Raw genomic sequence first — 71882 nt, forward strand, 5'->3', positions numbered from 1 at the left:
CGCAGTCGCCGCCTCCGAGCACCAACTCGGCGAGGCAGAGGCGGCCGCGACACCACCTGCAGGGGACAAGGGGGCGGGACACACAAGGGTTGTGGTTTCAGGAAGGCTCCCGGGGACCAGGAGGTGACAGCTGCTGGCAGTTCCCACACAGTCTTCCTGAGGCTCAAAGACCAAAGGCAAAGAAACGCAGGCGATGCACCGGGCTGCCTATTTTTAATTTATTTTTTTTAAGACCACCTCCTTGCAATTTCCAGAGAGAAAATACGAAACAAGAAACAGGCTTCATTTCAAACACGGGAACAGCATGCTGGAGTCTGAAGCACTACTGGTAACATCGTTACAGAAGATGCCAGCTTACTCCAGGCACTTCAGTATTCCTGAGGGATGAACACGGTTTCTCTTTTCCTCCCACTGGGATGTTCTCAGGCGTAAGTCACTGCTCCTGCTCCTAGAAAGCGAGGACACTGATGAGAGTGCGCCGACCGCCTGTGCACGACCATCTCCCACCCACCGAACCAAGGGGCCCCGAACCTTGACGCCCGACCTGCTTTACAGAACGGTCTCACGAGAGAACTGTGAACACCCCTCCCAGGGCCTCCAGAGTGGCTCCCTGCGGAAGGCCGGGGGGGAAGGCCCAGAGTCAGGACCCGGACAACAGTTCCTAAAAGGCGTCCAAGGGCTGAATGACCGGTGAGCGGACACCGCGCGGCTCTGGAACCGGTCAGCCGACTACCGACGGGAAGACTGCATTTCCTCCTCTGCTGAAGGAGAGTAAGGAAAACCTCTCCCACGAGTCCACTGGGAGGGAAGACTCGAGAAAGAACACACAGCCGAGGCGCCTAGGAGGGCCCACAAAGGGGCAGTGTGCCCTCGGCAGCCAAGAACCGTGAGAGGACTGCCTGCGCTGTCCTCTCTGCAGAGAACGGAGGCCGACCAGAGGCACAGACTCAAGTCCAGATATGGCTACAGGGCCATTCTGGAGCAGTACACACAAGGCTGTTAAAAAGGAACAATATTTTCCACAGCAGCTCCCAGCCATGAAATGTACAATGTGCATATAATCGCCCCTGAGCCACACTATCCATGACAGCTCAAGTTAGCAACAACGAAAACCTTCCAAACAATTAAGACCTGAAGCTCCTCTCCGGTTCCTTTCTGCTCTCCCAAATCCAGCTGTGGGGCCGAGAGAGCAAAGGGTCAGGGGGTGGTGGAAACTGCCTGTCGTTGGCTTTGCTGTCACACAGCCGCGCCTCTTCTCGAGGACCTCGCCTGGGCTCTGGCACAGGGAAGACCCACGACCATGAAAGGCGACGGAGGGCGCCCAGGCTCCCCGGGGCCGACTGCTCTCGCCACCAGTTCTCGCCAACAGTTCTCTGGCAGAGCGCACGCAGGCTGGAGGCCAGGCAGGCAGTGGGCGGTCTGAGCAGGTTCTAAAACAGAGGCCAATGAGCTATGGTGGGGACTGTCCTTTGAGCTTTGAGGACCCTTGTGGCTCCAGCTTTCAATCAGAAGCGGGACACTCGACAGAATGGCATCTTCTGCTCTACCTGTCATTTCGGTGGAACGATGGGGAAGTCAATTACCGTTTCTCGGCAGGCCTCAATTCTCACTGCCAGCATTCCTACAGATGCGGCACCTCACAGCGCCCGATCGTTCTCACACCCCCGCTCACAGCAGCCACGCAGGCAGAAATCATGACCCTCATTCTACAGACAGAAGCCAGAACCTCAGGACTGAACACATACAAGAGGCGAGCGGTGGGCGGCTCGGGACCCACACCCCAGTCTCCTGGCTTCTGAGCCCTTTCCCCTCGCCTCCCTGCTGTGCCCAGATCATAGCGACTCCAGCTCAAGGGTGACCCAGAAAGGAGAGGGTGCCATACGTCCAGGCAACGGGACGCTCCGCACCGAAGCTGGTGTTGCTATGAAGACTATGCCTTAGGAAGCCCGAGGCCACACACATCTGCTAGGATACACGGTTTACTTCACTCGGTCATTTCCTATTTGAGTGTCTACTTTGTTCCGGGCCCTGGGGACACAAAAATAAATACCACCCTTGTACTTGGGCACCCGGCCTCCCATGATCCTTTCCCCAAACCCGGCGGTAATCAGTCATCAAAAGTAAGGCAACGGGAGGAGCCTTAGGAGACGGGCTACCTTCTCCCTCCTGAGGTGTGGGCCACAGGTTCTCATCCTGCCGCCATTACTAAAAGTCCACCTGCAGACAAGGACTGCCGCAGAATCAGATGAGAACCTCCCTTCTGCAACAAAAAGTGGAAGAATGCTGAGTCCCAGCTGTCCTTTGGTTTGGCTGGAGCCCGTGTGAGCTGCTGACAGGGCACTCTGAGATCTTGAACCTCGGTGCTCCTTACAGACACTCAAGACGAAGCTACTGTCCGCGATGACCGGTCGTTCCGCTCCACCCGCTGGCGGGAGAGCACCCGCGTGAATGCACAGGTGCATCTCAGGCCGCAGTGGGAGGGAGGGACTTCAAGCACCAAAGTGGTGTCACCATCACTGAAGGCCAGAGAGCAATTAGGAGCTAAGTGGCACCACAATGACATGCACCGTTTATGAATTATACATGCTCCGAAGACTTCTTCAGGTCCTCTGGGGAAATTCCTTGCCTTTTAAAAGAAAGAGAACTATTAACTCTGTACGTACTTTGACGTATTTTCCGTGTAGAAGATACGGAGCCTGGAAATCATGCTGACAGTTGGAGTAGGCCATTCCCAATCCCATGCCAGAACCAAAGGCTAACGGCCACATTCTCCCTGGTGAACAGAAAAAGCAAAATCCCAACAGGGAGCCATTAAGAGAAGATAAAGCTTTTTCTCTGGCTTAAATACACTTGCTTAGGGCTAATAAACATTCAGCATGCCTCCTACTGTAACGCGCCATACGTTTCTATCGGTGTTTAATCAACAGTGAAATGCCACTGAATTTATTAATACTTGAATCGAATTAATACTTGAATTATTTAATAGTATTATTATTTATTTAATATTAATTATTAATCAATACTGGATTTATTAATTCAGCCAATATTTATTAAGTACCTACCCTACGCTGCTGGGTTTGAGGTCTTAACAAGTGGTGCAACATGAGAGCAGATAAGGCTGAACCTTGTAATTTTTATATATATCCGTTCTCATCATTTGCTCATTTTAACTCATTTCTCAACCTTATCAGAAAGACCACCTTTTGGGAAGGTGTTTGAATTTTAAATGGAATCAAATGAATTTTGATTGCAGCAAGTCATAAAGCCTGTCTATGCCAATACTGCATGTGATTAGTTTGCGTCAGCCCTGCGTGTTAGGATTCTCTGGTCATGTGTTCCCCATCCATTCGTCACGGAAAGGGGTCAAAGGGACCCCTCTGGCTTCTATTCAACAACCAAACTTCAAAATGAAAGGGATATTGCCTGACCTTTGCTTAAGAGAATTTCTGGACAAAAAGCATGTGTGTTTCTGGTCCACTTGTTTTTATGACCAGCAAGACTCATTTTCAAGTTCCTTTAGAAAAACTTGTAATTAATTAGAAATAGTTGAGCATGTAGATTTGGCCAAGTGACTCACTGGCATAAAGTACAGGCTTTTCAGATGATATCATATTGAAGATATCAGGCACCCTGACTCAACGCCCAGGGGGCCCTCTGGAGGTGCCCAACCCACTCTGACCTTTTCCGAGTCCACATTCTCTGTCTAGCACCTTTGACAGTGGCCTACCTACACCCATAAATGGACGGGGTGGCAACCAAGTAGCCGTGCCCTCCAGAAGTGGGCCTGCTCTGTGTGTGTGTGTGTGTGTGTGTGTGTGTGCGCGCGTGCGTGCATGCCCGAGGACATTATGTTGAAAAGACAGGAAAAAGTCACACTTACTTTTAAAGAAGGTAAGTGAGAAAACAAGTCCTAATCCAAAACCAGTACCTACAAAGAGAGAGGAGAAACACGTTAAATCTTATAACAGTAACTTAACAAAAATAAAACGAGCATTTCATCAATGTGAACATCTATAAAACAAATTCTTTTCTTAAATAGTTTGGTACCAAGTTGATTTTCTCATTTCTAACCTTATCGTCAGAGGCTTTACAGATGCCTTTGGTCCTTCTGCCTACAACAGGGGAGAGAAACTTTACTCCCAATTCTGTCTAGACAAGTCTGGCAGGGCAGGGGGAACGAGCCAAGAGACAATGCTTGAGCCGAGCTCTGGGCCCTGCTTGCAAACAGTGTCTGGCATTCTGGGCGCTCTAGGCCCTCTTCTGAAGGGGTGCCAGAGCTAGAACATCAGACTGCAAACAATGTCAACCGGAAGCTCCCCTTGTCACTGCAGCATTTTGAGTGATGGCTACTTCTTGAGGAATAGGGAAAGGAGTGATCCAGAACATTCCCAAAGGCTGTCATATGTCAGACACAAGTCAGAGTCCTCAGAGGGAAAGCTTTCCTCAAAAGCCCCGAATGTGGAGATTAGTCCCCTTCCCTTGTTTTCACTCACAGAGCATTTTCAACCATGATCTTTCAAAATAAAAGAACAGATGCAAGCCTATTTTAATGGTCTGGTAGAAAAAAAAATTAAATACGTCATTTTTAATCAAACTTCACTCATAGGAACCTAAGCCTGTGGGGGAAAACAACCAGATCCTCATTTTTACCAGTATTTCTCAAACCTAGTCATTTGCGCACTGCCATCACAATTTTCGCTAAATCTACATTATCTTCACAATTACTTGTTTACTTTAAAAAAAGAAAAATCAATGCATGTATTTCATTAAATGAATTTGGTGTAATCATAGCTTTGAGTGCTAGTTATATCTTTTTCAAAAGATGTGTTAAAATGAGGGGTGCCTGGGTGGCTGAGTCGAGGGCTCAGGTCATGATCTCAGGCTCTTGGGACTGAGTCCTGCATTGGGCTCCCTGCTCTGCGGGGAGCCTGCTTTTCCCTCTGCCTCTCTCTCTGTCTCTCATGGATAAATTAATAAAATCTTTAACAAAATGTGTTAACATGAATGCAGAACCATTAAAATAATTTTGGTTTTTTTTTGGTCTGTGGTACCATTTTAAGGGGGGGGGGGATCGCACCCCCTCCGCCTGTACAATAGTGACACATGGCCTAAACTTTGAAGTAACTCATTTTTCTATTATCGAAACAGTTACATACACCAAGGAAGACCGCCAAGGTCTGCTTTTCTATTTGTTTTTCAGACGTGACAACTGTTTTCAGACCTTGCAGGATATTCTGAGGCTCTTTACAAAGAGTCTACTCCAGAGTCCAACAGCCCACAACAAACCTCTTTAAATTAAGCACCACAAGAAAGTCCTGATAGTCTCACTCTGCCTTAATAGTTTTGCGATTTTGGCTGTTGGAATTCCTAGAGCATCTTCTCTGTCTAACCATGACCTTGGGCTACTGCAATGCAAACACTCAGCGTTACTTCCCGGCCACCGGCCTGACCTCTCTACTCCAAATGCAGAACGTCGGCCCAAGCGAGCTCGTTCACATCAGTTTTCATCCACCCATGCAACTGCCCAGCTGATGGAGGCCTGAAGAAAGTATTTATGCCACGTACTGAGAACGATTTCTGATTATTCTCATCTGCCGCACAGACGTGGCCACAGCACAGGCTTCTTCCCCATGACTACATCCTATACAAACAGGAGTTTTCATCACAAATCGTGACTTTGCCCTGTCCGACAGACCCTGCATGAGGTCTGGTGCTCAACTTTAAAACACAGTATCTGAAAATCACTGTCACCCTACTGTCCATGTAATTTATAATACGGTGGAAAGCCCATCAGTTTACAGACCACAACAGTTAAACCTGTTCAAAGCTGACATCACCTGAAGGAAAAGGAATTAACGTTTTGGTATTTCCCATGAGTACCCACCATTCTCTCCCCACCCTGCCCCCAAATTCTCTTTCAAACCAAACGGCAACCTGATACAGTAATATCCCCCATTTTTCAGGTGCAGAAAATAATTTGCTCGAGGGTACTCTGTTCAGTGAGTGGAAGAGCAGTGAACGGGGCCCAGGTCTGCCAGACTCCAAAGCCTGTCTAGACTCTGGAGTCTCCTACAACTTCAACCCCCACACAATCCCTACCTCCCAAGAGAAAGTTGGGGTGTCAAGATTTCTACTGCCAGTGAAGTGAGATACAGCCAAAAACCAAATGGTGCTTATCATGCAACAGCCCAGAGCGCTGGGCGACCAGGGCAGTAACAAGTCTGCACAAGGCCCAGAGGGCTTGTTCAGATTTATTCCCAGACTAATCCTACCCCACAGGTCACAGACACAAGTCCACCTGGTAGGTGAGATCCAAGAGCTTCACAGAAATGCGAGCTATCGTGACTGATACTCCTTGGCGAGAATCTGCTGTTGCAGATTTATAAAATGGCACCGGGTTCAATTTCAAAGCAACTTGCCTCACCCCCTTGCAGCTGGAAGATGAGTAAGACAGTAAATTGGTACTAGAAAATGAGGTAAAGGATTTGGACTGGCTTACAGATTTCAAAGCAGGCAATGGGATGGGGAGGTAGGCCAGTAAAAACATAATGGCTTACAATCAGAGCTTTTGGTCTTCTCCATCTGGAAGGCAATGTTTTGGCAAACAAATCAAAAGCCCAAAAGGAAAATATTTCAGCATTTTTCTTGTCCCTCTGACTCCATGCCTGTCTCTCCTACTTTTCCCCAAGGAAAGAAAGCTCTCAGAAGCTCAGTTTTTCCAAATAGTAGACCAAGAATGGTCTACGAGAATCGCTCATCACAGAGATGAGAAATGTGTCGACACTGATCAACAGAGCCCAGGAAATCTTTACCCTGGACACTTAAGCTCAGGTATATGCCCAACACCCAGCTCTGCTCCCAGCAAAGGCACCTCTCCGCAAGTCTGAGATCCAAATCCCAGTTCAGACTAACCGAAAGACAGAGTGAACTCCACAGCCTCCAAATGGGCTGCTACCTCTACAAGTCTTAACAGTGGTTTCTTTCCCCCTCTGTTTCTGTATTTTTAAGACACAAAATAACAAGGCTGTTCTCTTCAGAAAAGTATAATACAGAAACTGACTTTTTCAATGCCAATGTTTTATTTAAACTTAGCTATCTGAGTTATTTGCGAGATTAGCGATGGTAGAGCCGCCGATGAGTTTAGGGGCTCAAGTTCTCACATGCTGGATTTCTTTTAAAAGGCAACACGCTGCTTCAAAAGAAAGTCCCACCTGATCCGGGGACACCCACTCCGCAGCTGTTTCCACTAAAGATTGGCACCTCTAGGCCATATTTAAACTTCATAACAATAAAACATGAAAGGTTTGTCTTACAATAAAAACAAACCAACATGGAAAAGAGAAGAGTTTTCTCCGCCTTTGGCCACGTTTTTGTGTTGTTGCATGACAAGCTCTCTTAGAGGAAAAAAGCCAAAGGAAAAAGTACAAAGCATTTTTCACCTTCCCTGGAAGCAAATATTTAACTATGAATAAAGTTTATATAACTTCACCTTCCCCCCACCTCAAGCCTGGTCTTTTGCTCCGTGCTGTCTGGAATGACAAATCACCCTAAAGGAAAGAAATGCCTGATTATAGGTACACATCTTCCTTGTGGCAAAGTCCAGTTATGAGGGGAAGGAGGGGGGCAAGGCAAACACACACACACACACACACACACACACACACACACACACACACACACAGAGGAGCCTTATGGAACTGACATTAGGCAAGGAGCCCAAGCTCCAAAACCATTTCTTTTGGAGAGGAAAAAGAATTGGCACCAACTCTTTCAAAAAGAAATTACTCCAAATCAATCTAACCCGGCACTTCAGTGCATGCCTGGTGCCCAAAAGGACATCACAGAGCTGGCTAGCAGAGAAGCACAAATGTTTAGGGAGGACCAATTCCTCAGTAGTTCATCTGATACTATTTTAATAACAAAACAAGAAAGAACTCACTCCCACTAACGACACATAAAATACATATAAAATACGGCCGTATCTCATGCCCAAGCGGATTTCGTAACGGCTTTAGAAGAATAACAACCCAAGGCAGTACATCCGTGGATGTCTGAAGCCACGTTCTGTGCAAGGAAGGGAAGGACATAAATGTATGCTGACGGCCATTACGGTGACATGCGGACAACTTCTGGTTCCCACTTTATTCAGAGAAGTCTTTGCTCGCGCCATGCCACCCAGCATAAAGCTTTACTTCACTGTGAATCGTTAAGAAGCATAATCAGCAAGAAGTAACAAGCAGACTACACAATCGGATTGCAGTCCTGGGGTAGAAGTGTACTTTGGATGCGAGCCCCTACACAGAACAAGTTGCAGCAATTCACTCTCCTGCAGACTTGGTAAAAGCTGCACTTGCCAATGGACTTGCAGGCCAGGGGGAGGGACTCTTTGTTTGGAGGGGCACAGAAAAAAAAATCCTCTTTAAGTCACTTAGAAAACATTTCTAGGAAAGATGTCGGTGGGGGGCGGGGGGGACCATGGGCCACTTTAGCAATAACTTATTACACGATAATTTAGCTCTCCTTCCAGCTTACGTTTAGCATTTTATTTTGATTTTTCATTTTTATTAGTTTTTAATTTTAATTCCAGTATAATTAACAGTGTTGTATTACTTTCAGGTGCATAATACAGTGATTTCAACAATTCTCTACATTACTCAGTGCTCATCAGGAGAACTGGACTCAGATTTCACACGTTAAACAAAGTGCCTAGATTCACAAGCCTACTGTATAGTTATCAATGGTAAGATCGGATCTGTATCGAAAAATTAAGTAAAGCTGCAAAGCAACTCCATTTTAATTTCTTTAACATACATCGAAGTGTAGGAGTAAAAACTTAAGTACCATTGCGACTGGCAGTTTTGTGACCATGAGAAGCTTCAGGAATTCCAAGCAAGTTTTTCAGATTCCCTAGAAGCCACGTGCCAACCAACTTTATTTGTAAATGTAAAAGATAAAGGTTCCAAAGCAGGGAGGGCGTTGGCCTCCGGTTGAGTGGCGCGGCCAGAGGACTGGTGCCATCACGAGATGCGCCTGCGTCAACCACTGTCCCAACACTGTTCTGCGGCTAGCTCTGACCTCACGGCCATTACTAACGACACCTGGCCTCAACCCGCTAGGCTACAGAGTAAAAACAATCTCATAGGGTTGCTGTTTCAGGAAAATGTAAGGTGTCTGGGACAGAACTCAACAAGTGGTAGTTACTTCTGTTACTCGTCTAATAAAACTCAAAATAGGTCAAAAGTGTCATGTCATAGTTAATCCTCTATTAAAATACAACCCACTAGGGCACCTGGGTTAAGCATCTGCCTTCGACTCAGGGTCCTGGGATCGAGCCCCCCCTCAGGCTCTCTGCTCAGCAGGGAGCCTCTGCTCCCCGCCCCCCCTGCCTGCCTCTCTGCCTATTTATGATCTCTCTCTGTCAAATAAATTAAAAAAACTTAAAAATAAAATAAAATACAACCCACTGGTTTGCCTAAGATCACACCATGGGGGAGCCATGGCGGAAAGTCACAATCCCTGCCCCCCCCAACTCTGCATGGGTATCAGCAATTTTTTTACAGGAACATCTTAGGCTTTGACAGGCTTTTTTTTTTTTTTCTTTTAAAAAGAGGGGATTCCTTCAGACTCATGGCTAACTAGAACATTTTGCTTAAAATACGACAAAAATTTTCCTAGAGCTACCTGGTATTTCAAAGTTCTATCTATGCTTTGAACACAGATTAATATCAAACCGATCTATTTATAATGGGCACGCTTTCCTGTTCAATCATGCTTTGATCAACGCTATCACAACCATCAAGTGCATTTGTTATGACAGAACAAACCAGAATGTGCTTTTATAGAGGAAAAAAGTACCCTTGGGACTGAGTTTAGTGAGAATTACATTTCCAAGAAACATTCCTGATTTATGAAAGACGCTCATGGCCCAATTTATGAGGAAAAAAAAAAGTTTTAAGTCAGCTCCAAACTGTGTTACTTAATGCTCTGAGGCAAAGACGGACGGACCCAGGTGTTCACGTGTAAATGCCAAGCCGTGTGAATTAACCAAGAAAATGGGCCGGACCAAAGGCCCAGCGACGGTAAATTCAGTCCGTGTTAACCAGCCTCTCAAAAGTCCGCAGCGCTGCAGGGCATACAGGAACCAGACCGAGAAGGTCATACTGTACAAGACCTCCACCTTCCTGGGTCTCTCCGGACTAGATGGAGGCCGGAACACCTGAGGGAATTTCTCAGGGGGACGTCAATCCCCAGGATCCTGATCCGAACAAGCAAGCCAGTCAGCAGAACGCAGTAAAGATAGGGAAGGCAAATGCGGAACCCGTTACTGGGGAGCTCTGCTTCAAGGCCACCGAACTCACGAAATGAGTGCGTGCGGCACAAGACCCCACTCTGGGAATTCTGACAGCCACACGGCTTTCCAAGAATGCACAAAGAAAGGAGCAGGTTTGGTACACATTTTACTGACATAGAATTAGCTAATAAACTCACATGTGGGCATAGCATGCAGGAAAATGAGAAAACGTTCTGAAGACTAATTTAAGGGAGACTGAAAAAATGCAGAATCACAGTAAAAGACGCAATGCATTACACTTATCTGGGAGAGGAGGCTTTGGAGATACTAACATTGACAGTGTCAGGCACCATAGGCTGTTTCTGTGTATTATTTCACTGAATCCGCAGAACCGCGTTAGGAGATGTACTACGATCCTGTCCCCCAGAAGAGGAAACAGTTTAGTGGAACTGACTTACCCGAGTACACGCAACTAAGAATGTAGAATTCCAACCCAGGCTGTCTGACTCCAAAGTCATGGCTCTTTCCTACGCACAGGGATCAACTTCATGGAGGGTTGAAACAGCAGGGCAAGTGGTCTCATGTTATACATGATAAAGTGTCTTCTGCGCTGTGACAGGTAGTTTATGACTATGGCACTCTTCAGTCCGTCAAAAAAACACAACAGAAACCACAGATGTTTGACTTTTCAGGAGGGGTAACAAAAGCCTGAAATTACGCAGAATCGATTAGAAAGAGTCCACAACTCAAAACTCAAACTGGGAAGTACTCCCTCTGCGCACTGGCCGAGATCCGGATGAAACCAAGTGGGCTGAGAGCTGATCAAATGAATCCAAATTCATCCAAACTGTTCAAAAGGGTCCTTCGAGTGAGTCTCCTCCCTCCCAACACCCCCATCCCTCCAGCCCATCCCCATCAATAAAGAAAATCCTAAAACAAGGGGGACATTACGGTGTTTTCGGGAACACTACAGAACATTAAGCATTCACTAAGCACTTATGCTCCAGGAGTCCGTTCTCTCATTTAATCCTCACGATAAACTTCCTTCATTAGCCCCGTCTTACAGGTCAATCCAATAACTGGATCCTCACCTTTGGGAAAGGAAATGTCAGAATCGGGGATTCGGGATCACCAACACGTACGTCGTGGTAACGATTACATGGTCGCCTACTCCTGGTCCAAGTGAAAAATTCAACGGAGAAGCAAGAACCAGTAACTCCTCTTCCTTGTGCATCTACTTAAACTACATTTATGAGCATTTATGAAGCAGAAGGCACAGGTGTTTCCTCTCTGAAGGTGGGAACTGCTACAGGGCGGTCTATTTCAGTGATAAGGCTGTGTGGACTTGAGGTAAGACAGGCTAGACACGAAGGAGGATACCGGTTAGGTTACTTATTAGTTGTGTGTCTCAGTCCTTGGGCAAATGACAGAACTTGGCGGCATCTGTTTCTTCATATGGAAATCAGGAATCCTAACCGGACCTGTCCCTGACCGGGGAACAGCGAGGATGACACACCATAGTACGTGTAAAAAGCCTGGAAGAACAACACACGGCACCCCGTAACTGTCATCCCCTTCCTCTCCCAACCAGCCAGACCATCTCGGCGGGTTAGAGAAGGGAGTGGGGAGAAGGAGGTAAGCTTGTTCAAGAACAAATCAAAAGTTCAAATATTTACTGAGTGCTGAAGGACAAGAGTTCGGGTCAGAAATAAGGAAGACAGAGTCTCTTCCCTGGGGAGCTTCTGATCAGGGAAGGAGAGTAAGGCAGGTATCCAGAAAACTGGGAGGGGACCGTGTTCTGCTGGTCCAGAGGAAGATGGGAGGGACACACTTAGCTGGGAAGATTTTTTTAAATGCCTGCGAAAGAGGTGTCATTTGAGTTGTCTTAAAGAGCAGACGGTTAACAGCCTGAGTCTGTACAGAGGGGTCTGTGCTCCACCCACCCAAGGCTCATGCAGGGAAACGGGGTGGTGGGGGGAGCCTGCGTAAAGCATGAGGCGTATCCTGGAGCAGGACATAAGGCTAGAAAGGGATCAGGGCCATTTTGAAGGCCCCAAAATATCACAGCACTTACTCTGGTGGGCAGGAGGCTGCCCTAAAGTTTTTGTTTTTGTTTTTGTTTTTTAAAAATATGTAACATGAGGGACGCCTGGGTGGCTCAGTCCTTAAGTGGCTCTTCGGGATAAAAAAAAAAAAAGGGTCCTGGGATCAAGCCCTGCATGGGTCTCCCTGCTCAGCGGGAAGCCTGTTTCTCCCTCTCCCACTCCCCCTGCTTGTGTTCCCTCTCTCCCTGTCTCTCTCTCTGTCAAATAAATAAATAAATAAAGTCTTCGAAAGAAAAAATATGTAACTTGACTGAACCCGTGCTTTAGTAAGACTCGTCTAACTAAGGTGTGCAGGATCACTTGGAAAGGAAGAAGACATTTTGCTGGCAGAATTTACAGACTTAACAACTGATTATGTGTGTGTATGTGGGTCTGGGGTTTGGGGGCTGCACTGGGGCAGGCTGTCAAAGAAAATGCTGAAAACCTCTATCTGGATAACTAGAAAAACGTGGGTGCTATTTATAACATTCATCAACTAACCTTTTAATACCAAACCCCCTTTATCTAAAACATAACTGAGTTTATAGAACTGCAACAGCCAGGGGTGCCTGGGTGGCTGCGTCAGTTGAGCGTTAGACTCCTGATTTCGGCTCAGGTCATAATCTCAGGGTCAAGGGATCAAGCCCCATGTCCGGCTCTGATCTCAGCATGGAGTCTGCTTGTCCCTCTCCCTCTGCTCCCTGCCCCCATGCTCTCTAAACTAAATAAAGAAAATCCTAAAACAAGGGGGACATTACGGTGTTTTCGGGAACACTACAGAACATTAAGCATTCACTAAGCACTTATGCTCCAGGAGTCCATTCTCTCATTTAATCCTCACGATAAACTTCCTTCATTAGCTCCATCTTACAGGTCAAGAAATGGAGAGACAGAAAGGGTACGTTCCTTGCCCCAGGTCACACATCTGGGATTTGAACCCAGGCAGCCTGACTCCGGAGGCCTGGTGCTTGAATGCTCCCGTCCCAGACACACAAAGCTATTTTAATACTTTGGACTCCCTAAAGTAAACGAAATACCTTCCCAAGTTGTCCCGGCCAACACTATGCGTGAGCATTTCCTTAAGCATACAAACTGAGCCCCTACTGTGTGCCAGCTGCCGGGCCAGGCCCTGTGATCAGTCAGCTCGCGCTCTGGGGCTGGAACTGACAGAAAAGGGGCTCAAATATTTGAAAAATACACCAGTGGTTTTGCATTTAAGGTCCTGTTGGTGCAAATGGGGAATATATCCCAAAAGAGCATTTGCGAAGGTGTCGCAAGGATTCATCTGAGTTTCGGGGCTTCTGTAAGCATCTTTCTCTCTGCTATTCAAATCTGACTCTAATAAGGGGCCCAGGACAAGCAACAGTGCCCAGTTGACTTCATATTCCAGTAGTGGTCTGCAGTCTTTCTTGAAGGCATCCTTATTCCACAAAGCCCATAAATACACCTCTCCAAACCACTGTACTTGCATACATAAAGAAGCCAAGAATTTAATAAACTGAGTAAAGAAAAAAAAAAGTCTTCTAAAACAGAAGTTATGAGCTGAAATAAAATGAATTTCAAGTTGCAGGGGGAACAAGAAGAAATATACGCTGCGGGTTTTTGATGGTGAGAGCCTATCTTTTCTGGGAATTCGTAAGATTCGTAGCACATATCCTAATGTCAAGACAATGTGAGACCAGAGCAGTACTATATTCCATTTTTGCTTCTGATCAAAATGGGATATTTATGAGCTCATGAGTTCAGGATTTGTCACATGTAGGCCTACACGAAAATGGTCAAAAAAAAAAAAAAAAAAAAGCCCTCGAACTAATGATTTCAATTTAATCATTTGAGATGATGCCAAGAAAGTAGCAGCTTTCTTAGGGCTGCTTCTTAGCGAAAGGTGAAATGTGCTGCTTAAATCATTCGCACCAGTTAATCAATGAAAATCAGACAGAAATTTTGAGTGGTTTACACGTGTAAGTTCTGACAATCAGAAACATTTGTTCTGACTCGTAAACATTTGTCAAAGTAAGTCTACAAATCTGTCAACAATTATGTCAGAGTGTTACAATAGTTACAAATTATCCTAAGCATTCTAATGCAGCTTTAGGTTGGATAAAGAAACTTGACATAAACACACGGGATTTCACTTCCTCCCATTTGCACTGTTAACTCTCAATCAAATAGTTCTAAATTCTACCTGCAGATACCCCACTGAAGCAACCTGGGAAAAAGCACTGCGGCCACCCCCGCTCTCCCAGCTGTGCCACACACCATTCTGCTACTTGGCTTCCCGTCGTCATCAATACGGACTCATATTCTCATATGCCCTATCCTTCCCATATGCATGCATGCGGTGTTTTTTAAGGCCCTAAAAATAATGGGCTATGCTTTCTTTCAAATCATTCTAATTATTCTATTTGTTCCTTTTTCTTCTTCATTTCTCACCTCGATTTCAGTTGCTAAGAAAGTACGTGCACGGTACGTGCACGTGATACACGAATATGTGACCCATGTTGTGTGAGCATTAGTCTGGAAGGCTGTGGCCAGGGAGCCACAGAGAGTAAGAAGTTCAGGAAGTTACATAAGCCTAGGGCAAGGTTTCTCAAACTCGATTACGGGCATTCGGGGTGTACAATTCTTGAGTGCTGTTCTGCGCATGACAGGATGTCTAGCAGCATCCCTGTCCCTACCTAGTAGGTGTCAGCAGCACTCCCACTCCCCCACTCCCTATATGGCAACCACACAAGTCGCCAGACATTGCCCAGTGTTCCCACAGCGTAGCGGTAAATCACTCCCAGTGGAGAACCACCCGTCTAGGGGTTTACAATTTATAAAGTGCTTTCACATCCATTTTGATTATTATCTCATCCTGAGCCTCATCAAAATCATGTAGGGACTAGCATCCCAAGCATACAGATGAAGAGCGACATCTGGCTGGATCGGTGGGTTGAGCATGTGACTCTTGACCTCAGGGTCATGAGTTTGAACCCCACACTGGGCGTGAAGCCTACTTTAAAAAAAAAAAAAAAAAAAGACAACCAGTTTCCTACAGACTAGGAAATTGAGCCTCAGAGAGTCAGTAACTGTCCCAACCCCATTCGGATTTTTACTATCCCACACCGCTTTTCGGCGAACAGCTCTCAGCTTCCTCAACCAGGGAGGTTATCCTACTGGGGTCTTCAGGCAACAATGGGCCATCACGTCCACCAAAAGCAAACCCACTAACAGGTCACCCAATGAGATACTCCATTAACCGACGCAAATATAATTTCAAAATTGGCAAAAAAGCTTAAAAAGTTTTTCACTTTAAAGTACTAATCTGTTAAATAACAAACTAGACATAACATACGCATTTGAAGATTATTCATAATCTTCAACTACAGGAACCAAACGGACTCCACAAATAAGTTAAAAAAAATTTTTTTAAGACTTTCTTTTTAAGTAATCTCTACACCCAACCTGGAGCTCAAACTTATAACCCCAAGATCGAGAGTCTCACATTCCACCAACTGAGCAGCCAGGCGCCCCTAAGTAACTTTTTTTTTAAAAAACAGAAACTGTTCTTGTGTTTTCTTGCTTACATTATAAAAACAGCAAAGTTAACGATATTCCCCACCTAGCATCATCATCATTCCCAAGAGATAATTTGGATTGTTTATTGTTTATCACTCCATTTATATAAATGGGATCACACATCATGCATGTTTTACAATTTGCTTTTCTCACTTTATAAAGCACACCATTCTGTAATAGTACATCTTTTTTCCTAAGATTTATTTATTTATTATTTTAGAGAGTGTGTGAGCAGGAGGAGGGGCAGAGGGAGAGACAGAGAAGGAAGCCCACTGACCCTGAGACCTCACAAGAGCTCAATACCACGACCCAGAGGCCATGACCTGAGCCTAAATTAAGAGGTGGACACTTAACCGACTGAGCCACCCAGGTGTCCCACAGCACATGTCTTTTAAAAACTTTTTCTTGAAACACAACACACAGATAGAAAGCTGCACACTTAAATGCAGCACGGGATATATTTGCAGACGAAAAACACCCAAGGTGTGCCAGAGCAGGGCACAGATTACCAACATCCTCAGAAGCCTGCCTGGGCTCCCTTTTGCAAAGCTCTCCATCCGAGGGCAATCATATTCTGACAGGTATAGTTTTGCCCGTTTCTAAACTTCTGTAAGTGGAATCACACAGTGAGAATGTTAGCCTAACACCGCGAACAGCTGCAAGAGGTCGTTCACTGACATTGCCGTAGAGCACGCCATCATGTCAGTGTACCCCCACTGACTTATCCATTCTCCACTGATGGGCATTTGGGGAGCTTCCAGTCAGGGCCATTATAAATAGTGTGCTATGAACATTCCAGGGCAAGTCATCTGGTGGACATGGGGGCACGTCTGCTGGGTAGATACCCAGGCCCAACATCGTTGTGTCACGGGGTATACATCCAGTTAGCTCTCGTAAATACTGCCAGTTTTCCAAAGTGGTTCACCGATCAAGACTCCCACAGGCAGTCTGAAGCTCCTAGCTGCTTTTATCCTCACCAACATGGAGTATTTTCCTTCTTTCTGGCTTTAAAGAACTTTTGGAGGTATTATTTCTGTAGAATGAACAGCAGCCACTTACAGTGTTTGACGAGTGTATATACCTGTGAAACCACCACTCCAATCGTGAAACAGAACACTGCGGTCACCCCTCGAAGTTCCCCTGTGTCCCTCTGCAGCCTCCCCTCCCCTCCACCCTTTACCCCAGACAATTGCTTCTCTACTTTGTCATTACAGACTGGTTTGTATTTTCTAGAATTTTATATACAAATGGCATCATATAAATAGAATACATAGAGGTGCCTGGCTGGCTTAGTCAGTAGGGCACGCGACTTAATTTCCCGGCTGTGAGTTCAAGCCCCACATTGGGCATGGATCGTATTTTTTTTTTAATGGAATATAGTATATACTCTTTTTGTGTCTAGCTTGTTACTCAGGATGATTCTGAAATGTATGTATGTTGTTGTATGTATTAGTATTTGTTCCTTTTAGTAATGAACAGTCCACTTTATGGGCAGTCTATATTTTGTTCTTATCCATTCACCTGCTGATGGACTTCTGGGCTTTGTTTCCAGTTTGGGGGCATTATGAGTAAAGCTGCTATGAATATTCATCCGTAAGACTTCATGTGAACAAATGTTTTCATTTCTCTTGGGTAAATCCGTATGAGAATAACTAGATGGTATATTTACAAAAAACTACGAAGTGGTTGTACTATTTTACAACTCTATCAAGAGCGCACCAGAATTTCAGCTGCCCGTGCTCGCTTCGGCAGCACATATACTAAAATTGGAATTTCAGCTGCCCAACATCCTAGTCAAACTTTAGTGTAGTCTGTCTTTTTAACTATCTTAATGGTGTGGAGGGCTATTCTCATATGACTGAAATCTGCATTTCCCTAATGACTAATGATATTGAAAATCCTATCTTGTGCTTCTTTGCCATTAGTATAATTTTTTTAAAAGATTTTATTTATTTATTTGACAGATAGAGATCACAAGTAGGCAGAGAGGCAGGCAGAGAAAGAGGGGGAAGCAGGCTCCCTGCTGAGCAGAGAGCCTGATGCAGGGCTTGATCCCAAGACCCTGGGATCATGACCTGAGCCGAAGGCAGAGGTTTTAACCCACTGAGCCACCCAGACGCCCCTAGTATAATTTCTTCTGTGAAGAATCTTATCAAACATTCTACCCACTTTCTTTCTTTTTTTTTTTTTTTAAGATTTTGTTTATTTATCTGAGAGAGAGAGAGAGCGTGCATGCACACACAAGCAGCGGGGAGAGGGAGAGGGAGAAGCAGGCTCCTCACGGAGCGGGGAGCCAACTCTGGCTTGATGCCAGGACCCTGGGATCATGACCTGAACCAAAGGCAGATGCTTAACCAACTTAGCCACCCAGGCACCCTTAGCCATTTTCTCAAATGCGGTCTTCTTACCACTAAACTTAAGAGTTCTTTATTTTTTGAAAAGATTTTATTTGAGAGAGAAAGCACCCGAGAGCACAAAGTGGGGGTGGGGCAGAAGCAGAGGAAGAAGCGGACTCGCCGCTGGGGGGGGGGGGGGGGGGGGAGGGGATCCTGAGATCACGACCCGAGAGCAAGGCAGGTGGTGCTCAACGGACCGAGCCACGCAGACGCCCAAGAGTTCTTTATTTATTATGGAAACAAGTCCTTTGTCAGATACATGTACTGCAAATATTTTCTCCCATTCTGTGGCTTGCCTTTTTGTGCTTTTAATGGTGTCTTTCAAAGAGCAAAATTTTAGATTTTGGTCAAATCCCGTGTGTCAATTTTTGTCTTTGTGGCTTCTTTGTGACCTAAGAAATCTTTTCGGAGGAACTTGAGGTCACAGAGATTTTTCTCCTATGTTTTCTTCTGGAGTTTTAGTGTTAGCTTTTACATTTAGGTTTATGATTCTTTCCAGTTAATTTTTATGCACGATAATGAGGTTCATTTTTTTCCCTCTATATGGATGCCCAGCTATTCAAGCAGTTTGTTGGAAAGATGTTCCATTTCCTGTTAAACTGCCTTGGCATCAGGAGATGGGTCTACTTCCTGACACTGATCTAGGTGTGTCTCCCTTCCCCAATACCACTGTCTCGTTACAGTAGCTTTACATAAGCCTTGCTGGCAGGTATTGATTGTACTTTTCCAACTCTGTTTTCACTTTTTTTTTTCTTTTAAAGATTTTATTTATTTATTTTGACAGACAGAGATCACAAGTAGGCAGAGAGGCAGGCAGAGAGAGAGGAAGGGAAGCAGGCTCCCTGCTGAGCAGAGAGCCCTATGCGGGGCTTGATCCCAGGACCCTGAGATCATGAACTGAGCCCAAGGCAGGGGCTTTAACCCACTGAGCCACCCAGGCGCCCCCAACTTTGTTCTTCATTATAAAAACTGCTCTGGTGACTTTGGATTGTTTACACTTTAATACAGATTTAAAAATCAGCTCAATTTTTATAAATATCTCTGAGCATTATTTTTCTTGCTAGAAAAAAAGAATATAAATTTCCTCACTGAGTTGCTAGGAGGGTAAAAAGGGGATAATACATTAGTGTACCAAGTACAGCGGCAAATACCAGGCATTCACACAAAGTTAGCCTCCTCTCTCTCTCTCCCTCTCGTGGTCTTTAAATAAACAAGATCCAATCTAGCAATGCCCTCACATTTTACTAGTGGGTCAATGGCCACAGTAAAAATATTACCACACCAAAAAGACTTTTGTAAGTAAATATTTGTATTTTCACTTGGATTCAATACTGAAATGCACTTGCCAGAGAAAGCAATTCGGCATATTTGCTAATAAACTGTTTCAGGCCACATTTTAGGAAAGCATGAAACCACAGTCAGAACAAAAATTTAAATATGTTTGGAAGTTCCATATAGTGCCTAATTACATTATTCTATAAACTAACACAAAATCCCCCTCTAGCGAGATCACAATGTTCCATTATTCGTACTGCTGCCACAGACGGAAAAAAGTATTTTTGCTCTCGAAAACTGTTTAGAAATACATATAACAAACAAAATATGGCTACTAACTCAACAATTAACATGTACAAATTTGAGACCCAAAACCTATAAACAGCCAAAAACCTTTGAAGTATTTTTGTTTAGCCTAAGTGATATCACTCCATGAAATGGAGACGGCTCAGTTTGCAAACACAGGCTACCAAAAGGCAGTTTTTGGTGAGCCACCAATACTTTGCGGCAACCCACATTTATCAGATGAACTGATATTTCCAGAGAAACAACAATTTGCTTTCTTTTTCCATGACCTTATTCAGTGGCCTCTTTCAGTATAGTGTTTTTTTGACATGAAAATGGCCTTCACAATTAATTTCACTACACTTAACTGATTACTGGATGAATACACAAACTCTGCTGGTTAGTTCTAAGGCAGGTCACCTGCTAAGTCATTTAAAGTCCCACTTTCTTAACAAGGAAGAAACAAGGCCAAACCCTTTCTTTTCATGAAAATGAACGCATGGCAAAGCAATTTCATCTCTGTTCACTGAGCTGCATATAACCAGTGACTTAGCCCAAGAGGTACCAGAAACTAATAAACTGCAAAGTGTTGCCTGGGCTGCCCTCCTGCCTCTCCTATTTGTCGAGAGCAAGACCACCTCCATTTACACGGACCCTGACTCCTGAGGGTGCACATTTCAAGTTCTGTAAATAGGACCGCTGCACAGCACTGTGACATCAGTCTCCGTTCCACTTCTCTGTCCCCATCTTAGTTTTGGTTTCTTCTATCAGATCACCTCATCTTCAGCATAAATTCACAACAACATACTAACCAATCTCTCTGCCTTCATCTCGGTCCTTTCTAAATCATTCTCCTGGTGCTACTTCAGTGATCTTTCTGAAATCAGAAATCCAAACATGTCACTCTTTACCTTCACATTCCATGGTTTTTCCTCAATGCTACCCAAAGAGTTGCCAAACAACCCGGCAACCCAGCAAACCCAACCCTAGGGGCATACGTACCCAAGAGAAATGAAGACAGACCCCAGCATAAAAACTTGTATATTTGGGTGCCTGGGTGGCTCAGTGGGTTAAGCCTCTGCCTTCAGCTCGGGTCATGATCTCAGGGTCCTGGACTCTGCCTCCTCCCCCTGCTTCCCCCTCTCTCTCTCTGCCTGCCTCTCTGCCTACTTGTGACCTCTGTGTCAAATAAATAAATAAATAATCTTAAAAAAAAAACACACACACACACAAAACCTTGTATATTTGATCACAGCAGCGTTATTCCTAAAAGCCAAAAGGTACAAACAAATGGGCGCCTGAGTGCCTCAGTCAGTTAAGCATCTGCCTTTGGCTCAGGTCATGGTCTCAGGGTCCTGGACTCTGCCTCCTCCCCCTACCCACTCATGCTCTCTCAAAAATAAATAAAATCTTAAAAAAAAAAAAAGTACGAACAACCAAAATGTCCATCAGCTGGTAAATGGACAAACAAAATATTGTATATATCCATATCATAGTATTCTATGGTAGCAGAATAAATGGTATTAATACTAACAGTATTAATATTATTATCATAAATATTATAAGTAGTATTAAAAACTAATAAACAGCATTCTGTTTGTTAATACATGGCAATACTACCCAAAACAATCTACAAAGTCAAAGCAATCCTTATCAAAATCCCATGATAGGGGAGCCTGGGTGGCTCAGTTGGTTAAGCATCTGACTCTCGGTTTCGGCTCAGGTCACAATCTCAGCATCATAGGATCAAGTCCCGAACTGGGTTCCGTGCTCAGCAGGGCGTCTGCCTGGAATTCTCTCTTCCTCTCCCTCTGCCTCTCCCCTTGCTCTCTCTCAAATAAATGAAGTATTTGTAAATCATTTATCTGACAAGGGGTTAATATCCAGAATATAGAAGAGAACTCCTAAAACACAACAATAAACCAATTCAAAAATGGAAAAGGGGGGGCGCCTGGGTGGCTCAGTGGATTGGGCCACTGCCTTCAGCTCGGGTCATGATCTCAGGGTCCTGGGATCGAGCCCCGCGTCGGGCTCTCTGCTCTGCAGGGAGCCTGCTTCCTCCTCTCTCTCTGCCTGCCTCTCTGCCTAGTTGTGATTTCTCTCTGTTAAATAAATAAAATATAAAAAAAAAAAAAAAAAAAAAAAAAAAAAATGGAAAAGGGACTTGAGCAGACATTTCTCCAAAGAAGATATACAAATGGCCAGTGAGCACATGTGAAGATGTTCAACATCACTAATCATTAGGGATATGCAAATCAAGACAACGAGGTCAATGAGATACCAGCTTACACCCACTGGGATGGCTACTGTCAAAAAAGGCAGGAAGGAGGGGCGCCTGGGTGGCTCAGTGGATTAAGCCGCTGCCTTCGGCTCAGGTCATGATCTCAGGATCTTGGGATCGAGCCCCGCATCCGGCTCTCTGCTCAGCAGGGAGCCTGTTTCCTCCTCTCTCTCTGTCTGCCTCTCTGCCTACTTGTGATCTCTCTCTCTGTCAAATAAATAAATAAAATCTTAAAAAAAAAAAAAAGAAGAAAACAGTGAACAACAAAAAACTATTAAAAAAAAAAAGGCAGGAAGGAAACTACTGCTGGTGAGGATGTGAACTAACTGGGACGCTGGTGCACTCCGGGTGGGAATGTAAAATGGTCCAGCTGCTGTGGAAAACAGTGTGGCAGATCCTCAAACTGTTAAAAATCAATTTACAATATGACCCAACAATGCCACTTCTAGGTATGTACCCAAAAAGAATTGGAAGCAAGGTCTTCAAAAGGCAGGCGTGTTCCCCGTTTATATAGCAGCATTACTCACAGTAGCGCCCATCCGTCCACAGCTGAATGAATAAGCAAAATGTGTTACACACACACACACCAAAATCTTGCTCAGATTTTAAAAGGAGGCAATTCTGATACATGCTACAACGTGGGTGAACCTTGAGGCATTACACAAACTGAAATAAGTCAGTTTCGAAAAGGCAAGGACTGTGGGACTGTACTTCCAGGAGGTACTTGGAGAAGTCAAAATCACAGAGAGAGAAAGTAAAACGGAGGTGGCCAGGGGCTGGGGGGAGGCAGGAATGGGGAGTCAGTATCAAATGGGTACAGAGTTTCGGGCTCACAGATGAAGAGTCACGGAGAGGGGTGGCGGCGTTAACTGCAAAACACTACAAATGGACTATCATTCACCAGCACATTTTTAAATGGGTCAGATGGTAAATTCTGTTATGTGTATTTTATCACAATAAAAAAAAAAATGGGAACAAAAGGGGGAAATCCGCCATAGGGCTATGAGGCTTAAGTGTGGTCATGTATGTAAAACGGAAAAATGCCAGTGCCGGCAGCACACGCTAAGTGCTGGACGAATGCCTGCCGCGGTCATCATTTCCAGCAGAAGCCAGAGCCTCTCGGTCCTCTGGGACGACGCCTGCACAGCTTCCAAGGCCCTGAATGCAGTCCTCCACCTGGTCCACCTTTCCAAGGCCCTGAATGCAGTCCTCCACCTGGTCCACCTACTAAATAACTACACATTCTCCAAGGGGGAGCTCCGAGGTCACCACCTTCTTTGCACGTTCCTCCAGAAGGGAAGCCCCTCCAGGGAAAGGCTGCTACTGACCATCTGTGCCCCACACCCCCCAGGCTCTCCAGAATCCCTGGCATTAAACTGGGGGGGGGGGGGTTAGTATACATTAACAATTACTGTTACATATATAAACTGGAATACTGATCATCAGGCTTCCATACTACCCGCAGCAGCAAGATGAAAGCAAATGTGGTAAATATTTTAACTTATGACTGCCAGCTTTCGTTCACATGCCTATGGTGAATATTTATCAAGTACAGGTAATGTCCTAATTGCTCTATAAAGAATATCTCCTTTTATCCTTACTTGTAACAACCCCCTGAGAAAGATACTACCATTCCATAGATGAGGAAACTGAGGCACAAAGAGGAACTTCTTTCTCTCTCCCTTTCTATTCTTTCCTTCCTTCCTCCCTCCCTTCCTCCCTTCCTTTCTTTCCTTCCTCCCTCACTTCTTTTCTTCCTTTCTTTCTTATAAACTCTGCGCCCAATGTGGGGCTCAAACTCAGGACCCTGAGATCAAAAGACGTACACTCTACCAACTGAGCCAGGGAAAAGAAAAGGGAAGAACTGTGAATGTCCCAGAGTCCACTGAACGCAACACACTCCAGGGCTGCTTCCCAATGCCCCAGGTTTGCACTTTTCCTCGTTACCAAGAAAATGAAAACCCTACTGTGCTGAATATACCCTCCTTGCGGAACCAGTCTTTTTTGGGAAGGCACCACAGCCGCAGACAACCCTGCCCCAACCATGACATCTCCTTCCCTTCTTCTGGATCTCCTGGCCTATTCACAAGTTAGTAAGACTAGATATTCTGGACTCTGGCCTCTCAGTGGGAGAGAAATGCAGGGAAAAGGGACACAGTCCATTGTACCACTTTGCAAGTCACATTAGGGAACCCAGGACCTCCGCATGAATTCAGGAAGCACTAGGATCAGATTTTCCTCCAAGCCTCCTCAGGCAAATCCGCAACTCTGAGGCCCGGCCGCTGTCACGCAGACATCGACTTGGTCAGGAGGTCACAGCTGGCCAGCCGGACCTCCGGCATTCAAGAGAGAGTTATAACAAGGCTCCGAAGACAACAGCAGTGCTTCCATGACCCACGCCTGCAGGGCTTAGAAATTCTCAGATCACAGGGAAGCACTCCTGAAGTCTTAGAGCTGGCTTTTTCTCATCTCCTGGAATCTTGTTTTCCCAAACAGAAAACAGATATAACCATCCATCCGATCCAGAGTACAAAGCACAAGGTGAGGGCATGAGCTCTGTCCCAGAGCTTCTAAGCCCTCTATTTTGGCAAGATATCTTGCCTTCTAGTCTCATTAGACTAGAAGGTGTGATTTATTCATGTGGGTACACACAAGACAAATTACTCGGTATGTACAAGGAAAACAGCCGGCGCAGTCTGTGAACTGAGGGCAGAAAGAAAACCAGAGCATTCGATAAATCTGATAAAACTTAAAAATAAATCCATAAAATTAGCAAAAACCATTAATGATGCATTCACATAAAAACTAACGGAACATGCCATTCATAAAATGTAATCTTCACTTTTTAATTTCCTGTAATAAGGCTTTGGCACTACCACTGAAACCAACATCACCCTCTACTTGTTTAAATACAAAAGTGCTTTCTGGTTCGTGTTTCTTAGCGAACTACTCCCAAATATACATATATTTTTTAGATTTTATTTATTTATTTGACAGACAGAGATCACAAGTAGGCAGAGAAGCAGGCAGAGAGAGAGGAGGAAGCAAGCTCCCCGCTGAGCAGAGAGCTCGATTTGGGGCTCCATCCCAGGACCCTGGGATCGTGACCTGAGCCAAAGGCAGAGGCTTTAACCCACTGAGCCACCCAGGCGCCCCACTCCCAAATATTTCTACTACTACTTTATTATGAAGATCTACTGACAATAATTTACATCCCCAGATGAAATAAAAAGAGTTGGTAAAAAGCCCCCAAATTACAGGGATATACACTCAAACATGTGAACTAGCAAAAATTCACCTGAAATCTACCTGACTTGACTTTTTAACTTAAATGCTAATTCATTCAGTTAATAAACACACACTGAGAAGCAAATACAGGCAAAGAATGTAGTCTGCAAAATTCCCAGCAATACACGTCTTTCTAACAGTAATTATTATTATTATTATTTTTAAGATTTTATTTATTTATTTGACAGAGAGAGAGATCACAAGTAGGCAGAGAGGCAGGCAGAGAGAGGAGGAAGCAGGCTCCCTGCTGAGCAGAGAGCCCGACGCAGGGCTCTATCCCAGGACTCTGGGATCATGACCTGAGCCGAAGGCAGAGGCTCCAACCCACTGAGCCACCCAAGTGCCCCTCTAACAGTAATTATTGTATGCTTTCTCTGTGCCAGGGATTAGGCGATCAACAGTGAACAAAAATGTCTCTGGGCCTCATGAGTTCATATTCTAGTGAGCACGGGCAATCAAGTAAAGAAACAAATCGCCAATTTCAGATGGTGCCATGCACTGTGAGAAAAATTAGTGATGTGATGGAGAATAAACAGGACACCTAGGAACTTATTCAAGGCTAACAAATTTATTTTAAAAAATACATTAATCTCAAGCTTTATGGAGGAACTAGGCAATGCATATGAGTGGCAGGAATAAGAACACAGGCCAAAGAGAAGGGTAAAATTGTGAGGGGGAGAAAGGAAAAGAAAGGCACAGGAGCTGAAAGAAACAGATGTGTAAGGAACAATGGCCTATTGTGTCTATTACAGGGAGGCATGTGTTTTGTTTGATTCATGGGCTCGATATATTAGGTCAAACCATATTAGAAACTACCTATCCTATCACACTCCTATTATACACAACTAGTATCTTAAAACCAAAATTAACGAGGGAAATAAAACTGCCTTTCTTATGACAGCGAGGGGCAGGGAAAAGGTATTTGTGAATCAATGTAGCTCTTCCCACAGGATGAAATCACAGAATTTTCTGTTGAGACATTGCTCCAGCTTCAGAGTAAGAGATCCGTGAAGAGCAGTTTTTTTCTAAAGCACTACTGTGTAAGTACAAGCTTATATGCTCTTTAATGCAGCTGTTCTACATCTAGGCTAAACATGAGCAGTGAAAAGTCATTTTTCAGCAAACTAGTGGGAAAAGAACGAAAACCTTTCAGGTTTAAGGCAGCCAAACACAAAGAAGCCCTCACAAAGGGAGCTGTCCATTCACCTTGGATTCCCTTCAGTCTCTTGTCAAGCGAGAGCCTGAAATTACCAATATGTAGCTGAAAGCCTACATCTTCTACAAAACCTCCCATCTACCTTCCGGCGGGCGGCCACTGTGAGTCTCCACCTCCATCCTGAAGGACCAGGCAGCAAGCAGCCAAGGAGGTTTGAAGGGTCGCACAACATCACTGCCGACCGAATAGGAACCAATTTGCTCACTACAGAGTGTGCTCATCTCCACCACCTCAAAGACCTCTCAGACTAAAGGCTCCCCGAGTATCCCTTTTGTGCTTCCTCGCTCTTGTGCCCTTTCTCTAAGTCCACTTCTAAAGGGACGACACCCTCCGAATCTGAACTCAGTGTCTCCCACAAAATTAAAACTCCCTACTCAGCTTCATTATCATTCTCAACTCAATCATGTAAGTAGAAAAGTGACCAAAATCATGATCACTGTTCTCATTGGTCTTTCTCCTGTCATCCACCATGGTCAGTTTCTAGTCCTTCCTTACTTCGTGTAAACGAGGTGTTTTATGTCCAAGTTCCCATCAGCAGATCACCCCTTAACCACATTCTAACCTTGGAGTCTTCTTTGTAAGAAACGGAATGAGGCAAAGTTAACCAGTTGGAGAGAAAGATGAAGAAAATAGCATTTACTGAGTTCCTACTATGAACTTGGCACTGTTCTAGCCTAGGAGGTGGGAATTTCTATCTCCATTTTATAAATGGGAAACAAAGTTGAACGTTTCTTCAATATACCCATTCCCCTCTGGTCTAACAGAGCAGACGTTCACCACTTCAAATCCACAGCACCGCTGGTCTCCTCAACTCCTGACCTGTTCTGTATAAAACACTGCCAGAACAATCATACCAAAATTCCATTTATATCACACCAATTCCCTGTTGAGGGAAGTGAAATGCCTTCTGCTTCTCTATTTGCCCACAGACTGGCCCAGAATTCAGTAAGTATTTGTTGCTTAAAACCATCCCATGATTCCCCACCAGCTTAGAACTAATGAGCCTGAGAAGCAGAAAGTAAGAGGTGTTTAGGTGTTTAGGTGTTGAATCCGCACCATGCATGTGAAAAAGCCAAAAGCAACTCAGGAGCCGTTAAGATAAAATGGAATTTCTCTAAGACATTTCACAATTCTGACTCCACCCAAACCCGCCTTCTTCACGGAGCAGGGGTACTGGATTTAGAATGCCTGGGTTCTAACTCCCACTCCTCCACGTCTAGCTTCTTAACCTCTCCATGCTTCAATCTCCTGCTCTACAGGAGTTCAACTGGGCTGGGCCTCTGTTCCAGTTTTCCCACGCTCCCTGACTATCCAAATCCAAGTCATTCTCCAAAGGTCGGATGAAGGCCCATTTTCCTTGCAAACCCTCACTGGATGACCTCAGCCCATCACCACACTGACTGGGTTCATAACAGCTCTACAAAAGAAGGAGCCTGAAGCACTCATTTCAACTCTTATTGGTAATCATGTATCACTGTGCCTCACCGAATTATTTCCCCTGTGGACACCCTTCCCCCACCAATGTCCCACTCACAAATGACAGCCACGCTGCTCACTCCCTGAGGTGATCCTCCGTGACACAATATCAACATCAACAATTATTATGACCACACTGCTGCCTATGTAAGGGCACTGTTCTCAGTTTCCTATGTATTTTACTATCCTCCAATCTTCCTAATCCTTCTAGTTAATCTTTTTTATCCCCATTTCATAGTGGCAGAAGAGAGCCGACCCAAAGCCACAAAGCTAGTGGGGACCAGGGTGAAGAGCCAGAGGGATGACTTCAAACTGACCGGTCTGCCTCCCACTCATACCTACTGCCATAGTGTTGCTTAGTACTTAGTGTGGTCATTTAAGAGCCACCTGTTAAATCTCTCCTAAACGTGAACTGTTTATAATAGCAAAAACTGTATTTCTTGGCTCACTTACAGAGTAACCCATTCTTAATAAGTGATTCATACCCAAGCCTTTACTTAAACAAACTTGTAATCCTAACAACTCTATGAGATAATAATTGCTGTTGTCAATTTGCAAACGAGGAAACAGAGGGACGGAGGGGCTCCACAACTTGCCCCAAACACACAGCTGATAAGTGAATTCAAGGGTGAAGCGACAGCTGTGATCAAGGATGTACTCCTCGGGGCGCCTGGGTGGCTCAGTGGGTTAAAGCCTCTGCCTTCTGCTCACATCATCCTGGGATCGAGCCCCGCATCAGGATCTCTGCACAGCAGGGAGCCTGCTTCCTCCTCTCTCTCTCTCTCTCTCCAACCCCCCTCCCCGTCTGCCTCTCTGCCTACTTATGATCTCTGTCAAATAAATAAATAAAATCTTAAAAAAAAAAAAGTACGTACTCCTCTTACTAACTCATTCTCAACAATTTTTATTAAGCACGAGCAAACCCAGAAAGGGTCTGGGGATACAGCAGTGACGACACCAGAACTCATCTCTGCTCTCACCGTGCTTACAATCTTCATTCTTTTCCAACACCGTCATTCAATGGACACAATCCTAAATCCTCTTAAATACTCAAGTTTTCCATAAAAAACATCAAATTTGGTAAGAATTAGTATCAAAGAAAAAGCATGGGACTCGAAGCCAGAAAACCCGAGTTAAATTTCCAACTTTGCCGTTTATGAGCAACTTTGTCACTTCTTGGACCCTGGACAAATCCGTTCACTGGCTCTCGATTTCACGACCTGTATGAGATAAATGTACTGAGATGCACACCAGCACAGTGTCTGGTACCTGGTGTACGCGCATAAATGAACTCCCATCTTTCCCCTCCCCTCCATCCAGTGACTTCATAATCCGTGTCGTCACTGAGCACGTGTTAAAAGGCTCCGCGGAGTTACACCCGGGACCAAAAGTGTCCAGTCCCTTACCTCCCAGGGCAATTCTCCTTCCAGATCTCTAGGTCTCCAATTTCAGGCCGCAGACTACTCTGCTGCCAATAAACCGGGTTACGACTCCGGAATGACAGCGACGCTCGTTAGGGCCTGGCAGTGTCTATAAAACGCTCCCATGACCTTCTTTAGAAGGCACTTGTTTCAGCTGGCGAGCACTGTGACCCCGATCGGGCTCCACGCCCCATGCTGGAAATGTGGCACCGGGGAGGAGAATGTCCAGCCTGGAACGAGGTTGTGCCCTGCAGACCGCTTTCGACTCGAGGAGCTCTGCACTTCTCCCGCCACCTGCCAGCTCGACTGCCCCCCACCTCTCGCCCCCGGAGCTGCGACTCCTCCCCTCCCACCTCCCGCGGAGGCCCAGGCTCCTCCGGCCGCGTCCCTCCGCCGCCCGAGTGGCCTCCCGCCCGTCTGGGTCAGCTCGCCCCGGCCCGAGGGGCTGGATCAGACCGGTCGGCCCGACCTCCCCCGGAGATTCCCTTCCGCTGGCCTGGTCAGAGGGACCTGAAGCCGGCCGCTCGGCTCCCGGCGGGGCCTGCCAGGGGCGTGAGGCCCCTTACCTATCTTCACGACCGCGTCCGCCATGCACCGGTCCCACTTCCTGCCGAGCTCTGAATCCGACATGTTCCCCACCCGCAGCTCCCGCTTTCCTTAAGGTCGGGCCCCGCGCTCCAACTGCAGGCAAGTCTCGCGAGAGCCGGCCGCGGGCCCCAGGCCCGGAAGGCCGGCGCCGGTCTGACAGATATCGCGAGATGATCTCAAGGCTTCCGCCCTTTCCGGTTTGTGGTTTTTTTCCTTTCAGTTTGTTGTCAGGGTGACGGGTTGCCTGGAGGCCGGAGGTGACCCTGACCTTGGAGCCGCGCCTACCTGAGGGCTGCGAGGCTGACCGGCTTCCCGGGCGGCATCCAGAGCTCTGTCGGGAAGGCCCTTCCTCCGCACCAGCTCCCGGCGTTGGCCCTGCAAAGTCCCAGGGAAAGCGAGGGCACAGCGTTGGTTTATTCATTCATGTACTCGCTGGACTGTTTCTACTCCCTCGTTCACTCGTTTATTGCGGTGGGACTCCCGCCTGCGCCACGACCTGGGAAACCGCTCTGACAAAGGTCACCCAGGCCAGAGAAAAAGGGATGCTTTGGAACCTCTACACGGCGCTGGGCACAACTGGCCCTCCTTCCTGGTCCTCCTGGTCTCCGCCTTCTCTTTATTCATCCGACCTCCAGGACGCAGACTTTCCTAGTTCTGCTCCCGACTCTAATCCCGGGTTGCTTTTTCTCCGCCAGCTGCTTAAAGGGTGTGGGTTCCAAGGAGTCCCTCCACCCCCTTCTCCCTCTACATACTCTCCCTGAGTGATGGCAACCACTTTCAAATTCTGTCTCCAGCTCAAACGTCTAGCTCAAGCCTCGTGTTCATAATCCAACCTCCTTGCTGGTGGCGTTGATTTTAGCCCTCCTTCCCCGTTTGCCTCCCCCATGCTACCAACAAACACAAATTTGACCATATTAATCCTGATTAGAAGCTGTCAATGAGGGGCGCCTGGTTGGCTCAATGGGTTAAAGCCTCTGCCTTCGGCTCAGGTCATGATCTCAGGGTCCTGGGATGGAGCCCCACATCGGGCTCTCTGCTCAGTGGGAGCCTGCTTCCTCCTCTCTCTCTGCCTGCCTCTCTGCCTACTTGTGATCTCTCTCTGTCAAATAAAATCTTAAATAAAAAAAAAAAGTTGTCAATGACATTCCATATATATCCAAGACTCAAAGAGTTCATTCTTGGAAGCCTACACTAATAGATCTTAGAGCGCCCTCTTCATCCACTAATAGAGCGTAGAGATCCTTCTATCTTCTTATTGTCCAAGTAGCTTGGGTACCCCATAGAATTCTCCACATTCTATTAGAACATCTCTTTACAGATTATTGTATCTGCCAGTAAAACTAGAAGCTCATTCCCCTTCGTCCGCACACCCCCTGTTCAGAGCACAATGCCTTGGACAGTAGGATGGATCTTCTGTGAAGTGCTTGTTGAACTGAACTGAATTCATTCACCCATTAATTTATTCATTTATTCTCGGCAACTTTAACAGTAGAACTGCCGGACCAGTTCTGGCCATGACAGAGCCCCTTCCTTCAGGAAGGCTTCCTTCCATGACCACCCTTCTTCTAGCTCTCATCTGAGTTACATTATCAGATTATATTCTAATTCTTTGTGTATCTCTTGGATGTGACTGGGAGCTCTGTGAGAATGAGGTCCGTGCCATTTTTTGTATCCTGAATGACGAGCAGAGAGCCTGGTATATATTAGATTCTCAATAAATGCTTTTTTTGAATGGGTGAATGAATAAATAATGATTGATTGGATGAATTAGAGAGAAAAATTCTCTCAGAGCATCTGACTGGCTCTCTCAGTAAAGCCTGGGCCTCTTGATCTCAGGGTCATGAGTTCAAGACCCATGTTGGGTGTGGAGCCAACTTTAAAAAAAAACAAAACACTGTTCTACGGGTATTGTATAGTATAGCATTTGTGTTGAAAAAGGAAAAAACTAACTTCACTAAATGAAGATGCACCAGGCATCTCACATAATTCCATTTATCCTCACAGCAGATTAAAATTAGTATCTTCACTTTCACAAATTTGGAAACTGAGTCTCAGAGAAGTCGCATGGAAGACGCACAAGGCTCTGCACTGTGTAGAATTAGAAACTGACAGGGGCATTTTTATTGGATTCGAGAGAGTTGTAAACTTTTGTAGAAGGCAGAGAGCAACTTACAAAAGCAATCAGAGGCAGATGGTAGAGAATGAATTCTGGAGTCAGGCTGTCTGGGTTTAGATCCCAGCTTTGTCATTTCCTAGGCTTGTATCTATTTTTCTCTCTTTCTGTTCCTTTTCCAACACAATGTTTTGTTCACTGCTGTATCCCCACTGCTACAACATTAGGTGACACATAATGTTTGCTTGATAAATACGTGTTGGTTGAATAAAAGGAATGAAAACTCTGTGGAGTTTTCATGGCTCTTGGAGAACAAAGACCAATACAAGTGTGGAGCATAGACATTAAAAAAAAAAAAAAAAACAGCAATACTTTCATTGTAAACTTAGTAAACATTTGAAATGTTTAGAAATAGATTTCCTAGTGCTGGAGAAGGGATTTACAAACATGGAATGGGGGAACCCTTGCAAGAACTCTTTGCTTTTGGATTGGAATTGAATGTATTGGTATGAACTCATGGTATTTAATATAACAGAGGTAAATACAAATATTTGCATGCATATTTCCTGATCCTGTGTGGGAAAAGGTCTAAAACAACGACACCAGGCACTTGGGGGCTCAGTTGGTTAAGTGTCCAACTCTTGATCTCAGCCTGGGTCTTGATCTCAGGGTTGTGAGCTCAAGCCCAATGCTGGGCTCCACGCTGGGCATGGAACCCACTTAAAAATGAAAGAAAGGAAAAGGAAGGAGGAAAGAAAGAAAGAGAGAGAAAGGAAGGAAGGAATGGAGAAAGAGAAGAAAAGAAAACAAAACAGAACAAAAGAAGAAAGAAAAGCAATGACCCATCAGTAGCAATAAGCAAGCCTGGCTCTTGGTTTCTAAATATGAGGACTCCTTAGGGACATGACAGAGACTCTGGGGCAGAAGGAGGGAAAATACAAGATGAATGTTTTCTTGTGCCACAAACACAGAGTAAGGAAGTCTTCAAAGGTTAACAATGTCATGTCAAAATGTTTGCATAGCTCCAAACGGCCTGAAGTAGCACTTGGTTCCTAATTGGATCTCTTTGTGTAAGTCACTGTTACTATGGCTGGGACTTCTCCCAACTGTATGGAACAAGTTTCACAAAGATGAAGTTTGCACTTCAAGTGGGTAAAGACAGAGTCCTGTAGTAAAGCAATTTCACAGCAAGTGAGCTGGCATCTTTTCACGCTGAGCAGAAGAAAAATGAGTGAAAACTGTCACTTAAGGAGTCAAGATGTCACCCTCAACCAGCTACTCAGTTAAACATAAGCTCTTTGTTTAGTTTACTGGGCTGTAAATCCAGCTTCATTAACAACGCAGATTAGAATATTTTATAGCACAGCACCTGCACAAATAAAGGTCTTTTAGATTCCAGGAGGTTTGGGTTTTTTTTTTTTTTTTCTTTCTTCCATTTCCCTTCAATTAAAAGTGAATTCCTTTCTTAAAAGGAGATACGCATTTTTTTTTTGCTTCATATCACTTTTCCCCCAGAGGGTCTTAGATGGTTTCACCTCTTGAGCTGTGTATCCAGAGTTGAACAGCTACTAAGTAGCTTCTTTGTCTGGTTCTAAAGCCCACGTGCTCGTCTCCCACATTTTACATGTGTATGTGTTAACAAGAGTACAGAAGAGTGCTAAAAGTCTAAATACAGTGTAACAAATAAATTGAAATAAAATGAAAATAGCTAGCATCTCGGAAGCCCAAGCCTAGGTGAGTCCTTTGCCCAATCACATCCTTTCCTTCCCTGCAAGTATAACCACTATCCTGACTTTCATGTGACTCATTTCCTTGCTTTTCTTTAAGCGTTGTTGCCTGAGCACATAACCTTAAATAATATGGTTGAATTTTGCCGCTTTCGAACTTCATATAAATGGAATCGTACAGCCTCTATATACGGTATTTGGCTTCTTTTGTTCATTATTATGCTTTACGATTCACCTGTGTTGGGTGTATAATTTGTCCTGGTTTCATTGCTATACAGTACTCCATTATATTCTACCCATAATGTGTTTACTTATTCTTCTGTCCATGGATATTTGAGTTGTTTCCACTTGGGGCTTATTACCCACAAGGCTTCTCATTCTTGTACATGTATTCTGATGCACACTGGCATACATTTTTATAGCATCCGTAACTAAGGAGGACAACAGGAATGCTCATCTTCAGCTTTACTAGATACTGACAACTTTATCCTAAAGTGATTGTACCAGTTTACATCCTCACCAGCAGTGTACGACTATGCCTGTTATTCCCCATCCTCCCCAACAGTTGATTTTTATTTTTTTTAAATACTTTATTTGACAGACGGAGATCACAAGTAAGCAGAGAGGCAGGCAGAGAGAGAGGAAGGGAGGCAGGCTCCCCCCATTGAGCAGAAAGCCTGATGCGGGGCTCGATCCCAGGACCCTGGGATCATGACCTGAGCTGAAGGCAGAGCCACCCAAGCGCCCCCCAACAGTCAATTTTTAATTACACTCTAAAATTGTTGCCGATCTGATCAGTGTGTCATGGCATCTCATTAAGATAACCCTTACTTCTCAAGTGTTTATACTACTTGATTGTATGTTCTGAATCCATAATACAGCAGGAGTAGGAGATTCAAATGGAATGAAAGTGCCCCTGAAAAAGATGATGACGACACTGCAAAATTAATGCTTTACAAAAAAGCAGGTACACTGGGTTGAATAGTCCCCTCCCCCCCCAATTCACATCCTTCCTGGAACCTCAGAATGTGCACTTACTTGGAAATAGGGTCATGGCAGATGGTATTAGTTAAGACTAGATCATACTGGAATAAGGGGAACCCTAAATCCAAAATGACTGGTGTCCTTATAAGAGGAGAAGAAATACAGAGGCAGGCAGATGCAGGGGGAGACAGCTGGGGGATGGTGATGGCAGAGACTGGAGATACGTGGCAATGAGACAAAGGGAGCCAAGGTCTTCCAGTAATCACCAGAAACTAGGAGAGAGGCGTGAAACACATTCTCCCTCTGAGCCTCCACGAAGAAACCGACCCTGCAGACACCTTGATTTTGGCCATCTAGCCTCCAGCACTGAGAATAACATGCTGTTACTTTAAGCCACCCCGGCTGCACAGTACTGTGGACATAATGCAGGCAATGTCTCCTGCTGTTACTAATGCCAGCATATTAAACTCTCCACGTCCCTCTTTCGGTGTACCCCGTGTTTCCTGCTGGGACCCTGGCTGCTAAACCCACGACAGATCCCCGCTCTGCCCCTGTTCTCTATCTGCCCACCACCCTCTTTGTTTCCTTCCTAGTGCATATCAAAAATTGCAATCACGTTCTCTATTTACTCCTCTCCTGTCCTCCCACCCCCTCCCCTGTCCTGTTTCTCCCGCCAGAGCTCAAGTTTCATGGAAGTAGGGACTTCATATGTCTCATTGTCATTACCCCCCTAGTGCTTCACACAGTGTCTGATAACATGGAAGGTATTTAATATTTCTTGGAAGAATGAATGAGAAGCAGGAATGAGGTTGGTTTTGTTTTTTTGGAGGCTGGAGGCCAGGGTGGGACACAACTTAAGAGTAACAACCAGAGCAGACTTGAGTGTAGCTCGGAGGTCAGTATGTGTTTAAATTGACCTCAGAGAGAGTTTGAGTCTATGGGAATTCTTGGAAAGACACACTGGTAGGTGCATTTACCTGCCTTTGAAGCCACATTGAAGGGGCACGGAAACAGATTTGTGAGAGAGCGTGAGTTTGAGACAAACGCACTGTAATCATTATAATTGAGTGTTGATATTTCAAAGGCCAACCAAAGCCATGTATTTGTCCAAAGGATGGCTCCCTGGACCAACCAAATGTCGTGTCAGCTTTGATTTTTTGCCTGGATTGTATGAACTCGGCCATAATGAGATTACCAGCCATCACTTGCCTGTTCTGTTTTGTTAACAAAAAATTTGGGGAGTTCTTATCAATGCAACTCGTTTGGTAGGGAAAATATTTCTGAGTATGAGATCCAAAGACAGGAAAAGGCATTCTTGGCAGAAAATAGGTTGGGTAAGCTCCTTTTTATTTCTCTCCTGTCTCACAGACAAATAGGTGGGCGTCTCTGCCCACTGGCACTTAGGTCTTTCTGGTTTGCAAGTTACACCTTTATGGGAATAAGTTAGTGTAGTTGCTGGGGAAAACAGTATGGAAGTTCCTCAAACAATTGGGCACCTGGGTGGCTCAGCTGGTTGGGCAACTGCCTTCGGCTCAGGTCATGATCCCAGGACGTGTCCTGCATTGGGTTCCCAGCTCCATGGGGAGTTTGCTTCTCCCTCTGACCTTCTCCCCTCTCATGCTCTCTCTCTCAAATAAATAAATAAAATATTTTTAAAAAATTAAAGATGGAATTACCATATGATCCAATAATTTCACTACTGGGTCTTTACCCAGAGATCATGAAAACACTAGTTGGAAAAGATACATACCCATTATGTTTATTGCAGCATCAGTTACAATAGCCAAGACATGGCACCAGCCCAAGTGTCCCACCCATAGATGAACGGATAAAGAAGATGCGATGTCTATATACTATGGAACATTACTCAGCTATAAAAAAGAATGCGATCTTGTCATTTGCAGCAATGTAGATGGAACTAGTGGGTGTTCCACTAAGTGAAATAAGTTGGAGAAAGACAAACACCATATGATTTCATTTATGTGCGGAACCGAGAAAAAACAAAACAAATGAACAAAAAGCAGAAACAGACCCCAAAAAACAGAGAGAACAAACGGGTGGTTGCCAGAAGGGGCAATGGGCAATTGGGTAAAGGAGGGTAGGAGATGCAGATTTCCAGTTGTGCAATGAGTAAATCCCCGGGATCAAAACAAAACAAAACAACACAAAACAACAACAACAACAACAACACACAGCATAGGGAATGCCATCAGTGCTATTATAATAGCATTGTGTGGTGACAGATGGCAGGTACCCTTACGGGGACCATAGAGCATGAGGTGTAGACTTGTCAAATCACTATGTTGTACACCTGAAACTAATGTAACATTGTGTGTCAACTATACTTTGATTTAATAGAAATCTAAATAAATAAATACATAAATAAGAAAAGGTAAGTTTCAGAGGATCTTTCCACAAATCCTCGCAACTTTATGTATGAGCGCCTATCTTTTCTCTTGGAGTCCATAGTTTGCCTCCTATTCTCAAAGGAACCGGTGATCCAAAGAAGGTTAACCATTGACCCGGATCCAGATACAGGCCTTGGGGAGGAGCGCAGTGCCTCCAGCAGAGGGCAGTGGCGCCCACGGTCGCTGACCTCTTCGACCTCGCAACACAGGCATCCAAAGAGCCCAGTGATGGAGTCGGGGAGGCCTGATCGGAGAGCACCAGAAGAGAACACCAAGATGCCCCTGTTCTTCCTGTTGGGTTGGTTTTGAAATCCCATTTCCAATGCCCCAGTTGCCACCTCACGGGATGTGTAAGCTCTCCAGCACTGGCTCTGGGAAGACTACTTTCTCCTATCAGCTTCCTGAAAGGGCCTGGAAAATCCTCCTAGGAACATGTATTTTTCTCAGCTTTGTTGCTCCTTTCCCAATGCTGGTTTCTCTTGCTTCCTCCGTGGATATGTTCAGACCACCAGAGCAAACTCTGACTCAGAGATCCCCGTGTTAAGACAATCTTCGATGGAAACTCATGAACTGACTTGGATTCCCCCCTGGAGGCCTGTGTCTATAGAATAAACCACTCTCTCCCTTATTTAGCATTCAAAGCCTTTTGAAAGGGTTCACTCCACCTTCAACTCTTCCTTTTCATGGGACTTTCTCCCACGCCTAAGGTCTCCTTGTTAGCCAAACTATCCTTGCAATTGCTTTGGGCTTTCCAACAACTTCCTGAAGGGATCATTTCTTCCCTCCTGTTTTCCTGTCTTTCCCAACCTTCATCTCCATCCTCCGTGGAGCCGTCTTCAGCTGAGAAGCAGTGGAACACAGGTTAAGGACTCCGAAGGAACCGGGAAACAAGCCACGCAGATATTGGGGAGAGAGTCCTGTAGGCACAGAGAAGGGCAAGTACAAAGGCCCTGGGGTAGGAGTCTGCTTGAGCGTATGAAGGCACTGTGTGGCTGGAACAGAGAGTGCAAACAGGAGGGATGGTAGAAGCAGATGGTACAGAACTTTGCGGGCCTATCACAAAGCCTGGTTTTACTCTGAGTGAGATGGAAAGACATGAGAGGCCTGAGGAGAGGATTGACCATCTCACTTGTGTTTGGAAAGCATGGCTCTGAGGGTGACGCTGAGAACAGAATGTGGAGGCAAGGGCAGAAGCCAAGAGCCGACAGAAAGACCCTTGCAGTCATCTAAGAATGATGGGAAAGGAGGCAGTGAGAAGAGGTCAGCTGCCCGATGTCTTTTGAAGGTAGAGCTGATAGGATTTGTTGATGGATGGGATGTAGGTTTGAGGCGGGGGGGAAAGAGTTTTAAGTTTTAAGATTTGGGGTGTGAGCAAATAGAAAGGTAGGAGTTGAATCGAGACAGAAGAAAACAGGAGATGGGGCGCCTGAGTGGCTCAGTGGGTTAAGCCTCTGCCTTTGGCTCAGGTCGTGATCTCAGGGTCCTGGGATCGAGCCCCACATCGGGCTCTCTGCTCAGCAGGGAGCCTGCTTCCTCCTCTCTCTCTGCCTGCCTCTCTGCCTACTTGTGATCTTTCTCTCTCTCTCTCAAATAAATTAAACTAAATTAAATTATATTATTAAAAAAAAAAAAGAAAACAGGAGATGAACGCCTGGGTGGCTCAGTCTGTTAAACGTCTGCCTTCGGCTCGGGTCCTGATCCCAGGGTCCGGAGATAGAGTCCCACATTTGACTCCCTCCCTGCTCAGCAGGGAGCCTGCTTCTCTCTCCATCTCTCTACTCCTCCCCCCTGCTTGTGCTTTTGTGTTCTCTCTCTCTCTCTCTCTCTCTCTCCCTGACAAATAAATCTTTAAAAAAAAGAAAGAAAGAAAGAAAACAGGAGAAAGGGGTTTGTGTGTGGCAACGGAGGAAGGAATTCAGTTCTGGCTAAAGTTTGGGGCTGCCTGGGAGACCCACTTAAGTGCTGCCCCATATTTCCCCACCCCCATCCTCCCACCTGCTCTTGACCGTGCCCTCGACAAAGGGCCTGGCCACCACAGCAAATGGCCTCCTGCTAAGCCCAACTGCCTCAGTCTCTCCTGGCATGAGCTCTCTCCTGCCTGCCGCACCAGGACCCGCACCAGCTCCCCACACACACGACCCGCATGTCCCGACACTGAGGCTCTGGCCCCTCCAAACACGTCTGAGCCCAGATTAAGTTCTAAACTAGAGCTGGGAACACTGGCATCCTAAGGCGTCCAAAAAGGCTAGGGACCACAACCCTGAACTTCAGGGCTCGACTCTGATCATTGAGAGACAAGAGATAAGAAGGAGCCAACAGACAAATTCTACTCCTTCCGCCGGCCAGAAATAAACCTCCTTCTTTTGGAGAGGCAGCACGGAGGTGCTGTGGTCCCTCCCAACACCACTCCTCCACCCCCAGCCTCTCTCTGGAGATGTGCCCGTGCCACAGAGCTGCTCGCTGGGTTTTCTTGTGAACACAGGGCTCGCTAGATAACCCACACACTGGTGTTTGCTTTACCTCCTTCCCTGCCTCGTTTCCCTCCCCCCATCTCTGCCCTGGACTTGCAGTCCTCTAATACAGCATGCCCACATGTGAGCTTGGCCTCAGGCTCTGATGTCTAAGGCACCCAGGCTAAGTCCACATTCAAGTGGACACACAGAGTAAGCAGGGGAGGGGTCGTGCTGGAGATAAAAATGGGGCGTTTGGGGCATCTGCCTTTGCCTCAGGTCATCATCCCAGGTCCCGGGATCGAGCCCCGCGTCGGGCTCCCTGCTCCGTGAGCCTGCTTCTCCCTTTTCTTCTGGCTGGTGCTCCCCCTGCTGTGCTCTCTCTGTCAAGTACATAAAATCTTTTCTAAAAAATGGGGAGTTCAATGCGTAGATGTGCTTCTCTAAGACCACCTAAAGGATGAGTGTGGACAGAGCAAAAAGGAAGAGCAAAGCACTGAGGCTAGGATGCTCTCAGGCTGTGGAGCAGAGGGTGAATGAGCCCAGCAGAATCAGAAGGAATGACGGCGGGGGAGTGGGGGGCAATGGGAGGAAACCCAACCCGAGCGGTGTCCTGGAAGCCAGACCATGAAAAACTGTTTCAAGAAAGAGAATATGATCCACTTGGTCGAAGGGAGGTGAAGACCTGGCTGTTGGATTTCTCACCGTGGTGGTTCTTCCGGTTACAATTGGCAAGGACAGTTTCCTTGAAGGGGTCGGAGGGTAGACTGAAGACCATGGGTTTGAGAAAGACCATGAGGCACCAGTGCGGGGGCGGGGGAGGGGGAGACTTCAGGTGAACACGGTCTTTTCAAGGAGTGTTTCTCCTAAGAGGAACAAAGAGAAGAGGCAATCGCTTGAGAAGCAATGGAGTCCACAGGAGGTTTCCAGGGTTGGAGAAATTACTCGTGTGTGCAGGCAGATGGGAATGATTCCGGGAAGAGGCTTAAACTGCTGGAGTAAGGGAGAGGAGACTGCAGCCGGCACGGTCCCCCGCAGAACCCTGAGGTTTTAGATTCCACGGGGCTGCAAGTAGGAGGTTGACTTCTGACGAAAGAGGGAGAATGCGAGACATCTGGAATTTCCTCTCCATGGATGCCTGGGTCTCTAGGGCCCAACTTTTAAAGTTGAACATTTACTTTTTGATGTGGTTAGAATCCCTGAGCCCGCAATCTGTACCCGAGAGAATTTAATTCAATGGGAATCTGGTGTGCATCTGTGACTAATTAATACTGATCAAAAACAATTAAATATTAAATGTCAGCGCTGGTACCTGGTTTCTTACTCATAATGGCAAAGGGCTGCATGTAATTATCAGGTCCTGACCGCTATAGGGACCAAGTTCACGTTAAAATAATAGAAGACGAAGACCAAGCTAATGAAAGAGCTGATTTGGTGAGTTTTTCGAAATATTTGAAGCAATGAAATGCTGAGTATCAAGGCAAGGGTGTTACTCAGACTTCTCTTCCTCAGCATATGGGTTTGGAAGGGCCATCCCTCTAAGAGAAATTATGGCAGCTTCACTTCGCGGCATAGGAAACATTTCTAATGGTTCCCCTTGCAATAAAATATGCCTTCGTCTGGGGATGACTATTATATGATCTATATAAAATGATGTAATTCATTCAACAAGTGCTGAATGAGGATTAGCTGAATGCTTGATTAATCCTATGCTAAGCCTTGAAGATAAAGAAATGCCTAAGTCACCCTCTGTCTACAGAGTCTAGTCTGGTTTCTGTGAGGAGGCTCCGATGTCTATACGGGGTGCTCGGCCCTTGGTCTTTCCACATTCCTGATCCCCGTGCATTGGACGGGGGCTGCTGTTTTCTCCTGGTTTAATTTGAAAACAATACTTCAGTTTTCCTACCCTGCACTGTTTGTTTTGGGGTGCTTTTTAATGATGGGAGACAAAAAAAGCCCTAATTCTGCCATCTTGAAACTGGCAGGCCACCAATGACCCCCGTGGTCCTGCGGAGGGGTGGGGCGTCTCCAGCAGATCTGACTGATGGGCCGCTTCTTACCTGTGGGAGCAGTGTGGAAGATTGAAGCCCAAAGACCAAGCAATGGCTTGGATCGGTGTGATCGTTGAGAGCCAGGAGCGAGAGTCAAGCCCAGAGGACCATCCAGCACAGAGGTGGGTGGAGGATAGGAACCTCATGGTAGAAGCCAAAACAAAGAGAGTTGAGGACTAAGAAACTTATGAACGAGGCATTGCAGGGTGGAAAAACAAGGAGGTGGTCTGGAGGGATTCCAGAGACAAACTGGGGATGCTTGGGTGACTCTACGTCTCATCCTTGCGCCAGCTTGATCATGCTGCCCACGTCACTGGACAAGATCATGGTGCATGGATGGTTTGACATGATCTCCTCCGCTGCCCATCTGAAAAGTTAAGAGCGAGATTACTTCCCGAGAGTCTGAGATCTGAGCTGTCGTAAACTATAAAGTGCCCCTTGGATGCTCTTGGGATGGTACCTGTCAATTCGAATTTTTAATCTACAAATAGGGGACAGTTGTAGTTCCCTTGGCCAGCTTTATAGATGCCTGGGGAAGTTTCTGTAGATTCCTGAGACTTGCAGTCTGACCTTCCCCTTGGGCTCTGCAGGGTGCCCACATACAGACCACTTATCCTGAGAGCTCAGACACTTCTGTCTTCATCTGGAAGCTGAATGCAGGAGAGGGATGCAAGGAGAAGGAAGGAAAGGGAACTCAGAATTCTCTTTAGCAGCTTTCGGGTGCAAAGCACTCTCCATGTCTTGTTTTAGTCTGTAATAGCCTTCTGGCCTGAGCCTTCTTACCCACTTCGATAGATAAGGAAAGCAGAACCTTGTAAGTGGAGGGCGTGGAATTTGAATGCAGGACTCTCCGACTCCAAAACTGTGATCATTCCACTACAGCACGTGACTATGGTTCTGGCCACCGCCAACCCTTTTCCTACTCAGCCGGGAGCCTGCTTCTCCTTCGCCCTCTGCCTGCCGCTCCCCCTGCTCATGCTCTCTCTCTCTCTCAAATAAATAAATAAATCTTAAAAAAAGAAGAAGAAGATAAGCTGACTCATGGCTGAACTTCCCTCTGAAATTTAAGTGACTCTGATCTTCTGAACCATGAATAAAAATATTTGACTCTGACTTTTAATATGGTTAAACATAAGCGATCCTCTCATCCTTTGAATAAATACGTGTCTGGAAACGTATAAAATATAGGTGAATCGTATAACACTACCGGCATGGTGAAGATTGATTTGAATCTACACATACTAAAAATGTCCAGTTTTCCGTTTGAAATTTGACGGGCGTTCACAAGAGAGGTCAGGGCTGGACCTGCCCGTTGGGAAGTCACACACCTGGAAGTATTGAGACCTTGAAAATGAAGGGATTTCTCAAAGAAGATAGAATTACACAGGATAAAAATAAAGACAAGCATTGAGCCTTAAATTACACCAATTGTTAGGAGCTGCAAGAGAAAGTCAACCCACAAAGCCCTAGGGATGAAAGAGGAGGAAAGGATGAAGGAGGAAAAAGCAAACAAGAATAATAAGTCTGCAAAGGTCGTCCGCACAGAGCTGCAAAAAGTGGAAATGGTCCAAAGTGCCCAGTGTGGTACAGAGGGCAAGATGAATGGAGATTTTTTTTTTAAAGCCCTAAAGTAAGAGTATAAAGAGAGCCGTGATTCTCTGCAGATGTGGCATCTTAAGACAGCGATGAGAGCAGAAACCAGAGAGCAGAGATGAAGACACGTAGGGAAAGTTGGTTCATTACACAGAGGGAAAAGGAAGAATTACCTCCCGCCCCTTAATACCTGCATTCAGAGTGGGCTCCAGGAGGACCGAAGACCTACATTGGAAAGGTAAAAATATATTTAATGAAAAAAACATAATGTTTTTTTCTAAGGGAAAAAAACTAAGGGAAAGGCTAAGGGAAAGTGATCTCTTTGGGACCTCAGGAAGGAGGAAAAATCCTTACGGAGAGAAATTGATTAATCTGGTTACATCATAATTAGGAATTCCACTCAACAAATGACACTAAGAGTTAACAGACAGATGACAGATTGAAAGAAGAGATTGAGACTATCTAATATTTAACATGTGCATGGAATCCTTGCACGTGGATATGAAAACAGGCAGAGTCTCCGTGGAGACTCTCTCACATCCTGTATTTCAGAGCCGAGCCACTCCCTCCCCCAACTCAGCCACAGAGTGGTGCCTTGCCCAAGATCAGACCCCCTCCTTAAAGTCACCTGTATCTAATGACTGGTCCAGGAGGGAGCGTCAGGGCCTAGCCCCCTTGCTTCAGGCAGGACAACTCTGAAAATCCATCTCAACTCCAGAGCTCCCCAGGGTTCTATCTGAGGGTTGGGAGCAACTTCCTCACTGTTCAGCTTCTCCCTCTGCCCGATTCTGCTCCCCTCACTCATTCACCGCTTTCTTTGCCAAAAGCATCTCCATCCCACCCCTGCAGAAACTTCTTAACGTACAGATTTCAGACTCCGCATCTGTTTCACAGAGAACCCAACCTGTATCTGTTGCTACAGAAAATGGTTTTAGGAAGAAAACTAAACTGGGATTTTAGAGCTGGGTCACCGGCCTGTTGCCTGACAAATGGAGACCCTGTCATTGATGGTTTGTGGAGCTCCAGCGGTCCCTCACATGCAATGATGGCACCATTGTTAAAATTTTCACCCATGGTGAGCTGGAATGGGATATGAGAGGGAGAGAATGAACCGATGGTTGCAATATACCAGGTGTTTGACAGTTTCAAAGCTGGAATCAGCTGCCTATTCCTGGAGGCTTCCCATGCCGTGGAGAAAGATGATAAAAGACCAAAGGTGTTTATGACCAATGGGGGATGAGCTCGCCATTGTGGTCCTAGAAGAGGACAATGGACTACTGTAAACCCCACCAACCAGCAACACCTACCCCAGCTGTGATACCTTCGCTAGAGCAGATGAACGCAATCTCAGAGACAAGGACAGGGTCGCGGAACTGGCAAATGCATTTTTTTTTTAAAGATTTTATTTATTTATTTGAGAGACAGAGAGAGAGTGAGAAGCAGACTTCCCGCTGAGCAGACAGCCCAATGTGGGGCTTGATCCCAGGTAACCTGAATTCTTTCTTCTTTTTTTAAAAATTAATTTAATTTAACTTTATTTAATTATTTAATTAATTAAATTATTTTAATTTATTATTTAATTTAATTATTTAATTTATTACTTAATTTATTATTTATTTGTTTGAATTTATTTGAGACAGAAAGAAGAGGGAAAGGGAGAGAGACGCTCAAGCAGACTCCCTACTGAGCATGGAGGCCGACCGACCTCATGACCCCGAGATCACGACCTGAGCTGAAATCAAAAGTTGGCACAACCGACTGCACCCCCCCACCCCACAGGCCCCTCCAGCCTTCAGTTCTTAACTGATACCACCCTGCCGTTGGGCTATGACATGCGCTGATTCAGAGGGTCATGTGGGGCTCCGCATGTGACCCAGTTTGTTTTAGTAACATAAAAGGAGGCTTTAGAAAGAGCCCTGAGGGAGCACCTGGGTGGTTCCATCGTTGAGTGTCTGCCTTCAGCTCAGGTCATGATCCGGGGGTCCTGGGATGGAGCCCTGCATCAGGCTCCCTGCTCAGCGGGGAACCTGCTTCTCTCTCTCCCACTCCCCCTGCTTGTGTTCCCTCTCTAGCTGTCTCTCTGTCAATTAAATAAATGAAATCTTTAAAAAAAAAAAAAAAAGAGCCCTGAGTTTGAAAGCCCGATTTTTCACTGAGTGGCTGGGTGACTTTAATGTCTCTGAGCCTCAATTTCCTCATTTGTAAAAGGGAAAATCATACGAATACCCACTATGCACCTGGAAGGTTTACATGAGGTAACGTCTATAAAGCCCCTGGCCCGGTTCCCACCACGGCTCAAGAAATGTTAGTGGTTTATTTATTGATTTTTGCTCCTGTCTTGTCAAAGAGTCTCTAACTTAGATCGGGGTCTTAACTCTTTTGGGTCGTGGACGCCTGGGGCAGTCTGTGGAAGCTGCTGAAGCTTCTCTCAGAATAATGATTTTAGGAGTGCCTGGGTGGCTCAGGGGGTTAAAGCCTCTGCCTTCGACTCAGGTCATGATCTCAGGGTCCTGGGATCGAGCCCTGCATTGGGCTCTCTGCTCAGCAGGGAGCCTGCTTCTGCCTGCATCTCCGCCTACTCGTGATCTCTGTCAAATAAATAAATAAAATCTTAAAAAAAAAAGAATAATGATTTTATCTTTAATTGTTTTTTTGTTATTTTTAAATATTTTGTTTCTTTATTTTAGAGAGAGCGAGCAGAGGGAAGAGCAGAGGGAGAGAGAGGATCTCAAGAAGACTCTGAGCTCAGCTTGATCTCACGCGGGGGCTCGAACTCACGACTCTGAGATCCTGACCTGAGCCAAAACCAGGAGTCTGACATTCAACTGACTGAGCCACCCAGGTGCCCCCAAAATAATGATTTTAGATGCAAACGATAAAATGCATAGGATTACCAGGGAAACTAAGTATGATGAAATACTGTTACCAAAAAATTCGCACCTGGGTGGCTCGTTGGCTTAAAGCCTCTGCCTTCAGCTCAGGTTATGATCCCAGGGTTCTGGAATGGAGCCCCACATCGGGCTCCCTACTCCGCAGGGGGCCTGCTTCCTCCTCTCTCTCTCACTCTGCCTACTTGTAGTCTCTGTCTGTCAAATGAATAAATAAAATCTTAAAAGAAAAATTCAAATTTATGCTATAGTAATATATGTGATTGCTAATGCATGAAACCATAAAATGTAGTAGCGTCTAATAATTACCATAAGTTCAAAGAAGTGGTGAAGATAAAAGACCTTTGAGGATAATCTGTGGCACCAATTATGTAAAACAAAAATATCTGACTCTTATTGGTAACAGTCACTGGCCTTCCTAAGTCTACTGGGGTTTTTTTGCCTACATTCATAATTGAAAGAAATGTGAGATTCTAGTAAGAGGTTACTGGGGGAGGGGTACCTGGGTGGCTCAGTGGGTTAAGCCTCTGCCTCAGCTCAGGTCATGATCTCAGGGTCCTGGGATCGAGCCCTGCATCGGGCTCTCTGCTCAGCAGGGAGCCTGCTTCCCTCTCTCTCTGCCTGCCTCTGTGCCTACTTATGATCTCTCTCTGTGTGTCTAATAAATAAATAAAATCTTTAAAAGAAAAAAAAAACAGAGTTTACTGGGAGGGAAAAAGATGTAATTTTTTTCCCCATCCAAGTTCATGGACATCCGAGTTAAAAGGAAGGTAAGGTTGGGGCTCCTAGGTAGCTCAATCGGTTAAGTGTCCAACACTTGATTTCAGCTTTGGTCAGGATCTTGGAGTCCGGGGATCAACCCCAGAGTCAGGCTTGGGTTAGCCCAGAGTCTGCTTGAGATTCTCTGTCTCTCCCCCTCTGCCCGCTCTTTCTCCCTCTCTATCTCAAATAAATAAATGAAATCTTTAAAAAAAAACCATTTTATTTATTTGACAGAGAGAGACCCAGTGAGAGAGGGAACACAAGCAGGGGGAGTGGGAGAAGGAGAAGCAGGCTTCCTGCTGAGCAGAGAGTTGGATGTGGGGCTCGATCCTAAGAACCCAGGGTCATGACCTGAGCCAAAGGCAGACACCTAATGACTGAGCCACCCAGGTGCCCCTAAATAAAATCTTTTAAGGAAAAAAGAGGGGAACCCTTGGGAGGCTCAGTCATTAAGCATCTGCCTTCAGCTCAGACCATGATCCCAGGTTCCTGGGATTGAGCCCCACATCGGGCTCCCTGCTCAGTGGGGAGCCTGCTTCTCCCTCTTCCACTCCCCCAATTGTGTTCCCTCTCTCACTGTGTCTCTCTCTGTCAAATAAATAAATAAAATCTTGAAAGGAAGAAAGAAAGAAGAAAGGAAAATGATGTTGGGGAAACTGAAGTTGGATGCTTAGTTTGGAGGTTCCTTATAAATGGGCCTCTTGGGTCTTGCTCTTGGATGATGTTGATTTGGCCCCGTAGGGAGAGAAGTTACACATCCTGAACTCATTATATCTAAAACCAAACTCCTGATCCTCCTTCCCTGCCTACATCTGCCCCACTCAAAACCTTCCTCCTGCCAGCAGAAACCTTGGAAAGTGCCCGGACGCCTCTCCCTCTCGCACCGCACATCTAATCTGTCAGGAAATCCCGCTGACTCTGCTTTCAGAATAAATCCAGAATCCAACCACCACTCCACGGAGCCCGACCCGGTCTCTCGCCTGGGACTGCAACAGCCCTTCCCGCTCTCCCTGCTTCTTCCCCACCCCTGGGCGGTGTATTCACAACACAGTGGAGTGGCCCTTTTCTGTGTAAGGGCTCCTTGCTCCCTGTGCCCACCCTCGCCTTCTTGCTGTCGGTCAGACGTGCTAGGCACACTCCCACCTCAGGGTCTTGGCACTGTCTTGACTGTTCCCTCTGACAGTGATAATTTCCCTCAAACATCACCCCCAGCTCTCATTTCTCTCTTAAATCCTCACACAAACGTCACCTCCTCCCGGAGGCCTCTCTTGATTACCCCGTGTAAAGGTACAACTCTGTCTCCAGCCCTCCTGATCGATACCCTTAGCTTGCCCTATTTTTTCTTTTGTCCTCAGCCTGGAAGACATCGCGTGTTACATAATTTACTTATTTATTGAGTTTATTTCCTGTCTACCTCCTTCTTCTGCCCCACCCCCATTCTATGAGAATAGAAGCTCCATAAAAAACTGGATCTTTGCTCCCAATTAGAACAGGGAGTGGCACATAATAAGTACTCGATAAATTGAGTCACTCAACGAAATACCAAAGAATCAGAGTCAGGCTGTGTTCCCTGCTAACAAGCTGTGCTCCCCTGGGGCAACTCACTACATCTCTCTGAGCCTCAGTTTCTTCAGCAGCAATGTGGAAGTCACAAACCTCTCTTACCCAGTTGCGAGGATTAAGTGAGCCTGGCACTTTACAGGTTTCATAAATGCTGCTTCCGGGCCCCTTCTGATCCGGAGGAAGCCACTTCCCGGGAAGTCCCCGTAGAAGGGCAAGGCTCACATCCCCCTCCTTCATCCTGTTCCCAAAAAGTCTCAGAATAGAACCAAAGTCTCCAGGCTCCACTTGGAGTGGTGGCCAACAGACCACACGACCTCTTTTTTCCTGTCCACTACTTTCTTTTGAGGTGGAAAGTAGTCGTTGGAATAACTTACCCAGGGGCAGGGAAAGGAAAAAACAGCAAAAATTGTTTTAAGAGGGAGTTATACAAGCATATGCAGGAAAACCCCACTGAGGGACATAAATGCTGATTCAAAGGAGGAGGAAATATGAAATCTGACAGTTTTCCAGGCCTTCCCTGGTCCTGAATTTCCTCTCTTCCATCACACATTTTTCTCGCCCACAAAATAGGCATTAAGTAAGATGACAGGTCAAAAAATAGACCATGTAGAAAAGAGGAGGGAGTTTGAGGTTGTTGTTAGCAGGAGTATAAATGTTACTCCCTATTACGACCAGCCAGTTCCCTAAGTAATGATGGGGAAAGGCAGGCTAGAGCAGAAGCTGATGTCTCCCCAGGGAAGGAGAATGAATTCTGGATCGCTAATGGAGACCATTTTCCGGGGTTGCTTTGATCTTCTGCCCGAGCCAGGGCTGGGGACCAGCAAGCTGGGACTCCAAGGAAAACGGGACTTCACAGCCGTCCCAGGCAGCTGTCTTCCTGCAAGGGCATGTGCCTGCCCCGCCGGGTTGCCCCGCCGTCCAGCCCAGCCGGTGCCCAGCCTCTGTGCCCTTGCCCTCCAGCCCCAAAGAGTCCTCCTCCCAACCCAACACAGAGCTGAGCTGGCGTCTGAAAATGAGTAAGTGCGAAGCGAGACTGCACATTGGTCTTTGTTGAGGATTTGTTTTTGCCAAGCTTGGTGGAGAAGATTGCATTTCTTGGTTATTTTTAAATCTGGATTTCTGGAATTTGATTTGGAAAAAGAAACAATAACAACATAAAACAAAAACAAAACAAACAAAAACAAAACAAAACAAAAACCCTCAAACCCCAAAAAGCCCCAGAAACTCAAGTCCTGAGAGGCTAGTGGTTCCAGCCGACAAGAGCCCAGGGAGTGTTGGTTTGGCAGAACGGAGATGCCGAGGGGTTCCAGGAGGTTCCAGAAAGCATCCCCGCTCTCAGTGTCAGAGGGCGAAAATGCCGCGCCTACATGACATCTCACTTCTGGCACTCGGGGCAAGTGGGCACTTGCTGGATGTCAGCTCTGGGCTGAACGGTGATGGCAACATTCTCGGTCCCTGGTCCTATGGGGCTCATCCTTCAGACGAAGACATTGATGGTTGCAACATATTTACGACATATTTACGACATGGGCTTGACAGGAGAAGACCCAAGGTTGGAGGTGGAGATGCTAACCTAGCCCAGAAGGCTCCAGAAAGACTCCAACTCTGAAACCTGAAGGAGGAGTGGGAGTCAGCAGAGCACAGCCAGAGAGGACTGTGGGTGGGGCAGGGGGATGGAAGGGGCGGGGACGAGAAAACCTGGGCTTGAAGGCAGACGGACTTGACTTCTGTTCTCCTTCTGTGTCATTTAAGCAAGTTTGCTTACCTTCTCTGCACCTTATTCTTCTCATCTGTGAGGCAGGGATAATCTGAATTCTTTACTTAAAAGAAGCTAACGTTTATTGAGCCTCTACTGGATGGTAGGCCCTGCTCTATGCATCCTACATACATTAATTCTGAGGGTAATTTTCAAAAAAGATAAAATTTTGATTCTCCTAAGGAAATGAAATGAACACATATCAAAGATTTTATGGAACCTATGAAATAATGAGGGAGGCAGTTAGACATTATGACTAGTGCAATGGACAAATCAAAGTATTCCACCATTATAGGGAGGTAAGAAGCAATGAAATTAATCTAAAAACAAATACAAAACTGGCAGGTTTGGTCAGTGTCCCCAAGACAACTGCACTGTACTATAAGCAATTCACATTTCAATAGACAAGACTCATCTGCATTTCTGTCCATTTGTTACAGTTTTGAGCTTTAAAGTAGCTCAATGGTAAAAGACAGAGGTAAGGTGAAGCCAGTCAGGACCCCCACTGAATTTCAAGGTCCTTCCGACTTGTTCCTATGGTCTCCGCCAAGGCCTTATGATCATAATAATCTCAAAGAAAAATTATTCCTGATCACAAAATAAGGCTGGTCTCATGACATTTGGTCTGATTGTTTACATAGGTCCAGTGAGTGCATTAATTTGTCATATAGACCTCCTAAATTTGCTTTGCAAAATTTAAAGCCACACAGTTTAAATAATTGCACAATTAACTTTTGTCCGGACATTTTCATAAGGAATCTCCAACTGGAATTTTAAAAGGGCTCTATTATTTGTAATTCCTAGGTTAAGAACACAAACCCAGATTTCTTTGACCTGTCATCAATAAATTTGGGTGAGTTCTTCTCGTTTTGAGGTCCCCAAATATTCCAAGTATCGTGCCTTAGCACCTGTAAACCAGGTACCAGGTCAGTTTTCCTGGAGAGTTTTGTAGGTATGAGCTCCAGGGGTAGAGCCAAATTTCATTCCTTAAAATGTCTTGTCATACCTGATTTGGTGAGGATCGTTCTCAAACATGACTCTTCATGCCCTGATGTACAATTTGTCCTGGCAAGAAGTAGGACACATTCTTATCAAAGCTATGCAAATAACTAATACCATGAAAAGTAAGAAGACAGTAAGAGTTTCTGGATTCCGTAAGGTCAGTGAAAATCAGACATTTTAAATGATTTAGTTCAGGGGCACCTGGGTGGCTCAGTGGGTTAAGCCTCCGCCTTCGGCTCAGGTCATGATCTCAGGGTCCTGGGATCGACCCCTGCATCGGGCTCTCTGCTCGGCGGGGAGCCTGCTTCCCCCCCTCTCTCTGCCTGCCTCTCTGCCTTCTTGTGATCTCTCTCTCTCTGTCAAATAAATAAATAAAATATTTTAAAAAAATTTCCCTTGTCTGTTCATTCGGTCCTATGCAATTAATTCTGCTGCTGCTGCTGGCTCTCGAGTGGGAGTCTCATGAAGCCACCTGCTCAGCTATAGAGTCCTGGAAATCCTGAGTCACCCCACTGGTACAGTCTAAAACTTGTCTAAGCTGAGTCAGCTCAGGTTTGAGTGCCAATAGTTTGAATATCTGGTATAGTCCTTTTCCGTGAAGCTCTGGGAACGAGTTCTTTGACGGAAACACAAACCCTTATTTTATTTAAAAATTTAAAAAAAAATTTTTTTATTTTTAACCAAAGTTTAACTTATTTATTTATTTATTTATTTATTTGACAGAGAGAGAGAGGTCACAAGTAGGCAGAGAGGCAGGCAGAGAGAGAGGGAGAAACAGGCTCCTCACTGAGCAGAGAGCCTGATGCGGGGCTCGATCCCAGGACCCTGAGACCATGACCTGAGTCGAAGGCAGAGGCTTAAACCACGGAGCCACCCAGGTGCCCCCAAAGTTTAACTTTTTACCAAAGTAATTAACTTCCATTTCACAAATAATACTGGGGCATGTGGGTAGCTTGGGAAGACCTGTCAGCCATCCCCCCAGTATTATAGCAGATGAGCAAAACTTACAATGCAACTTTCTACAGCCACACATCTCTCTTGTGCCTATTAAAAATGCTCATTAAGGGGCGCCTGGTTGGCTTAGCTGTTAAGCGACTGCCTTCAGCTCAGGTCATGATCCAAGGGTCCTGGGATCGAGCCCTGCATTGGGTTTCTTGCTCCAGGGGAAGCCTGCCTCTCCTTCTCCCTCTGCTTATCTCGTTCTCTTTCTTTCTCTCTCTCAAATAAAATAAATAAAATTTTAAAAAATGACTCAGAACATAGTCTTTATATAACAAACATATAAGCAGAGTATATAAATTTAAAATTACGCCTAGTAAAAATAAATAACTAAATAAAATTATGCCTAGTAAACAATGTTTCACTATTGTATCTTGGAAATTATTTGAATACCGATGGCTATCCATTAAATAACTCAATTTACTATCCGTTCAAGGTTTTCAGTCATCTAAAGATCTTGGAAATTATCTATTAGGTGAAAGACTGTACGACATGATCACTGTTAAAGTGTGTCGGAGTGACTCAATTTAGCTGAATACAATATTTGAATTTAGTTGAACACAAATTTACATTTCTTCATTTTTGTCAATGTGATGCATGAATAAGTTAGCTTATTTGATCAATAAAGCTGAATAAGTTCAAGATAAACAAAGCCAAGTAGAATAAAATATACACTGTTATTATGCTCACACTGATAAATCAGACATAGTTTTTATGAAAGCAAAACTGTTAAGCTAACCTTTTTTTTTGGCCAAAGGTTTATCTTCCATATGTGATGCAGGCAGGCTGAGTGCAAGGACCCGGGGGGCGGGGGAGGTCCCACAGGACCAGCCAAGAGGATCTTTGGTTTCCTGAAGAGAGAAATCAAAAGCAAGCCAGAGAAGTGGAAAGTTGACCGACTAGTTTAAGTGACAGAAAAGGAGAGAATGGTAGACGATGAGTGGGGGAAACTCGGGAAGGAAAGGAAAAGGAGTCTTGTCATTGCTTGGGGCTGGGGGTTTATATTAGAAATGGGCCTAGAGGGGCGCCTGGGTGGTTCAGTGGGTTAAAGCCTCTGCCTTCGGTCCTGGGATCAAGCCCCGCATGGGGTCCTCTGCTCAGCAGGCAGCCTGCTTCCTCCTCTCTCTCCTTCTCTGCCTGCATCTCTGCCTACTTGTGATCTCTGTCAAATAAATAAATAAATAATCTTAAAAAAAAGAAAGAAAGAAATGGGCCTAGGGTACCTGTTCCTCCAGGAATCTAGGGTAGGGTCCAAACAAAGGTAGGTGAGGGGTGAACAGTAGGCGGTAGGTAGTCCATACATTCCCGAAGGTAGGGGTACTGAGGCCTGTGTTGGCTGAGTCTGTTCAAAGTTTCCGTCCTGCAACATGTTTGCCATCTGGCTCATCTTAGGTGTTATCAGGTGTTTGGGGGTCAAGGACAAGACTCAGAGAATGAAGAACTTCCTTGCTTTCCCCCTTGCAATGGGAACAAAGCTTCTTTGATTTATTCAGAGGCAAAACGTGGGTCTGTGGCTAGCAGAAAGACAGCAGAGACAGAGCCTTTCTAAAACGGAGCCCCTTCAGCCTCCCTATTTCGTCCATGGACTTGAATCCTGAAAACATTTCTGAGTTTCTGTAAGAATAATAGGTTCTACTGGTCACACATGGAGGTATTAGACATTCAATTTCCTCCTTTTATTCATATTTCAGACATCGAATCACTTTTTAAAAATCTCTAGGAGATTCAGAAAAGAACTTTTTTTTTTTTTAGATTTTATTCATTTGGTAGACAGATCACAAGTAGGCAGAGAGAGAGGAGGAAGCAGGCTCCCCGCCGAGCAGGGAGCCTGATGCGGGCTGGATCCCAGGACCCTGAGATCATGACCTGAGCCGAAGGCAGAGGCCTAAACCACCAAGCTACCCAGGCGCCCCCAGAAAAGAACTTCTTGACTTTAGAAGACTTTATAATCTGATTTACTGATAGCCTCTAAAATAAGAAAACTTTACATAGTTACAAAAGAGATAAAGGCCTTTCTGTATTACAGATAGACAAACATACAAAGCCTCTCGCTTCAGACCTACAACTGTAGCCAAGGGTCAAGAATAAACTGAAAAACACGTAAAACTCACTGGTCTGGATATCAAAGAGTTCTTTTCCTTCCTGGCAGGCATAAAAGTCTTAACTGATTTGAGCTCAAACAGACAAACAAAAAGCCCAGTGAGCCAGATTCTCTGCCTCTCTCGATGGAGAATAGATCTCTTATAATCCATGAACCCATTTACAGAGATTGCGAAATGTTCTGACCATAAAAATAAAATTCCCCATTACTGCCGCCACTAAAGGGGAATAATTTATTGGCTGTATATGAGCCAAAAAACAAAACAAAACAAAACACAAACTTAGTGGAAAGAGAGAGAAGAGAGAAAGAGAGAGTTAGGAAAGTCAAGATTGTCTTGCTAGTTGGAGCTATTTCCGAGGGCCAAGAAGAGATGTGTCTGGGCTTAGATCAGCCACCAGGCACTTTTCTGCAGGTGCGGTCCACCCCACTTGGCAGGTGGATCTCTAGGATGTCTTGATGGCACATTATAGGATCACTTTCCAAAAAGGTAAAATCCTGACTTGGACAGATAGAGCGAACATTGTCAAAGACTTCACTGGACTCACTAAGACAGGAGGAAGCCCCTCAGATACTATGGGTGGGAACAGAACTTTGGAAAGTTGGAAGTGCTACCAATGGTAGCTGGGAAGAGGATGTTGAAATTTACAAATAGATGCAAAACTGACAAAACTGGTCAATATCCTCAGGGCAAAATCAGCTGCCTTTCACCAGATATAATATTTGCATTTCTATTAAAAATTATTATTCAGGGCATCTGGGTGGCTCAGTCCGTTAAGCATCTGCTTTTGGCTCAGATCATGATCCCAGGGTCCTGGGATCAAGCACCACATCAGGCTCCCTGCTCAGTGGGGAGCCTGCTTCTCCCTCTGCCTGCCACTCTCTCTCTGTCAACTAAATAAATAAAATCTTAAAAAAAAAAAGCCTTAAAAAATTATTCAATAATTATTGCATTACTGTTGGTTTCCCATGACTTACAGAGTCGCAAAATAACTCAAAGAGCATGAAAGGCAGCGATAACTCTGATGAGTGAGTTCATCATCAGGCACCCATTGATGGTTTGGGTTTTTCCCATTTCAAAGTCTTTCGCAATTTTTCCCTACATTTTTAAAAAGACTTTATTTATTTATTTGAGAGAGAGAGCACTAGCATGGGGAGGGGTGGGGGAAAGAGAAAAGCAGACTCCCCTCTGAGCAGGGAGCCAGATGCGGGTCTCCATCCCAGGACCCTGAGATTATGACCTGAGCCCCAGGCAGATGCTTAACACACTGAGCCACTCAGGCGCCCCTACATTTTTTTTTTAAGCAGGCTCTGCACGCCCAGCATGGAGCCCAGTGCGGGCTTGAACCCAGGAACCTGAGACCAAGACCCTTGTCAGATGCTTAACGGCTTGAGCCACCCAAGCAGCCCTCCCCACATCTTTGAAGTAGGTATTCTTTCCCCCATTTTAGAGAGAGAGAACTCAAGACAAAGAGAGCTTGAGCTCAAGGTCACACAGCTAGTTAGAGGTTAAACTATTATGAAATATCCATGATGGGCGCCTGGGTGGCTCAGTGGGTTAAAGACTCTGCCTCTGGCTCAGAACATGATCCCGGGGTCCTGGGATCAAGCCCCGCATCAGACTCTCTGCTCAATGGGAAGCCTGCCTCCCCTCTCTCTCTGCCTGCCTCTCTGCCTACTTGTGATCTCTATCAAATAAATGGGTAAAATCTTAAAAAAAAAAAAAAAAAGAAAGAAAGAAAAAAAGGTATCCATGATTTGATTTAAAAAAATTTTTTTTTTAATTTTTTTTTTTATTTTAAAGTCACCTCTACCACAACATGGGGCTTAAACTCATGACCCCAAGATAAAGAGTCACGTGTTTTACCAAGTGAGCCAGCCAGGCATCCCTCCACGATTTGATTTTAATCAGGTATGGTAAGATGTCAGACATGAGACAACTGCCTTCAAAAGGAGGATTTATTACTTAAAATTCCCCAGGAGCAGGGGCACCTCATGCTACACAGGCCATTCGGGAAAAGCACCAGGACAAGTTAGACAGGAAAAAAGCACCAGCATAATAAGCCTTGATCGTGGTTTTCAGGGGAAGGAATGAGTTTCGGATTGGCTAGTATGAATAATGTCATCAGGTTCCTGCCTGTGGGATGACCCCTGGTTGTTTGGTTACCTGGCTGACCTGTGTGTGTGTGTGTGTGTGTGTGTGTGTGTGTGTGTGTGATGAGGGCAGGGCGACTATTGACTTGCTGCTGGGGAGTTGAATAGAGGAGGGGTTGGGGGTGTGGGCTTTGAACCCTCTGGTTTGTATTGGAAAGGCGTGCTGGAAGGCAAGTTGTTTACTATCTCTAAGAATTAGCTAGCCCTGGGACCTGCTGTCTCTCCAGGATTTGCCGGGCCCTAAGATGTGAAAGCATCATAAAATACAGAAAATGGAGATATGATTAATACACGAGCCTACATCTGAACCCAGCCGACCGGCTGCTGTGTTTGTAGTCTCCAGGACACCCTGCCTCCTTTCCCAGGGTTAGCGGGAGGACCCCCGTTGGGTATGTAATACACATGTAATGCTTAGCACATTGCCTGGCACTTGGTAAATTCTTTGTAAATCACCAAGACTCTTATGCAAAAGCCAAGAAGTAGGAGAGGGAACAAGGCATATTTGGACAACTAGGCAACGCAGCCTGGCTTTACTAAGGAATGCTAGGGAGTGTGGGGGGTGGGAGAGGCCAGGTCCTGGAGGCCTTGTTAAGGAGGATGGAATTTACCCTGAAGGCAGAGAACAACCAGAGTTTGAAACAAGGCTCAGATTTGTTCCTTTTGGAGGGCCCCTTTCTGGCTGCTATGGAGAATGGATTTACCCCCGGATAGCGGATAGCGCTCGAGGCAGGGTGACCACCGAGCTTGGTCTCCCCAGCAACCATGCAGCACTCCCAGTTCTGTGTGTAGAACTTGAACCTGTGCATATAGGATTGCTGGAGCTCCTGCAACAACCCGGTCCCTGAAAGAGGAGAGCCTGGAGGCGCCTGGCCGGCTCAGTCAGTGGAGCTCACGACTCTTGATCTTGGGGTTGTGAGTTTGAGCCCCACGTTTGGTGTAGAAGTTACTGAAAAATAAAATCTTAAAAAAGAAAGAAAGAAGAAAAAGAAAAGGAGAGAGCCTGGAGCTGGGGGAGGCATGACCTAGACCAGAAGTAAGCCAGCCCCGTGGGAAACAGAAAATGAGTTCCAAGGGCAACATCTGAGCCCTGAATCCAGCCTTGCCTGAAGCCATTTACCTCATAAAGTCAACTTGTCGCCAAATCAATTTGAGTTTGGTTTCTGGCTGATAGAATGGGGGTGAAATGAAAGCAAATGGGTCACCACAATGCAGTCCCTGATCCTGACTAGGTCCTCAGGGAAGACAGACGTACAGTGCCACCAGGATGACTGCCTGTTTGTGTCCTCGCCAGATTAATAGGTTGGAATCTAATCCCCAGCTGGATGGTACTTGGAGCAGGGATCTTCGGGAGGCCATGAGGGCGGAGCTCTCCAAGATGGAATTAGTGCCCTTATAAAGCATCTCAGAGAGCTCATTTGTCCCTCCTAGTATAGGAGGAGGAGGGCAAAAAGATAGGAGTATGTGATCTGGGAAGCAGTTTCTCACTAGACACACACTCTTACCAGCACCTCGATCTTAGACTTCCCAGTGTCTGGAACCGTTGGCATAAAAGTCTGTTGTTGGTGGACCATCCAGTCTATGGTAGTTTATCTTAGCAGCCCGGACAGATGAAGACATCTCCTGATGGTTTTTAGTGAGTGAAAAAAAAGGTTACCGACCAAAGCACCCTCGTGCATTATTGGTAAAAGCTGGTACAACTTCTGCAGAGGATAAAAGTTAGCCCCTAGGTATTAAAATTTTAATGCTGGGGCACCTGGGGAGCTCAGTCGGTTAAGCGGCCGCCTTCAGCTTGGGTCATGATCCCTAGATCTTGGGATTGAGCCCACAGCCTCCCTGCTTAGTGGGGAGACTGCTTCTCCCTCCCCCCACTCCCTGTGCATACTCTCTCGCTCTCTCTCAAATAAATAAATAAAATCTTAAAAAAAAAAAAAAATATGTGTCTTCCTTCTGACCCGTCAATTCGACATTTAGAGATAAGTTCTACGTACTTCCCCAAGTAACCAAACATAGAAAGACGCAAATAGAGCATTATTTATTAGAGCAAACGTTAGAGATAACCCAAATGCCCAGCTGAAAGAGAATGGAAAAATAAATTATGGAATTTCTTTTTTTTTTTTTTAAAGATTTTTTTATTTGTTTATTTGACAGATCACAGGTAGGCAGAGAGGCAGGCAGAGAGAGAGAGGAGGAGGCAGGCTCCCCGTTGAGCAGAGAGCCCGATGTGGGGCTCGATCCCAGGACCCCGGGATCATGACCTGAGCCGAAGGTAGAGGCTTTAACCACTGAGCCACCCAGGCGCCCCAAATTATGGAATTTCTATAAAATCAGAGCTATCACATGCTGGCAGCTCAGAGAACAGGCATAGCCCTGAGCACAATGACATATGCTAGAACCCTTTAAAAGGGTATATAAAGACAATGGTGGATTGTCCATGATATATGGAAGAAAAAAGTCACAAACAATATACATGGTATAATCCACTGGGGTCTAAGAACTTTATGGTTTAGTGGGAGCTATAGGATATCCAGCAAACTGTTAATTGTGGCCAGCTCTTGAGAGTCAGTGACAGGGAAACTGACGTATCCTGTTTTATATATTCCTGTAATGTTTTATTTTTCTAAGACATTTCTCACTTCCATAAGAAAAAAATTATGAGGGTGGAAGATTTTTTTAAGTCTAGGTACGTGTCTGCCTCTGTTTATTTAATATTAAAAAGATACAGTCCACATGTGTCTACCTCTAACATTAAAAAGGAAAAATAGCTCAAAACTCTCTAAAAACAATGATGTCATTTAAGTTGATTAAGAGGAAGTTGTACAAATACTTCAGCAAATGTATTTAGGGTCCTTCTCTCCAAGCTCTGCACGAATTCTAGTAAGTTTTAGTTCTAAGGAGAGCATGAGAATCAAGCCCTTTGGCATTGACAAAGTTCCAAAATGACCAGATCAAAAGCTAGAAGTTCTGTTTTTGTGTTGACAAGCATCCAAATGTTTGGAAACATGGGGAAAATGGGCTGACCTTTCCCCTTCTTCATCCTGTTGTTTTGGTTTGAGCAGGAAGTGCTTTTGTATCCCATTTCAGGGCCTGAGGCCTGACATAGAGTTATGGCTCCTACTAGCAGAAGAGGAATCACAGGGAATGAATGAACAGTGAGTTGGGAGGGAAGAGTGAATAAAAAAGGCAATGATTTCTTGGTGATAAGTAACAGAAAATCCAGCTCAAGCTGGTTTAGGCAACATGTATCGGAAATGTCTATGGACTTCAGGTTTGGCTGGATCCAGGGGCTCAATAGTATCAGGACCAGTCTCTCTCTGTCTCTTTGTTGTGAAACTTAATAGAGAAGGGGGCGGGGGGGGGGGGAAGCTTTATAAAGGAAGGATCTTCCCTAGCTGTGTTACTGGTATCAGCAATTTCAGGCTTATATCTTGTTCTCTCTTAAAACTGGCAGAAAGGACACCTGGGTGGCTCAGTCGGTTAAGCATCTGCCTTCGGTTCAGGTCATGATCCCAAGTCCTAGGATCAAGCCCTGCATCAGCCTCACTGCTGAGCAAGAAGTCTGCTTCTCCCTCTGCCTGCCACTCCCCCCGCTTGTATCCTCTCTCTCTGACAAATAAATAAATAAAATCTTGAAAAGGGGGGGGGCAGAAAAAAGATGCTCTATTTCTCCAGCAGTCCCATTGACTTAAATTGGTCCTGATTCTCTTTTGTCTCAATGGAGTCCCTTGGCCATACTCAAGCAGCCAGGCATAAAGCAGACTGACTAGTGTAAGCCTTGTCTGTGTGGCCCTTCCTGGAGCTCTTGAAGCTTAGGCCAAACGGAGTCACTTGCATTGAGGGAGTGGGAAGGAAGGGAGGGGCTCCCAAGGAAAATCAGAAGAAAGAGAGTCTCAGAAAACAGACATGAAATGCAGAAAGAGCCAAGTGGCTAGATGGGCCTTCAGCTCAGTTTCAAACAGTGACAAATGCTGTGAAGAAAAATAAAGCAGGGTCACAGGGATGGGGAAAAAGAAAATCGTTTTGACTTGTCCCACTTTCCCTGCTCTTGAGGCTTTGGGGTTTTAAAAAGTCAAGGCCTTTAACTTTCAGTTTTACAGTCTGGAAATTCCCCCAGTGTGAAATGAGGGAATTCAAGTTCAACATTCCAGGGGTAGGGAAAAGAGGGTCATTTTCCCAGTCCTGGGGGCTTCAGAGTCCCCAGCTTCCCAAGGTTCAAGGGAAACCGTGGCCCTTCCCGGGTGAGGATTCTTCCATTTAACCTCTGTTCATCGAACACTGCTCTGCTCCGGGCTGGGCTCACAGAGACACAGCGGCCCTCCCGGAGTTTACTCTCTGAGATGGCACGCAGACCACAAACAAATGAACGGGCGTGGGTAAGGTATCTGGTGGTGAGAGATGCTAGGATGAGGGAGAAAGCAGGGTGAGGGAGATAAAGGTCACAGGGTGGTCAAGGACACCCTCTCTGCTGAGAAGACCTTTGAGCAAGGGACTTGAGGGATAAAGTCCTGCAGCTGTGGGGGAACAGAATTCTAGGCAGAAGGAAGGATAAGATCAAAGGCCCTGGGGCAAGACAAGGTTTGCATAATTGCAGGACCAGCCGGGAGGCTGGTGTGGCTGGAACAGAGGGAGTGCAGGGAAGAAGGGTAGGAGGTAAGATAAGAGAGCCCCTGAGGGGAACGACGGGTCACGCCCTGGTCTGCCATGGTGACAGTTTTGGCTTTGACCCTGAGTTAGCTGGGAAGCCACTAGACAGTGTGAACAGAGATATGATATAACCTGACTTCAAGTTTGCAATGAAATAAACAGTGGAAAAAATATTCAGACAGCTGTGTGGAGAACAGTACCACTGTACCCGAGTTTTCGCGTCGGAGAGAGCACCAAGGAGCCAACACCGATGCAATCGCACGAGGGTTTATTTAACAAGCTTAAGCTTGGGCCCAAGTATACCCAACACAGCGGAGTAGGGTCTCGGACCCCGAGCTTAGTTAAGGCAGGGGTATTTATGGGTTCCTGTTACTAAAGCAGGGTGGGGGTTTCTGGAACCAAAGCAGGGTGGGGGTTCTTAGAACTAAAGTAAAGTAGGGGAAAGTTCAGCCCTTGGGCACAGGGGTCAGAGATGGCTACCAGAGCTAAGATGGCTGTACTTATGCTAAGGCCAAACCTGAGGTGGGATGGCCTTAATTTATCTCGGCCTCCACAATAAGCAAGGCGGGAAGCAGAGAGCAGGAGAAGGAAGCTGTTGCAACAATGCAGGGGAGAGATGATGCTGGCCTGGACTAGGGCTGCAGCCGGCGGAGAGAAGATTCTGGACTTGAAGCATGACAGTGAATGAATGAGACAACCACGTCTACCTTGATGGGTCATAAGACAATGATTGTGCTCCTCGTATTTGTGAGGACAATTGTAGACTCAGCCAATCAGCATCCAGCTCCCCCTTTCTCCTATGAGGACCCAAAGCCCCCTATCTAGGAACTCACTTGGAGTCTCATAGGAAGGGCCATGCCTGGCACCCTTACCCACCCTTATAAATGAGGCCAAGAGGGCCCGATCCTTCCACCGTCTGTCCCATGGCACAGGGAGGAGTCTAGAACATAAGCTCAGCCAATGGGCTAAGGACACAGAGCATGGAGAAAGGGTTTGGAAACCCCAGATCCATCACAGAGGTGGCATGTGAACCTGACCTGTCCTACCACATAACCTTAGCTGGGTTTCTGCTGCCCAGCCTCCCTCCAGATGAGGCCCTCAGGGCACTGTACAACTTTGGGGAACACTATTTCATTCTATACTATGTTAGTCTACAGCAGGGATCAGCAAACATTTTGGGTAGGTATCTTGGGCTTTGTGGGTCATATGAGCTGTAAAAACTACTCAACTTTGCTGTTACGGTGCAAATGCAGCATAGAAAACACGTAAACTTAAGAATATTCTAGGGTGAGTTATTGTTCTCTGCAGTTCTGACAGAAGAAACCAGCAGTGTTGTAAGAAACAGGTAGTTCTGATAAAACTTTATTTGCAAAAGCATGTGGCAGGCAAGAATGGGCCAGGGTGCCAGAGTCTGCTGACTCCTGGTGGGTAGGAACAGTACTTTGGGCCCAGGGTTGGTACAGACGTGGCTGCTGGACTTCTGGAGCTCTCTGTGTTCCTGCTGCTTTTCCAAGCCAGCCCCACAGCATCCTCTGGATTCTGTGAACCCCCCCTATCCTGTGTCTCAGTCGGCTCTAGCTGCCATAACAAAATATAATGAACTGGGTGACTTGAACAGCAGACATTGATTTCTCACAGTTCTGGAGGTGCAAAGTTGAAGATCAAGGTGCTGGTAGGTGGGTTTCTCTCCTGTAGGTGGCTGGCATCACCCCATGGCTCACATGACCTCTTCTTTGCCAAGGCTGTGGGTGGGAGGGAGCCCGGGGCCTCTGGTGTCTCCTCTTCTAAGGGCACTAATCCCATCACGAGGGCCCCACCCTCATGACATCATCTAACCGTAATTTACCTCCCAAGTGCTCCCCCTCCAAATACCACCACCCTGGGAGTGGGGCTTCAGCATATGAATTTTGGGGAAACATGGGCGTTCGGTCCATAACATCTTTGTAATGTATTTTGGTTTTGCCTAAGCAAGAGTCCATTTCTTTGGCTAGTAACCAAGAATCGTAATTGAAACAGCGCTTACTCAATTTGATTTAATTCCATGAGGCCCTTTGCAAAGGAGTTAGCTCAAAGTCCCTCACTCCCTTTGCTGGAGGAACCACTCCAAGCAGATCATGACTAACAGGAATCATTAGTGTCCTCTTGATCTATGATACATCTGTGTGTTTAAAAGTCTCCTCATTGCATAGCTTTTTTTTTTTTTTAATTTTTAAAAAAGATTTTATTTATTTATTTGACAGAGATCACAAGTAGGCAGAGAGAGAGGAGAAAGCAGGCTCCCTGCTGAGCAGAGAGCCCCCATGCAAGGCTCAATCCCATGACCTGAGCCGAAGGCAGAGGCTTTAACCCACTGAGCCACCAAGGCGCCCCTCATTGCATAGCTTTAACTTCCTACCTCTTTCTTAGAAAGTTGCTGGTTTCTTCAGTGGAGGCTGCTGAGAACAGTATCTGCACCCAAAACGAGCTGGTTCACGAACCAGCCTTCCTCCTCACTTCCTCCCCCCACCAGCTGCTTGGCTGTTAGAGCAGCGTGTGCTTCCTGTTTACAAAGAGATTTGAAATATATTAGTTGAAGAGTCCACCCCTAATGCTTTGCTACTTCCTTCTGCTTCTCAGGATGAATTTCACTTGGCCTTGGAATTTTATTTGTCTTGGGAAGTCATGGACTGGATGACGTTTGGGATTTATGACTGTGTAACACCGTATCTGCAAGGTGCGCAGTTCACATGATTCGTTTTATTTTATATTTACGGACCCTACCATGTTCCATAGAGGATTTCCTCAATGTATATTGTGCAAAAGATTAAAAAAAAAAAGTAAGTGATGAAGCTGAGCCAAGCAAACATTAGGGGAGGGGATAAAGCAGATGAATTAAGAGACAAATAAAACACAATGTTGCCTAAACACATACTGCCTAAAATCCTGGGTAGAGGTTGCCCAACTGGCTCAGTCTGTAAAGCATGTGACTCTTGATCTTGGGGTCGTGAGTTGGAACTCCACATTGGGCGTGGAGCCTACTTTCAAATAAATAAATAAATAAAAATACAGTTTCCGCTAGAAGTTAGAGATGTGCTACCAATCTTGTTTCGAGCTTCCTGGTCGTCATAGCAAATAAGGAAATACTTCTGATGTGGTTTTCAGATTGAAACAAACTAATTACCCAGACAATGTAGCTGGTTCGTGTGTGTGCGTGTGTGTGTGTGTGTGTGTGTGTGTTAATATTTATTTATTCATTACTTTTGATGTGGTTTTCAGATTGAAAACAAACTAATTACCCAGACGACATAGCTGGTTCTTTTTGTTTTTTAGAAAGATTTATGTATTCACTTGAGAGAGAGAGCACCAGCAGGAGAGGCAGAGGGAGAGGGAGAGCAGTTCTCAAGCTGCCTCCGCACTGAGTGTGGAGCCCGATTCAAGGCTCCATCTCACAACCCTGAGATCACGAGCTGTGCCAAAACCAGGACTCAGATGTCTAATCGACTGTGCCACCCATGTGCCCCGACAAGTCTCGTTCTAATTCTTTATACAAGAAGGGGAGCTGAGGGGCGCCTGCGTGGCTCAGTTGGTTAAATGTCTGCCTTCAGCTCAGGTCATGATCCCAGGGTCCTGAGATGGTGCCCCACATCAGGCTCCCTGCTTAGTAGGGAGCCTGCTTCTCCCTTTCCCTCTGCCAGTCTGCCTGCTTGTGCTCTCTTGCTCTCTCTTTCAAATAAATAAATAAAATCTTAGGAAAATCTTAGGGAAAAAAAAAGAAGGGGAGTTGAATAGCTGCATTTTTTTTTAAGACTCAGAAAACTGAAAATTTTTTTAAATAAATAAATTAAATAAATAAATAAATAAATAAAATAAAATCTTTTTAAAGATTTTATTTTATTTATTTGACAGAGAGAGATCACAAGTAGGCAGAGAGGCAGGCAGAGAGAGAGGAGGAAGCAGGCTCCCTGCGGAGCAGAGAGCCCAACGCAGGGCTCGATCTCAGGACCCTGAGATCATGACCTGAGCCGAAGGCAGCGGCTTAATCCACTGAGCCACCCAGGCGCCCCAAACTGAAAATTTTTTTTTTTAAGATTTTATTTTATTTTTTATTTATTTGACAGAGAGAGATCACAAGTAGATAGAGAGGCAGGCAGAGAGAGAGAGAGAGAGGGAAGCAGGCTCCCTGCTGAGCAGAGAGCCCGATGTGGGACTCGATCCCAGGACCCCGAGATCATGACCTGAGCCGAAGGCAGCGGCTTAACCCACTGAGCCACCCAGGCGCCCCCCAAACTGAAAATTTTTAATCCCAGGAAATGCTGTATACTTTTGATGCTGTTCAGAAAACCCAAAACCAAAAATTTCACTTTTCAAATCTGATAAATTAGAGTTGGCGGCTCTCACCGCAAAATAGTCATTTTTCCCCCAAGCAGTCCCTCTAAGATACTGAAAAGGCACTCTCACCATTTAAAATTTAAATAGTAATAACATGACATGTTTAAGTATTTGCTTACAGATAGATTTCTATAGGGTCTTGTGGGACCCGAAAAGCCTTCCAGTCTATCCTTCAGTTCAATATGGAAAGATCATTAACATTTTTTCAAATTGTAGTAGAGATCACATAGCATTAAATTTATCATCTTAATCATTCAAAATGTGCAGTTCAGTAGTGTTAAGTATGTTCCCATTTGTTGTGCAACAGACCTCCAGAACCTTTTCATCTTATAAAACTGAAACTCTATACTCATTAAATACCTTCTCACTTCCCCTTCCCTGCCGGCCCCAGGCAACCAGCATTCTACTTTCTGTTTCTAGGAGTTTGCTACCTTAGGTACCTCCTGTAGGTAGAATCATACATTTGTCTTTCTGTGACCAGCTTATTTCATTGAGCGTCGTGTCCTCAAGGTCCATCCGTGTTGTAACGCACTGGCAAGGATTTCCTTTTAAAAACTGAATGATATTCTATTGCTTTTTTTTTAAAGATTTTATTTATTTACTTAAAGATTTTACTTATTTATTTGACAGCCAGAGATCACAAGTAGGCAGAGAGGTGAGCAGAGAGAGAGGAAGAGAAGCAGGCTTCCTGCTTAGCGGATAGCCCCATGTGGGCCTCGATCCCAGGACCCTGGAATCATGACCTGAGCTGAAGACAGAGGCTTTAACCCACTGAGCCACCCAGGCGCCCCTGAATGATATTCTGTTGTATGCATTATCACGTTTTCTATATTCATTTGTCTTTGGACGTTTGAGTTCCCGCAGCCCAAGTTGTCAATAATGCTACAATAAACATACATGTGCAAACATCTCTTTGAGAACCTGCTTTCAGTCCTTTGGGGATATATACCTTGAAATGGGATTGCTGGGTCCAATGATAATTCTAGGGGTGCTGGTTAAGCATCTGCTTTCAGGTCAGGTCATGATCTCGGGGTCCTGGAATTGAGCCTCTGCATTGGTGGGGTGTCCCTGCTCAGTGGAGAGTCTGCCCCTCCCCCCGCTTGTGTGTTCACACTCTTTTTAATGCTTTGAGGAACATGCACACTGTTTTCCATAGTGACTTCACCATTCGAAACTCCCACCAACAGCGCACTAGAATTCCAGTGTCTCCACATTCTTGCCAACACTTGTTGTTTTCTGTAAGACCCTTGGCTTTTGAGGAACAAAGGAACAGAGACTGACACTCCTGAGATTTTTTTTTTTAGATTTTATTTATTTATTTTTTAACAGAGAGAGATACAGTGGGAGAGGGAACACAAGCAGAGAGTCAGGCAGTGGGAGAGGGAGAAGCAGGCTTCCCACTGAGCGGAGAGCCCGATGAGGGGCTCGATCCCAGGACCTTGGGATCATGACCTAAGGTGAAGGGAGACACTTAATGACTGATCCACCCAGGTGCCCCACACCTGAGATTTTGTGTGTGGAGGCAGTGCCTCAACTCATCCACAGTCCGAGTACCCTTCCAACGTATCCTTCAGTTGTTCAGATGAAACATTTCTAGGGGCGCCTGGCTGGCTCAGTCAGTAGAATGTGTGACTGTTCATCTCAGTATAATGAGTTTGAGTCCCATGGTGGGTGTGGAGATTGCTTAAAAATAAAATCTTGGGACGCCTGGGTGACTCAGTGGGTTAAAGCCTCTTCCTCTGGCTCAGGTCATGATCCCAGGGTCCTGGGATTGAGCCCCACATCAGGTGCTCTGCTCAGCAGGAAGCCTGCTTCCCCCCCTCTCTCTGCCTGACTCTCTGCTTACTTGTGATCTCTGTCTGTCAAATAAATAAATAAAATCTTAAAAAATAATAAACATTTTTAGCAAAAGAATACACACATGGGATAAAAAGTAAATGGTACAAAATACACAGGTTGAGAAGGAAGAGATAAAACTCACTTTGTTCCTAGATGGCAGGATCGTGTCTGTAGAAAATCCCAAAGCATCAATCAACAAAAGCCTCGGGGAGGTAAAAAAGCAATCACAGCAAGGCTATAGATACAAATTAATACATAAACACCGATCACCTTCCTGTACACTAGCAACTAACAACTGGAATTTGAAATTAAAAATAATACCGCTTCTATTAGCACCCCCCAAAATCAAAGACTGAGGTATGAAATCTACCAAAATATATGCAAGATCTACAAAACGCTCATGAAGGAAATCAAGGAACAACTGAGGAAATAGATATTCTGTTTGTGGATAAGAAAATTTCGTGTTGGTAAGATACCAGTTATTTCCAACTTGGCCTGTAGTTCAGTCAAAATGCAAGCAAGTTATTTTGTGGATCTCGGCAAACCGCGTTTATGTGGAGAAGCAGAAGAATCTGGAATTGTTGGAGAATATTAAAGAAGAACGAAGTTGGAGGACAGACATGACCCGACTGCCGGACTTACTGTGAAAATACGGTAATCAAGACAATGTGGGAGGCGCCTGGGTGGCTCAGGGGGTTATACGTCTGCCTTTGGCTCGGGTCATGATCTCAGGGTCCTAAGATCGAGCCCCACCTCGGGCTCCCCGACAATGCTCTGTCCCTCCGCCTTGCTCATTCTCGCTCCCTCTCTCAAATACATAAATAAAATCTTAAGAAAAAGACAGTGTGATATTAATGGAGGAATAGACAGATCAACGGACAGAACAGAGAGCTCAGAAGTGGACCCGCACTAATAGAGTCAGTTGGTTTTTTTTTAACAAAGGAACAAAGGGCAGTTCAATGGAGAAAGGCTAGTTTTATCAGCAAATGCTGCTGGAACAACTGGGCACCCACTGGCAATCAGAAGGAGTCTAGATACTGACCTTACACCTGCAACAAAAACGAGCTGAAGACGGGCCATAAACCTAAACAGAAAACACGACGCTAAAATACTTCTGGAAAATAACATAGCAGAAAATCAAGGTGACCTGGGGTTTCACCAGGAGTTTTCAGACACACACCAGAAGTACAAAGTACAAAAGAAAAACTTAAGATGATCTTCTCGGTGCCTGGGTGGCTCCGTCAGTTCAGCATCGGACTCTTTGACCTCAGCTCAGGTCTTGATCTCAGGGTCCTGAGTTCGAGCCCCAGCATAGAGCCTGCTAAAAAAAAAAAGAAAGAAAAAGAAAAGAAAACAAGTCAAAGCCACAAGGCAATGCCACTCTACACCTATTAAAATGGCTAAAACCCAAAATACTGACAACACCAAATGGAAGGGAATGGGGCAGCAGGACATCCCATTCATTGCTATGGAAATCCAAGACGTTTGACCCACCACTTTGGAAGATGGTCTGGCAGTTTCTTACAAAATGAAACGTCATCTTACCATAGGATTCGGCAATGGCATTCCTACAGTTGCATTTCTGTTTACCCCAAGTGAGTTGAAAACGTATGTCCTCACAAAAACCTGCACATGAATGTTTACAGCAGCTTTCCTCATAATTGCCAAAAATTAGAAACAACCACGATGTCCTTCGCTAGGCGAATGGATATAAACAAACAGTGGGACGTCCAAACAATGGAACATATTATTCAGCGCTTAAAAGGGAATGAGCTATCCAGCCATGGAGGAAGTTTAAATGCATTTTTGCTAAGTGAAAGAAGCCAATCTGAAAAGGTTTCACTCATCCAGTATGATTCCAATTATAGGGCATTCCAGGAAAGGAAAAACTATGGTGGCAGTAAGATGATCAGCAGTTGCCAGGGGTTCCGGGAACACAAGGGCTGGCGGAGGGGGGCAGGGCTGGGGAGAAATGAGGAAACGTGCTGCCCGGGTGGTATTTACAGCGGTGAAACTTCGCTATGATGCGGTAGTAGTAGACATATAACATTACACGTTTGATGAAACCCACGGCACTGCAGACCACAAAGAGGAGACCCCACTGCATGCTATGAACTTAGTTAATAGTGAGGTATCCGTGTTGGTTCGTCAATTAGGACAAATGTTCGACACCCCTGCAAGATACTAGAAATTGAAGAGATTGTGCTCGCTTCCGCAGCGCGTATACGGAGAATGGAACAGTACAGAGAAAATTAACCTGTCATCTATACAAGGATGATGTGTGAATTCATGTCATGTTCCGTATTTAAAAAAAAAAATTGAGGGGTATCTGGGTGACTCCGTTGGTTGGGCGTCTGTCTGCCTTGGGCTCAGGTTATGATCCCACGGTCGTGGGATCGAGTCCTGAATTGGGCTCGCTTCTAGGCGGGGGAGTCTACCTCTCCCTGCTCAGGCTCGCACTCTCTCTCTCTCTCTCTCTCTCTCACACAAATGAATACATAAAATCTTCTTTTAAAAACTGAGGAAATCATGTGTGAGGTGAAGGGAAAGGGGATATATGGAAAAACTGTCCGTACTTCTGCTCCGTTTTCCTTTTAACCTAAAGCTGGTCTAAATAATAAAGTCTATTAATTTTTCGAAAGTGAATGGTCTCGCAGCAGACCATGCCTTGTGTCTTCCTGGGAAGACCACATTTCCCTGTTCTCATAGGGTTCTGTTGGGCCCCAGTGTCTTGAGTTCTGGGCACTAAACGGAAGCGATGTAAGCCACTTCCAGGCGTGGTCCTTCAAAAGTCCCTACAGCCCTTCCTTCTTTTGGCAATGACCTTGCTCGGGATGATGGGGCTACAAGATTGGGGGGCTATCCGACTCTCGCTGGATTCTGGAAGGAGGAAAAATCCCCTCCTGTTATCGCGGTAAAAACCACAGAGCACCTCAGGATTTCCTATCACAACACAGCGTAATATAACTGGACCGGAACCACCACCAAAAAGCTTATAACAAAACAAACAACAGCGAAAGCAGCTGGACGTCCTCGCACATCCACTCACGTTCCGTCTTCTTCCCCAGACCCACTTGCAATGTTTCAGCAACTTCTTTGGGCATTTATGTCCACATTTCTAAATACGATTTTAATTCTAACTTTGTCTTTACCAATTTTAGGTACTATTGATGAACTTCCTGTTACGGCAAATGAGTTAGCATTCTTAAAGGATCAACAGCCCTGATTGTCCCCTTTCCAACTTTACAATGTGATAAATGTGCCATCTGGGGCTAAACCCCATTCAGTTTTTACATTATGCAGGATATGTGAATGTAGGACTCTGATGAGCCAGATGCTACGGTGGTATTACTTTGCCTTTCTTTTTCTTTTGAAAGACTTATTTACTGGGGCACCTGGATAGCTCAGTGGGTTAAGTGTCTGCCTTCAGCTCAGGTCATGATCTGGAGACCCTGAGGTCAAGCCCCGCATCAGGCTCCTGGCTCAGCGGGGAGCCTGCTTCTCCCTCTTCCCGCCACTTCCCCTGTTTGTGCACTCGCTCTCTCTCTCTGACAAATAAATAAATACAATCTTTTGTAAAAAGATTGTATTTATTTATTTGTTGGAGAGACAGAGCATGAGCGGGAGGGAGAGAGAGAGAGAGCATCTCCAGCAGACTCCCATCGAGTGTGGAGTCCACACGGGGCTCGATCTCACGACCCTGAGATCACGACCTGAGCCGAAATCCAGAGTCGCGTGCTCATCCAACTAAGCCTCCCAGGTCCCCCTACATTTCCTTTCTTGAGCAAGTTTTAATTTTATTTGTATCTGTGTTTATATTTGTCTTGTTTTATTTTTATTTGCTTCGTCGTTTTTTGTAGATTTCACTATCACCAATTTTTTCCATACTTCCACAGTGGATATTTGTCATTCTTCCTTGCTGCCCAGATGCTAAACCCTTCCTGTATTGGGGGAATTTCCCCTTAGGAGACTTGTGGGAAGCAGAACCTCCACCAGGGAAATGGAAGATTCTAGAAGCTCACTTTCTCAGCCACTTGCCGCTAAGGCACTCAACTCGGATATCACACGGCTGGGTGCAGAAGCAGAACATGCAAGGAGCATTTCTTTGGCAGAAGAAGTCACAGCGGGGCAGCAGCGCACAACAGCGGCAGTGACCTGTGCCGGGGACCCATCGGTGCCATCTCTGCAAGCTGCCGCACCTGCAACTTGGGGACAGCAGGGGTGTCATCCTGACTCTACCAGCTGACAGCCCGGCAGAGGAACGGTCTCTAGTTGGGTAGCTATGATGGACGTTCTCCAGCCCTTGTGGGATTTTACAAGTCAC

General features: G+C 45.5%; 1 protein-coding gene and 1 non-coding gene across 2 annotated transcripts; one reads left to right on the top strand and one right to left on the bottom strand.

Moving 5' to 3' along the window:
- Positions 1-204: 204 nt before the first annotated feature.
- MICOS10 (mitochondrial contact site and cristae organizing system subunit 10) lies at positions 205-30289 on the bottom strand. Its single transcript, XM_045980477.1, has 4 exons — positions 30141-30289; positions 3881-3928; positions 2664-2773; positions 205-448 (listed from the first exon to the last, which is right to left on the bottom strand). The coding sequence occupies exons 1-4, from the start codon at positions 30202-30204 to the stop codon at positions 434-436; spliced, it is 237 nt and encodes a 78-aa protein (XP_045836433.1). The 5' UTR covers positions 30205-30289; the 3' UTR covers positions 205-433.
- Positions 30290-69760: 39471 nt separating this feature from the next.
- On the top strand, positions 69761-69867 carry LOC123928483. The gene has a single exon (XR_006815718.1). It is a non-coding gene; the product is annotated as a U6 spliceosomal RNA (small nuclear RNA).
- Positions 69868-71882: the final 2015 nt, after the last annotated feature.

Source organism: Meles meles, chromosome 1 (genome assembly GCF_922984935.1).
Source record: "Meles meles chromosome 1, mMelMel3.1 paternal haplotype, whole genome shotgun sequence".
Classification (NCBI taxonomy): Eukaryota; Metazoa; Chordata; class Mammalia; order Carnivora; family Mustelidae; genus Meles; species Meles meles.

Coding starts and splice junctions, on each gene's coding strand:
- MICOS10 (XM_045980477.1), bottom strand. CDS start 30,204: ATGTCGGATTCAGAGCTCGGCAGGAAGTGGGACCGGTGCATGGCGGAC. Junction 3,929..30,140: donor GGACGCGGTCGTGAAGATAG/GTAAGGGGCCTC, acceptor CTCTCTTTGTAG/GTACTGGTTTTGGATTAGGA. Junction 2,774..3,880: donor CTCACTTACCTTCTTTAAAA/GTAAGTGTGACT, acceptor TCTGTTCACCAG/GGAGAATGTGGCCGTTAGCC.